Source organism: Schistocerca nitens, chromosome 8 (assembly GCF_023898315.1).
Source record: "Schistocerca nitens isolate TAMUIC-IGC-003100 chromosome 8, iqSchNite1.1, whole genome shotgun sequence".
Lineage (NCBI taxonomy): Eukaryota > Metazoa > Arthropoda > Insecta > Orthoptera > Acrididae > Schistocerca > Schistocerca nitens.
In genome coordinates this window covers 323,278,629-323,350,717 of record NC_064621.1, presented here as the reverse complement: position 1 = coordinate 323,350,717, position 72,089 = coordinate 323,278,629, and positions in this window count along the sequence as shown.

Here is a 72,089-nt window from a genome sequence, read left to right as displayed (position 1 = left end):
TGTATAAATGCTTAAAAAATTCGTATAGATATAAAAATGTCTCACTCCCTGCAATGCTTGTTGTCTCAGCAACATCAAGGTAACAATATTTCCAAATACCAACTCAGGGATTAGAAATTCCCAGCTTTCTCTTGGGTAGAGTATCTCAAACAACCACAGTCGCGGTATCCGAAAACACAATAATCACACAATATTAATGGTCTCTTTCACACGCTGTGGAAGTACTGGGCTTTTTTGAGGGTTCTTGCTTCTATCTGTATTAACGAAACGCTAAGATCGTATCGTTGTCAGTGTATCTGAATGTCTGCCTATCTGCTGACTGTTGAGAACTCTTTTTCTGCCGGCCGGTGTGGCCGTGCGGTTCTAGGCGCTTCAGTCTGGAACCGCGTGACCGCTACGGTCGCAGGTTCGAATCCTGCCTCGGGCATGGATGTGAGTGATGTCCTTAGGTTAGTTAGGTTTAAGTAGTTCTAAGTTCTAGGGGACTGATGACCTTAGAAGTTAAGTCCCATAGTGCTCAGAGGCAACTCTTTTTCTCTGGAACGTGTGGACATATAAAGTTCAAATTTATGTCACACATTAAGGGCCATGGCCCCTTAGTAGCGTAGAAAGATTAAGCTTCTAAGTCAGTTCAGTCGAAAGATAAAGCCATTTTTGTCATGTAATTTGATACTCGAAAACTCACTAATTAAAAAACTATAGGATACTTCCCGTTGACCTAGAATCATGAAATTTGACAAGAAGCAAGGTTTCACAATAACAGTAAAGGAATAAAAACGAAAATTGTAAACATCTAATTGTATAACACAGAAAATTGTTTTTTTCATTTTTTATCCACGTGTGTGTCTGTCTTTTGCTCTTGAACAGACTGGCGTATCAAATTCAAATTTATGTCACACACTAAGGTCTTTGGTCTAAAAATTGTGGGCTTCTAAGACAGTGACATCAATAGGTATGGTGATTTCCGTATGTCACATATTTATACACTCGAAAGCTGACTCATAAAAAGCTACAGAGTACTACATGTTGACTCAGAAACATGAGATATGGCTAGAGGCAAGGTAGGTTTCACAATACACGTAAAGTAACAAAATCTGAAAAATGTTGAATTGTAATTATATCACAAAAAGTATATTTTTGTATTTTGAACTTACATTGCATTCGTAATCCGTCAAAAGCATAATAGACGAATATTATTGCATGCAAACATAGTACGTAAGCTGTAATGCTGTTTTAGTAAGTATATAAAAATATTTTATTAAATCTTCTATATGCACATATATAAACTGAAGTCCCCTGTTCATTTCTTCTTATGCGACCGGCTAGTCTGAGGAACAGTTGTACAGATTTTGATACGGTCTTGTAATCCTCCTCAAGAAAGACTTCCAACCTGTAGTTTAGTACTTAGGGTTTAACACACAATTTTGTTTCATTTCTGTTGGAAGCTCATTTAAAACGAAACTGTTGTGTGGCGCAAACTTTTCTGTAACACGCTCCAGTATGTATCTTCTTTTCGGTTAACATTCGCTAAATGAATGTTGCAGGTTTCTTACTGAAAGACTGACTTTTATTAATAGTACATCTCATGACGGAATGTGTACAGACTGACAGCAGAGTTAGAATTCCGCGACGCCTGTACAACACCCTACACGATGTCTTAGGACTGACACGACACTTGATAGTTTGACCGCAAGTTTCCAGGCTGAGAATGTTCGAGGTGGCAGCACAGAGTTGCCTCAATATATAACACCAAATGAGGTAATAGAGTGAAAGTTAGTGAAGTAAACAAATCTTCGTACATTAGTGTCAAGACAGTGGAAATTTTTTATACGGGAAGGATAACAGCATTCAGTTTCTGCACAAGCTCGTGGACGTGATACTCCCAAAATAACCTTTCCTCTACCATTAGCCCTAAAATTTGAAAAGGACCGACTTACGTGACTGTTCACCTGTGAACAATAAATTATGACTTCGAAAAGAGTTATATATCAGAAACTATATGCACTGCATTTTGTTACATTTGAGCACTAATCTGTTCTCTCAAAGACGCGTACTTATGTTACTAACTCATGGGCTACATCATTTGTATTACGGTAGTGAATGCAGACCAAACCAATGAATCAACGTTTTTACCAAGGCTAGGATACTAACGTGGCCTCTCGTTTACTAGGCAGATGCGCTAACCACTGCGTTACCCTGGCACTGTGGGCAACACAGCTGCACGGAATGCACTAGTACTTCTCCCTTCCCAATAATATCATAGCCCATCTTGATAGGCTCGTACCAGTATTGTAGAAAAGCACGTTCGCATTGAACAAAATGCGGATAATACAGTCTGTACCTCAGGTGTAAGTGATATATTAATCGCATAAATTGTATGTTTCAGAGACATATTAAGTCTCAAATTTATCTTTTAAAATAAATGGGAACTAAAGCAATGAATGAAAATTTTACCATGTCTAGGACTCGAATCTATGTCTCCTATTCACTAGACGGATGACCTAGTTACTGCACGATCCTAGCGCTGTAGCTGACAGAGCAGCACAGGTTAAACTTCTCCGTCCCCCGCCCTAAGATGCTATTCCGAAGTTGGAGAGCCTTTGCAGGTCAGAAGGTGAACATCAAGACGGGCTGAGGCGTGAATTGGAGTTTGTATAATGAAGGGACAAGTTATTTGAGTTAGCTGCTGTGTCAGGGTGGTGCAATGGTTAGCAAATCTCCTAGTGAGCAGAAGGCATGCGATCGAATATTGGCCTTGAAACATATTTTGATTCGTTGTTTTGACGTGTATTCATTATCGTAGATAAGGTCGAGACTTAATATGTCTCAGTAACATATAATTTGTCTGATTTATGTTACGATGATGATGAAGTTTTGTTCGTGGGGCGCTCAACTGCGTGGTCATCAGCGCCTGCAAAAAGTCCCAATTTATACACAGTCCAATTTTTACACAATTCAATCTAGCCACTGTCATTAATGATGATGACGATGAGATGAAACGATGAACACAAACACCGAGTCCGCTTGCAGAGAAAATCCCCAACCCGGCGGGGAATCGAACTCCCCGTGATCCAGAGGCAGCAACGCAAGCGACTTCTTTTTTTTTTTTTTTTAATCTGATTTTGTTCGTTTCCGTTCGTTGCATCTGCTCGGGATGGACGTCGTAAGACACCCGTTCAAGTTCGTCGTTGATCCATTAACTCAGTTTTTTTTATTACAGAGGGCAGCTAACCCTCTGTTTGAAAACGCTGAGCTACCGTGCCGGCTAACCACTAGACCACGGACGATTTATGTAACGTCCCATATCTTTCACAATGACACATGTTATCCACAACCGGAACATTTTTGTCTCATCAGTCATTTTCAGTGGCAGATCATTGTTAACTGTATATCAAGAGAACCAATGGGCCCAGAAGAATCATATGGAAGTCCCATTTTAACTGACACCAGTGAGTTTGAAATATCTTTCCTGTTTGTTGACACTTGAGAACAACCTTCTGCTTCCTACTATTCAGACAACTAATGCTAAGCTTTTTCCCTAATCCCACAACGTTCCCATTTAAACAGTAGTAATATATGATTCACACACTCAAATGACTTTGTTAAATGTAGTAAAATACCTGCCGCCATCGAACTGTTGTTTATCCCAGTTAGTGCGTGGCACAGAAAAGAATAAATAGTACTTTTGATGGATACTGCCTTTTTAGCGACATGCTGAAAGGCTGACAACGAATTATGCCTACTGAGACATGTCACTACTCTCCTAAACATTGAATTCTCAAAAACCGTTTAAAAATACTAGGGGCAAACAAACTGGCCGGAAATTGTCTACCTTTCCTCCTGCTCTCTTATCGATAAGTGGTTACACAAAGGAGTTTTTCAATCTGTCAGGAAACCGAGCGCCCTGAAAGACGTATTATACATGTGACTGAGTACAAAGGTGATCGGTAGTGCACGGATCTCCATAAACCTACTACAAATTTCATCTTTACTTAGGACGAAGCAAGTCATTAGAAGCCTGTCTCTCTAAATCTGGAACAGAATATTTTTAACATGAGATTAACGCAGAACAGGGAATCAGCGATCATAAAGCGGTTACGGCATCGATGACTTCAGCCGTAAATAGAAATATTAAAAAAGGTAGGAAGATTTTTCTGTTTATCAAAAGTGACAAAAAGCAGATTACAGAGTACCTGACGGCTCAACACAAAAGTTTTGTCTCAAGTACAGACAGTGTTGAGGATCAGTGGACAAAGTTCAAAACCATCGTACAATATGCGTCAGATGAGTATGTGCCAAGCAGGATCGTAAGAGATGGAAAAGAGCCACCGTGGTACAACAACCGACTTAGAAAACTGCTGTGGAAGCAAAGGGAACTTCACAGCAAACATAAACATAGCCAAAGCCTTGTAGACAAACAAAAATTACGCGAAGCGAAATGTAGTGTGAGGAGGGCTATGCGAGAGGCGTTCAATGAATTCGAAAGTAAAGTTCTATGTACTGACTTGGCAGAAAATCCTAAGAAATTTTGGTCTTATGTCAAAGCATTAGGTGGATCAAAACAAAATGTCCAGACACTCTGTGACCAAAATGGTACTGAAACAGAGGATGACAGACTAAAGACCGAAATACTAAATGTCTTTTTCCAAAGCTGTTTCACAGAGGAAGACTTCACTGTAGTTCCTTCTCTAGATTGTCGCACAGATGACAAAATGGTAGATATCGAAATAGACGACAGAGGGATAGAGAAACAATTAAAATCGCTCATAAGAGGAAAGGCCGCTGGACCTGATGGGATGCCAGTTCGATTTTACACAGAGTACGCGAAGGAACTTGCCCCCCTTCTTGCAGCGGTGTACCGTAGGTCTCTAGAAGAGCGTAGCGTTCCAAAGGATTGGGAAAGGGCACAGGTCATCCCCGTTTTCAAGAAGGAACGTCAAACAGATGTGCAGAACTATAGACCTATATCTCTAACGTCGATCAGTTGTAGAATTTTGGAACACGTCTTATGTTCGAGTATAATGACTTTTCTGGAGACTAGAAATCTACTCTGTAGGAATCAGCATGGGTTTCGAAAAAGACGGTCGTGTGAAACCCAGTTCGCGCTATTCGTCCACGTGACTCAGAGGGCCATAGACACCGGTTCACAGGTAGATGCCGTGTTTCTTGACTTCCGCAAGGCGTTCGATACAGTTCCCCAGAGTCGTTTAATAAACAAAGAGGATATGGACTATCAGACCAATTGTGTGATTGGATTGAGGAGTTCCTAGGTAACAGAACGCAGCATGTCATTCTCAATGGAGAGTAGTCTTCCGAAGTAAGAGTGATTTCAGGTGTGCCGCAGGGGAGTGTCATACGACCGTTGCTATTCACAATATACATAAATGACTTGGTGGATAACATCGGAAGTTCACTGAGGCTTTTTGCAGATGATGCTGTGGTGTATCGAGAGGTTGTAACAATGGAAAATTGTACTGAAATGCAGGAGGATCTGCAGCGAATTGACGCATGGTGCAGGGAATGGCAATTGAATCTCAATGTAGACAAGTGTAATGTGCTGCGAATACATAGAAAGATAGATCCCTTATCATTTAGCTACAAAATAGCAGGTCAGCAACTGGAAGCATTTAATTCCATAAATTATCTGGGCGTACGCATTAGGAGTGATTTAAAATTGAATGATCATATAAAGTTGATCGTTGGTAAAGCAGATGCCAGACTGAGATTCATTGGAAGACTCCTAAGGAAATGCAATCCCAAAACAAAGGAAGTAGGTTACAGTACGCTTGTTCGCCCACTGCTTGAATACTGCTCAGCAGTGTGGAATCCGTACCAGATAGGGTTGATAGATGAGATAGAGAAGATCCAACGGAGAGCAGCGCGCTTCGTTACAGGATCATTTAGTAATCGCGAAAGTGTTACGGAGATGATAGATAAACTCCAGTGGAAGACTCTGCAGGAGAGACGCTCAGTAGCTCGGTACGGGATTTTGTTGAAGTTTCGAGAACATACCTTCACCGAAGAGTCAAGCAGTATATTGCTCCCTCCTACGTATATCTCGCGAAGAGACCATGAGGATAAAATCAGAGAGATTAGAGCCCACACAGGTGCATACCGACAATCCTTCTTTCCACGAACAATACGAGATTGGAACAGAAGGGAGAACCGATAGAGGTACTCAGGGTACCCTCCGCCACACACCGTCAGGTGGCTTGCGGAGTGTGGATGTAAATGTAGATGCAGATTACCTAGGCGTAAATTGTAAGCCTCTTAGACGAAATGAACTTCTACTGTGATCTCACTTGGCGATATAATACTGGCACATCGCTTTCCCCTCTCAGACCACAACAAGAGGCCAAACATGATGTCTGAGTTTAATATTTAGTCTGAGTTTAATATTTAACTGTCCCAGAAAGACAGAAGTTTTGTAATGTTTTCCTCAGAATTTTGAATTAAACAGAATACTATAAAATTTTTATTTGTGTCACACATAAATAATGCTTAAAAAAAGGAAGTAACAAAAACAAACGTGAAGTGACATAGCGAACGTAAATCTGCAACAAGATTTTAACGCCCACCGTATTAGGACAAATTAATAATGCTGCCTGCCTTATAACAAAAAGGAAATCTTACTGCCTAGTTAGCAAACTTTTTTCGTTTCTTATTGTCTTAAGATTTTCAAGTGCGTAACTAGTGAGGTGTAATCGGCCTTTATACTTAGTCTATCTCCATCCAATATCCGATTTAGTTTCTGTCATAGCTACACTGACTTTTTCGCTATTCCTCCAATCAGTACCGTTGGAAGTTTACCTCCGTTAACTTTACTGGAACAGAATTACTAGCTACAAATTAAGTATGGGTTTTGAGTTTGGTGCATAGCACGAACTACTGCCTGGTTTCATGTACTGTCCCTTCTTCACCGATCGTACGGAGACCCATCTCATACTTTATCATATGTTTCTTATCCATCCGCGTAATTTTCAGTATTCTATACGCAGAATCACATCTGAAAGATTTAGATTCTCCTTCATTTCGGTTTTTTCATGCTCCATAATTCACTGCCATACAATGACAAGCTCGAGACGTAGATTCTCACAAATTTCTTCCTAAATTAAGGCTTGTGTGTGATTCTTCTTTTTGCCAAGAATACACTCATTGCCTGTGATAATCTACCTTTATGTCCTTGCTTCGTCTGTCTTGGGTTAATTTTCTTCCAAGGTAGCATAACTCCTGAATATCGTCAGTTTCATGATCACTAATTTTTATGTTAAGCTTCTCGCTGTACTCAATTCAACTACTTCTCATGATTTATGTATTTTCCATTTTACCGTCAATTCATATTTTGTAATCATTAGACTATTCATTCCATTCAACAGATTCTATAATTATTCTTAACCTTCACTGAGGATAACATCGTAATATGCGAATCTTATCATTAACATCGTTTTGCTATAAATTTTAATGTTACTATCGAACCTCCCTTTTATTTCGTTATTGCTTCTCCTATGTAGAGAACGAACACTAGGGGCGAAATATTGCACACTTTTCTTACTTCCTCTTTTAATCTGAGCGCTTCCTTCATGGTCTTCCAAATGTTCTTATTTGGGTCATACATAATGTATATTACCTGTCGTCTTCTATAGCTTACTTCTATTTTTCTCATAATGTTTCACCATTTGACGCTATCTAACCCCTTTTCAAGGTTGGAAAATCCCAAGAATACTTGATTTATATTCCTCACATTAAGGAGCCCAACACGAGGACTCCTTGTCAGGCGCCTCCGTCTTCCCTAAAGTTGAACTGATCATCACATGACACAGTCCCATTTCTCTTTTCCACTAATATGTATGTTATTATTCCCCTTAACTTGGAAGCATGGCCTGATAAGCTGATTACGTGATAATTCTTGCACTTACCCGCTCGTATCTGGCAAAACGGGAAATACTGGAAGTCAGTGAATAGCAAAAGTAATCCAGCCAGAATCATAGGGCAAGCTGCTAGTGAAGCTCTTCAACAAGAGAGCAGCCGACTCATGGATAAGCGTGTAGACTGCGTACGTCACTGGCTGTGAGGGCACTTTACTCCATCCCCAGACACATTGGGCTCGCCCTATGGAAAATTACGTTTCAAAGGAGGGCGTATCTCCCAACAGTTGCAATAACCTGCTTGTATGTGGTGCCACCGGCTGTCGGAGAGATTACGTACCATCAATGTTGTGTCTCCGACTACAGCAAGCTTCACATATTGCCTCAAAAGGATTGGGATACAAGAACCTTCAAGAAGTGTTTCGAATTTCAGAACATCAATAGAGAAGAAGCTACACTAGCATTTTGATCCTTAACTGTTGAGAAAATAAATGTTCATTATACTCACTAGCCGTAATGCTGTCGTTACACGTTCCTCCAGTCAAGTGGAAGACACTTCACCCCTACGGAAATACATCGACATCAGCGTATTAGATTTGGTTAGAAAAATATCCTTTTGTAATTATTCACTACTGTTACCCAAGTGAAGCACTTCACCTTTACAGGGAGACGACAAAAGTTGTAGCTGACCTCATCATAGGATGCGGCCCTCCATTTGCGCGGACTAGTGCAGCAACTCAGCGCGGCATGGACTCAACAAGTCGGTGGAAGTCCCCTGCAGAAATATTGAATCGTTCTGTCACTGAAGGCAACCATAACTGTGAAAGTGTTACCGGTGCAGGATGTGGTGCGCGAACTGATCTCTTAATTATGTCCCATAAATGTTCGATGAGATTCAAGTCGGGTGGAAAAGTCATTCTCTCGAACTGTCCAGAAAGTTTTTCAAACCAATTGCGAACAGCTGTGGCACGGTTACGCGGCGCATTGTCGTCCATACAAATTCCATCGTTGTCTGGGAACATGAATTCCATGCATATCTGCAAATGGTATCAAAGTAGTCGAACATAGCCATTTCCAGTCAATAATCGATTCTCTTGGATGACAGGAACCAGGCAATTCCGTGCAGACACAGCGTACACCACTGTGGAACCACAACCAGCACAGTTGCTTACTGACAACTTGGGCCCATGGCTTCGTGTGGTCTGCACCACACTCTAATCCTACGATTAGCTATTACCAAATGAAACCGGGGCTTATGTGACCACGGCACGAGTTTCCAGTCGTCTAGGGTCCAACCGACTTGACCACGAGCTCAGGAAAGGCGATGCAGGAGATATCGTGCTGTTAGTAAAGGCACTCGCGTCGTTCGTCTGTTGTCATAACCCGTCAGCACCAAATTTAGTCGCACTGTCCTATGCAGTGTTACTTGTCTTTTTATGACTGATGATTCTACGCAAACGCCACTGCTCTCGGTCGTTAAGTGAAGGCCGTGGGCCACTGCGATGTCTGTGGTGAGAGGCGATGCCTGGTATTCTCGGCACATTGTCGACGCTCTGAATCTCAGAATACTGAATTTCCTAACGATTTCTGAAATGAAATGTCCCATGCATCTGACTGCTATTACCATTCTGCCTTCAAAGTTTCATCCTTGTTTACGCGATACTACCGCCATCTGTATATGTGCCTATCGCTGTGCCATGGATTTTGTCACCTCGCTCTATAATGTTTAGTAAGGTAGGATACAGAGCGTTTCCAGAAGTACAAACATCGGTACTGTCAGCCCTCACAGTGAGTTAGGAGTGGTAGACTAGTGCATTGTCTTGTCATCTGTAGAGCCGTCAATCTAACTGAGGGGTGGACAGTAGGATTCTCTATCGTGACAGATAATGGAAGATATTCCACAAGACCCATTTCGTAGCATCCTTCAAACGGGAATCACACACCCACCTCTCTGAACGCTACCCTGTTGCAAGCGAACTGCAATGTTTCGTAACGTTTCATCGATTTTTAGTGTCGGTTACCGTAAATCATCACTACAAGCAACCTTTTCCGATGCTTTGAGCGTTCAGACATGATGTTCGTGTCCGGAATTCAATCTCGGCGGCCTGAAATTTTATGATGACCTGAGGAATTTGTACGGCGCAGTAGTTTTTGCACCCTTGGTGAGGAGGCGGTGTCGAATAATATGGGTGTTAAGAGCTGGTTGATGTCCAGTTTTGACTTGACGAGGGATTTTTCAATGTGGGTCTCCTTTCTAGTGTAGCAGTCCGCGACCGTAGATGGTGAAATACACCCCCGTTGTTTTCCTAATATCCGGGTTTCTTAGTAAATGATTTCTACAGGTCTGCCATTGACTATCATCATTGTTTACTGTTGATAAGGAAATACTTTAGTGTTATTTTCGGAAATGTTGCTAAAATAAGAAGCTATGTTTGTTAGACTGACGGATCCCGTGCGTCTAATCGCCAGTGAATAATGCAGAGTCTGTATTTTGGTGAGACCTGGAACGCGAAGAGACCACCGCTTCCCCTTTCCCGAAGTAGCAGATTCGAGTTGTCGGCACTTCTGTGGGCAGCGCAGCAGATTGAGAAAGTTCTCGTGAACTCGCCTTCTCTTCCGGCACGCCGCCACTGTACCAGGGTCGATGGCCCATCTCTCTCCATCTGGTCCGCTGGCAGCCGTAACGTGACGTTCAGTCTTCCGTGGTCAACACGTGCACAACAAAGGAACAGAATTCCTTATAGAATGTTCTTACATTCACCTTCCACGTCACGTAGCGCCTAAATTTACACTTACTTTGGGGGCTCTGGTGACTGTTGGGTGACCTACGAGTATATCCGTATACAGCGATGCCAGATGGCCAATTATATACGTGAAATACGACAGTTTTAAATCCTGTACACTTCGTGTTACAAACAACAATTGTTAGTAAATTATTCAATCTTTTATGAGGGACAATAAGAGCGAGTGTCTCCCTAATCCATGAATTCCTTTTATCAAATTTGAAACTATATTCCTCTATTGTACTGACATTTACAATCGCCAGTTAGTAACATTCACGCTCTCTTTCAAAAATGATTCAAATGGCTCTGACCACTACAGGACTTAACTTCTGAAGTCATCAGTCCCCTAGAACTTAGAACTACTTAAACCTAACTTGAGGACATCACACACATCCATGCCCGAGGCAGGATTCGAACCTGCGACCGTAGGGGTCGCGCGGTTCCAGACTGTATCGCCTAGAACGGCTCAGCCATTCCGGCCGGCCGCTGTCTTTCAGAAATCCTGACTAGAATATGTACACAGCTCTCCTCGACGATATTTCAGCAGTATAACAAATTTCATTTGTTTCACTGGTTTTACTGCTACAATTTTACTTTAAAATTGTTATCACATCTGTCTTAACTGTGTTTAGGATTGTGAAATGTGTGACGAGGGCCTCCCGTCGGGTAGACCGTTCGCCTGGTGCAAGTCTTTCGATTTGACGCCACTTCGGCGACTTGCGCGTCGATGGGGATGAAATGATGGTGATTAAGACAACACAACGCCCAGTCCCTGAGTGGAGAAAATCTCCGACCCAGCCGGGATTCGAACCCGGGCCCTTTGGATGGACAGTCTGTCGCGCTGACGATTCAGCTACCGGGGGCGGACTGTTTAAGATTGTTGCAGTGAGAAATAGATTTCTTTGTTCGTCATTGCTTGTAATAGCAGTGTTTGTTACCGATCCAGTACTTTTAAATGAACCAGGAAATGGAACTATAACAAAGAAAAGCGAAGAATGCTATAAAAGCCCAGTCTGTGTATTAGCCAGGTGGCGAACATAATGTCGCCGTTATCGCGGCATAATGATTATTTTACTGCATGGATGGCATTTATACGGAAAGATATTTAAACAGGAAGAACCGGATCACCACCAACAATATTTCGGAGGTGCTTCATACATATTTTCAGCGTATTTTGTATGTGTGACCCATGCTACATGTTTGCTCATTACTGACTAATTATGTAATTATGATTTATACTAGGATTGCTACAGAACTTACATTTGTTTCGCAGGAATACCTTGACAACAATGAAAAACCCAGTAACACACATAAAACACAGTGTGAAGCACCAAACCTCGCACGCCTAAAAAGTATCGTGATGTAGTTGCTCTCACCTCTGGAACACGAGCTGTTGTACTGCTCTTCTGTTGTGTCCGTTGAACTTGTATACGAGATTCATATCGTATAGCTTTTCATCGGAGAAACATATGCATATTGCTCTGTAAGTATAGGTTTGTCGGGGGTGGGGACCCCACCATTCTGACTGGTGTACGATGCTGCCCACCACGACTTTCTTTAAGGTGCCAAGCACATCGTCTCACTGTACCCCTGACACCCAAAGTCCTCCATTATTTGTTGGATGTAATCCAGTCTCTGTTTTCCCCTGTATTTTTTCTCCTATACAGCTCTCTCTGTTACTATAGAGGTTATTTCCTGATCACTTCACACGTGTCTGATCATCCTGTCCCTCCTTCTTTCCAATGTTTCCTCATGTTTCATCAATATAATTTATGTGGACAACTTTTAATTTCTTATCATATCTGTCCATCTAATTTTCAGCATCCGTCTGTACAGTACCACATCACAAACCGTATGTGTCCTTTTCCGATTTTCCAACAGCGTGCGATTCACTTTGATACGATGCCCTGCTCCAAGCGTACGTCCAGAACTTCGTCTATGGATCCGAGAATGTTTACGTGACCACTCATTCCAGCATCGTTCAGCTTCAGGAGTGGGATTAAAATTCCGAGTGAAAGAATATCAACGATAAGATTCGCTGATGATATACTATTTTCAGTGAAAGTAAGGATGAATTAGGGCACGTCGAGTGGAATAAACAGTTGAATAAGCATAGAATATGAGGTGAGAATCAGCCGAAGAGAGACGAAAGTGCGGAGGAGTAAAAAGGGAATACCGGGAAAATCGGCCTTAACTTCTTCAAGTTAAGGCCGATGACTGATACTAGTAAGCTTCTTTAGGTCACGAAAACCTTATTCACCTGTAGTAGTCTGCTTTCTTATGTCCCCCTCGCCTCCTTGCTTCCAAGCTACCAGAGTCCCTTCACATCACCTACTTCGTGATTTTCTTTTCTGCGGAAATTTTCCCGGTATTCCCTTTTTGCTCTTCCTCACTTTCGTATGTCCTCGGCTGATTCTCACCTCATATTCTGTGCTTATTCAACTGTTTATTCCATTCGACGTGTCCTGTAATTCATCCTTACTTTCACTGAAAATAGTATATGATCAGAGGATGTTATCGTTCATTTTCTTTCACTCGGAATTTTAATCCCACTTCTGAAGCTGAACGATGCTGGAATCAGTGGTCACGTAAACATTATCGCATCCATAGAGGCGGTTCTGGACGTCCACGCAGCACCGACCGCGCCTGGATCGTCGTTCTGTAATGGCAGCAGTGGCAGATCGTAGAGCTATCGCAGCACATATAAGAGAACTTGTGAGCCCAGACGTGTCAACACGAACTGTTGTGAACCGGTTATTAACAGTGGACGGCGGGCACACTCAACTATAGCCCTGCTTCCACTCACGCCTACAGCACTCACATGCATGGCTCGACTGGTGCCGTCAGAGGAGCACTTGGAAGGTGAAACAGCGGGCCGTGGTCTTCAGTGATGAAAACAGTTTCTGTCTGCACGCAAGTGACGTTCGTTTGCTTGTACGACATAGACCTGGTGAGGGCTTATGGTCTGGGGTGCGGTAAGATACAACTCCCCTTCACCCTCGGAGTTTCTGGAGCTGACGTTAACCTACGCTCAGTACGTGCAGAACATTGGTAGACTCCTTCTTTTTCCGTGTTTGATACAGCAAGGTGATGTGTTTTTGCAAAGTAGGGTAATGCTCGCTTATACACTGCCCGTGTAACTCAATGTGCTCGGCAAGGCGTGCAGCAACTTCCCTGGTCGGCACGATCGCCTGACTTGCCTGCAATAGAGTACGTGTGGGACATAATGGGACGGTAAGTGGCTAGTGCGACTCCTCAAGTGACAACTCGTACAGAATTGCAGGTCGAGCAATATCCTACGACAGTATTCGCCCTCTGTGCAATAAGCTGGATGCCAGGCTCAGCGCCTGCACTGCAGCCTGTGGGGACTACACCAAGTATTAATACGCGGGCATTTCTGCATGGGTCGACATCTGGTACCAAAGAACCGCTTGTGCTATTGTTCTGTGAACATAATCATTTCATGTACTCCTTACACACTGTTTCAACAATGAAATGAAATGTCTTGTGACGAGGACCTCCCGTCGGGTAGACCGTTCGCCTGGTGCAAGTCTTTCGATTGGACGCCACTTCGGCGACTCGCGCGTCGATGGGGATGAAATGATGATGATTAGGACGACACAACACCCAGTCCCTGAGCGGAGAAAATCTCCGACCCAGCCGGGAATCGAACACGGGCCCTTTGGATTGACAGTCTGTCGCGCTGACCACTCAGCTACGGGGGGCGGACGTTTCAACAAAAAATCTTGATTGAATTGGAATTCTTTAAAAAGGTACACTTTTTTTTTACAGCGCTGTATTTCTGACCTGTGTAACTGTGGGGGGGGGACGTGTGTACAAGTTTGGTATTAAACTAGTCGTCTGTGGAAAACCCCGTAAAAACCACATCCAGACTGACCGGCACAGTGGCCCTCGTTGTTAATATACGAGGCGGGTTAAATCCGAGGCCATGTGCCTCCCCGAATCTCGTAAGCGGGGTTGTAGTGCCGGTGGCAATCCGGGTGCGTCCCAGGATGTAAGAAAATTACGTCTAAAAACATATCACACATGGCAGAGAAATCGTCAATGACCGAACAGTACTGCACACAAACACAAATATACTGCCCGACGAAATAGTGAAGCATTCGGTAGGAGACGAGGAAACGAAAATGGAACTTCTTGAGTTAAGAGGATATATGATATTTCAGTGATTACAAGATCGAGTCATATTTAAAAGAATGATTGAAACTTGTATTACCTTACCTACAAATAGATCGTTGATCCTCCTCGCCGGCCGCGGTGGCCGTGCGGTTCTGGCGCTGCAGTCCGGAACCGCGCGACTGCTACGGTCGCAGGTTCGAATCCTGCCTCGGGCATGGGTGTGTGTGATGTCCTTAGGTTAGTTAGGTTTAAGTAGTTCTAAGTTCTAGGGGACTTATGACCTGAGATGTTGAGTCCCATAGTGCTCAGAGCCATTTGAACCATTTGATCCTCCTCTGGCATGGATGCACGCCCTAACTCGATTAGGTGGGTGTCATAAAGCCGTTGTACCCTTTCCTGAGGCAAAGTGGTCCCAAACTATTGTATTACTCCATAGATACTGGAACTGGGACGGATCTGGTTTCCGAGGTGGTCCTAGAAACGTTCAACTGATGAGTACGTTTCTAGCTGCGGTAGTACCTCCCCATCTAGTAGACAGTTCATAGAGACACGTGTCAATGCTACCGAGCATTTTTATGGTGAAAAACGACATCACGATGCTGTCATATGAGAGGCTACACCTGAGAACTCAGGATGACCGACACGTAACGTCGTACCATCCTTAGCGTGAAACCAAGACGCCAAGAGTAACACTACTACCTCTCTGGATCAGTGGAAATATCCCCAGGTAGCCACTATACTCGCTGAAGATGATCATCGGAGGCAGTGCAGATCTGCGATTTATCGCCGAAAATATGACTGCATTCATCGGGAGTCCACGCTACACCGGTCACTGCACAACGTTGGTGATAACTGCAACCTGCGCAGTACGCAAGTGACGGTAATCCTATAGCCCGGCAGCTGTTGCTCTCCAACCGCTCCGCTGGATGACAAATAACTGCTGAAGGAAGTCCATTACAGGTACAAACGTGAAGAGTTTAGGGTGCAGTTGGTGCACAAAAAGACGATCCTTCTTTGTGGTGGTCGTAGCCGGTCGACTGCAAACTTACTGATGAATTTGCCTGCCCTTAGTTTTCCATTCAGCTATCGTTTGAACAATCAATAAATTGAACTCTGTGTCTAATTACAAGATTGGATGAAAAAACATTGTCAGTCTTGTGAGTAGACAACGTATTCTATTAATTTATCTGAAGGTGGCTAATTGCGTAGGCGAGATTAGTAATCGCTGAATGTCAAAATACTGCGATCTGGAATATTAAAAGATTTTATATAAAAAATCTGTAAAGTTTAACATTTTCACCCTTTCCTTGTCAGGAGAGTAAAATAAGATTTGTAGTACTTATGAATTTCTTCATTTCTGTTTCGTTTTTGATCCTGCAGCATGTCAGTATTCCGGGGTGAAATTAGGCTCAGCATCTATTCTTATATATCTCAACTTGGTTCTACTTGCTCCTATGATCCATAGCTTCAATATTTTGTTTTCTCGTTTACAATTCCCGCAAGTATTTGGTGTGACAGATGTCATCCGAATAAGACGTTGTTATACGAGGGTCAGTCAAAAAGTAATGCCTCCTATTTTTTTTTCTACGTTTAATTGTCAGGAAATTTAAATGCAATTACATAGGTTGAAAACCACAACATTGAGGATCATTTTGTCATTTTTCAATGTAATCTCCGCCCATCTCTACAGTTTTGGTCCATCTTTGAACAAGGGCATGTATCCCAGCACGGTAAAAATCACAGCTCTGCTTCCTAAGCCATTGACGCACGGATGTTTTGACGGCCTCCTCATCTTCAAAATGAATCCCACGATGAGCTTCTTTTAGTGGCCCGAACAGATGGAAGTCTGATGGTGCCAGGTCAGGGCTGTATGGGGGATGAGGCAAAACTTCCCATCCAATTTTGACAATCTCGTCAGAGGTGTGACGACTGGTGTGTGGTCGTGCATTGTCATGCAAAAGAAGAACATCTGCCATTGATTTTGTTGGGCGAACTCGCTGAAGACGTGCTTTAAGTTTTTTGAGGGTTGTGACGTATTGAACAGAATTTATTGTGCATCCCTGCTCCAAAAAATCAACCAGAATCACACCCTCTGTATCCCAGAAAACTGTTGCCATAACTTTCCCTGCCGATCGCACAGTTTTGAATTTTTTCTTCCTCGGCGAGCTTGTGTGACGCCACTCCATTGACTGCCTCTTTGATTCGGGTTCAAAAAAATGCACCCATGTTTCGTCCCCGGTCACAATTTTTTTCAGAAACTCATCTCCCTCCAAACGGAAGCGCTGCAAGTGTTGGGAGGCTATTGTTTTCCTTGCCTCTTTATTCTCGAGTCTGATCGGTTAACATTCTTGGAACCCACCGTGCACAAACTTTTGAGTACCCCAATTGTTTAATAATCGTGATCACACTGCCTTTACTAAGAGAAATAATGCGACACACTTCATCTGCAGTCACCCGACGGTCACCACGAATGATGTCATCAACTTGCTGAATGTTGTGTGGAGTCACTGCACTCACCGGCCTGCCGCTCCGCTTTTCGTCAGTCAACGGTGTTTGCCCTTCAGCTTCCTTACAACGACGAACCCATCGTCTAACAGTGCTGACATCCACTGTCACAACACCATACACCTTCCTCAGTCTTTCATGAATGCGTATGGGCGTTTCACCTTCTGCATTCAAGAATTCAATCACACAACGCTGTCTCAAACGAACATCGATGTCGGCCATCTTACAAACTTCTGCTGTGCTGCCACCTGTTGACACAGAAAGTTACTACTGCAGTGGATTGCAGAAGAAGGTTTGAGGAATGGCGCCAAATTCAAATTTTTCACTTAACTTAATTTCTTTAAGTAGAAAAAAAATGGGAGGCATTACTTTTTGACCGACCCTCGTATCTTCAATCTCTCTTTCCCCAACTTCATTATTGGAGTGTCGTTGAGAACTGTTTGTTTTTATCGTTTTACTACTCTTCCTTACTACTCGCAGAAATTGTTCTCTTCACTTTACATGCAAAACTTGACTCTGCTTTTCTCTGTCTGAAGTTTCAGTTGTCTCACACTGTCATTGTTCTGTTATTTCAGACAGTGACTCCTCAGATGCTTCCAGTGTATGTACAACTGGTTTACTAAAAAATGGCTCTGAGTACTATGGGACTCAACATCTTAGGTCATAAGTCCCCTAGAACGTAGAACTACTTACACCTTACTAACCTAAGGACATCACACACACCCATGCCCGAGGCAGGATTCGAACCTGCGTCCGTAGCAGTCCCGCGGTTCCAACTGGTTTACTCTCAAGAGTTGTTTCCGAAGTAGCGTCCATGGCGTCATCATGAACGGTTTCCACCGTGAACTTATCTGAGTAGTAAACTCTCTGACCGCTATTGCAACGTCAAGTTAATGGACTGGTCTTTTATCATTTGTTGATTCATTGTTGCTCCGCGTAGTATCAGCTGTACATTCCTCTTCAGCTTCACTAGTAGCACGGGCTTGGCTGTTAGCAGGATGGATGAGCATTTTCCGTTCGTAAATCGTTCTGACTCTCTCCATATACGCCTAAAGACGGAAATGCACGTTCGTTTATAACATTTTGAATATCACTAAGTTGTTCAGACTTACTGTTTACAGTTTCGGGAGTGTTAACAACTACTTAATTACTTTCAGTTCATGTGTTTGCGTGTTGTATTGATTCTCTGCTTATTCCGCCAATTAGTCCAGAAAATAAAGTATAGGTTTGGTTACGAATCCCTGTTTAGCTTTGTGTATTTCATTACATCTAAGGCATACTGTTAGTTGCCCCACGTACGTAATGTAAGTTTGATTGCAGTGCATACGCTTTTGTGGACGGGATCGATATTTTAACTTTCATTTGTATAGATCTTATTCCTTTTGGGGCGATAAACACAACTTTCAAAATAGACTTCACTCCAAAAAGCACGAACGTTTTCTTAAGCCGGCGATTTGAGACTTCATATTTCCTTTGGACATTCCACGGGAATGTTAAGGAAATACCACATTTGCCATGTTGGCTCCGACTGGAGTAACAGTAAGCTTAGAGACAGAGACTGTTGCTAAAGTGTTGGCTGCAGTGGCCGAGCGGTTCTAGGCGCTTCAGCCTGGAAACGCGCTACCGCTACGGTCGCAGGTTCGAAACCTACTTCGGGAATGGATGTGTGTGACGTTCTTAGGTTAGTTAGGTTTAAGTAGTTCTAAGTTCTAGGGGACTGATGACCTCAGATGTTAAGCCCCATAGTGCTGAGAGCCATTTGAACCATTTGTTGCTAAAGTGAACCCAGAGTTACGAGAATATACATCAGAGTAGAGCAAACTTTGAAATAGTCGATCGACTCTTTAGTGTTAAGTTGATTTCGTGTCAGTTTCATGGTTACCTTGTTCTGAATTTCATTGATCCTGGCGGACTCCAGTTTCACAATACTATTGCAGCGGTAACTTTCCTTTCCTCTGTTTTTTATACTTTTTGACACATTTAGGAAAGTGTGTAAACTGTCATTTTCCGCTTAACGCATTCAGGTAATAGACGCTAAGGGAGACTGCGGGAATAGCTCGAAACGTGTAAACATTCGCGAGCAAGCCACACAAGTATACTGCGTGTGAGCGACAAATACGAACACCGAGGCATAACTGTTGCTATACCACCATCGCCGTTATCAAACAGTTTACACTGCTGAAAAATCAGACCCGAATCAGAACCAAGTAGTGCTGAAGTTAATCTTGCAGTCGAACAGCACTTTACTGTCGACAATGGCAAATACCGTGATCTAATGCAACAAGTTCGTTTCCGAAGAAAACACACAGAGTATCGCTTATCGTCGACATTTACACTCCTGTGTTGATATTTCCTTGGTAGTACCGAAAATTAAGGAGAACGACCTCGGTATTTACTGGATAGAATTACTGGTTTATAATTTTAGGCAATATGATGCATCGTTATCAGAAATGAAACGTACCTTCATTAACAAGAAATTACGAACGTCTCACAACTAAGAACATCAATCCTGCCATGAACGAGGGTAGCTTACTTGTCCTTTTTACAACTACATCTACATAGACAGTCCGCAAGCCACTTTCGCCTCTTGGTGGAGACTACCCTGTACCGTTACTAGTCACTTCCTTTCCTGTTCCGGTTCTAGGCGCTGCAGTCTGGAACCGCAAGACCGCTACGGTCGCAGGTTCGAATCCTGCCTCGGGCATGGATGTGTGTGATGTCCTTAGGTTGGTTAGGTTTAACTATTTCTAAGTTATAGGGGACTAATGACCTCAGAAGTTGAGTCCCATAGTGCTCAGAGCCATTTGAACCATTTTTCCTTTCCTGTTCCACTCGCAAATAGAGCGAGGGGAAACCGAGTATCTACATGCCTCCGTATCAGCCCTAATTTCTAGTATCTTACCTTCGTGGTCCTTAGGCGCAATATACGTTGGCGGCAGAAGAAGTGTTCTAAGCGAAAATGGCGCACCGATTATCTCAGTAACTGCAAGATCAAATGTTCATCAAATTTTTGTCTGTGTTATCATTTTTTGAAAATTTTTGTTGTTTTCGGAAATTTTATGTACTTCGACACCTGGAATTGAACTTTTGTAAATCGTGCCTGTTAGGTCCCGGTTTATAGCCGCTTCGTCGGCAATTAATACAGTGTAGCTAAATTTCATTTTCGGTTATTTCGACACGACGGTGTCTCGTTACTTTTACGTATTGAAGTACTCATCAAAGAAAGCCAGGGTCTTGGACCTGGAGAAGATATTTTGACTCTTCGGATAATTAGCTCTCTATTGACACTGACATACGAGTCTCTTTATTTCAGCCTACTGCATCTGCGTCTCAGGTCACGCATTTGATAGAAGTTTAGCAATCCTCGAAAACCACGTACATCATCCCTCCAGCTTAGCGGAACTGCGTCCCCAATACCCTGTCCACCCTCACCCCTCTCCAGATACGACACATTTTTCATAATCAATATCCGCATTTGTTCCTGCCCCAACATTGTGAGATTCAATGCCTACCATCCGTATTTCTACCCAACAAGTTTTAATTTCAGTCGCTGTGTTCTCACTGATGTAATTTCGTAATTTTAGTTATAAAAGTGGATCATTTATTCCTTATATTGGGATTGCACCCCATCCCAAGGACTTGATGTTATCTGTCTTTCCGTTGTTTTATGGACATTCGAAACTGCGTTCCTGCTTCAAATCCCCAGGAACAACGTAACCTCATGGGAACAGTTGGAATTAATTGACGCGGGTCTGAAGTATTTCAAGGACTCACATCATTCAGTAATAAAGTCTGCACATGTTATCATGAGAGCGAAAAATCTTATGGCCAAGTTGACGATGATTTAACGATAAATTTACCCCAAACATGACAATACAAAAGTCTCAATTACCACTATGTGAGCAATCCTTTGTAAAGAGGTGGAGCCTGTTCTCTGTTCTCGTTCGCCTTACGTTTTTATCCAGTTGAAGGTGGAGGGAGAAGAAAGAAAAGGAAAGGGAAGGAGCTGATGACAGAAGCAGCATCAGGACTTTATGGGGAATCAGCGGTGACGAGTGAAGATCACAAGGCCGTCCTCAGCCAGGCTGTAATACACATGCTGCAGAAAGCAATTACAGTGTTGGGATCCAGAGTTCGTGACATCAACACCTTCGCTTCCAGAAGATCGCCTTCATCATCCGCAAATATGGCTGTAATGGAGAAACGGGAGGCCACCAAAATGAATTCTACCAGTCCGCCAACATGAAACCAAAGCAGAGCACGGCCACCTATGCGTCACGTTGCCATGCCTCATAGCCCGCAGAGCTACCACCGGCGTGCAACACGCCCAATAGCTCCCGTTGTTGTAAACGGCCTCGCCAGTCTCGGTGCAATCCTGTCTGTCTCCTACGCCAGCTGTGTGACATTAGCGCGTAGAGTCCGTTCTTTCGGTCGTTCCCGACATAACGTAGCAAGGAAAGTGCATAAGCGGCGCAGAAACGAATGGTTCACAACTCTTGCGACTACACAGTGCCGCAGTTGGAGAAATAACAGACATAAGCATCTTCGAAGAAGACAGGTCGTTGTGGCTCAACGCTTGGATGCGAAAATCTTGAGAAACTTGTGGAAAACGGTTGAAGGATGTTGAAGTCATAAGAAGGCGGTGCTTCGTCACAGGATGAGGAGGTCGGAGAGTCGCCCGCTCAGTAAAACAGGCTGGGCTGCAATCTGAGGCAGATCCGACTACAGAATGCAGTGCTGGTGCATGCTCGTTTCAGAGTAAACCGTTCAGCACACATTGTCGAACATTGGATTCAGCAGCAGGTGACCATTACGTGCGCCTGTGTCGACCCAATAGCATCCTCAATCACGCCTGGAGTTGGGACAGGCTCATCGAGATTCGACCGTGGATCAGTGTAAGTGTGTCATCTGGTGGGATGAACAAGTTTCTTTCTTTGGCTGGTCGATGGTCACGTTCGAGTACACCATCATCCCAGGCGAACAGATGCTTGAAACGTGCACCATGCCACAGATGCAGTTCACTGGAGGCAACTGGGAGGCAGTCACCCTGAATTCCATGGCACGTGTGGTAGTAATCGAAGTCACAATGACAGCTGTAGGCTATGATAGATGAATATATTGCGAACCACCTATACCCCTCTCATGAATGATGTTTCCCCCACCGGCGATGACATCTTCCAACAGGATAACTCTTCTGGTGAAAAGGCTAGCACTGTGCAACAGTAGTTCGAAGAGCATGGCACTGAACTCACGTTTAAGTCTTGGCCCACTAAACTGGTCTGAGGTTAACCTTGCGGAGCACATCTGCAGCTAAGCGCTGCGCCTGCAGACCACCTACTCTAGAACTATAAGTAGACATCTCCTGCCACACACCTCCGGAAACCTAATAAGGAACTTGTCAAGCCGGGATATGCTGTGTTGCTTTCCAAAAATGGAACAAAACGTTATAGATGAGGTGGTCATAATGTCTGACTTATTAGTATATTACAGAAGATTGTGTATTGTTTTTGAAATTTACGCTGTTATTGTCTGTATACCTGACAGTTGCTCGTCATAAAACACAAATTGTAGGCAAAGACACGGTTTACAAGGATTGCTCATTGGTGACGTGGTACAGTTCGAAATTTTGTCTTATGACCATTGGTTACTGACGTCAGAACAATCGGTTTATGATCGGGAGTCGTTTGTCACGTTTGAAGCTTCGAGTATAGCCTCATACATTGACGTATCGATTCTTTAAGACGGTGTTTATGTTCTGAAAGATATCACGTTGTTATTATGGTCAGTCTCATCTACCGATATTATTCACTGTAAGCTTTAGGTCATACTACTAACGATTTACCTCCACTTACTAAATATCTTATTATAATCCCATACCATCAAGTTCTCCTCTCTTGAGTACTTAATTCAGTATCAGTAATACTTAATTCAGTAACAGCGTCCATCAAATTTCACACGCACAGCTGACAACAGCTCCACGTTACGGTATTCCGTTGGGGTTTCAGTGTACAAATATGAGAATACCTTCTGCATCGGCGGGTGGTGGACTTCCGTCATTATTTCATAATGAGTGGTACAACAGAGTACTGTAACGAACTAGTTCTACCACAGTTCTCTCAACCATGGTGTACAGAGGATCATACCTCGAATACAGTAACATGAACTCCCGGGTAGTTTGAAATAAATTATCTTTACCCACCCTTAAGAGTGAATCTCATTGTCCCTAACTTTGCATGTTAATAGTCGTTTTGTCTCGAAATGAGACTCTCCGACCATTCACAGTAAAGTTTTGATAGTGAATTACCAGTATCGTTTGCCATTCTGAAACTAACGCTTTAACAGTAACCCTCGCTGAAGCAAGCATGTCTTTCCACTCCTGTGCCTAAACTGCCCACCCACATCACAACTTGCAAAATATTAACTTGTGAGTAATTCATCATGTTACTTGATGCGGCATTTGTAACTCGATAAATTATTCACAATGAAGTTTGGGTCCTAGTTGAGCTGCATACTTGTAAGCGATCGGTTAGTTGTGCCATCTCATTTCCCCACTGAACAGGAATATGAAGTACAACATTAGGAGCCCTACATGACAGTCTGCACGAAGTAGATGTCGCAATTTTCTTCTGTTCAAACGGTACTCCTGCAAGACTCCTTGGAATCCAATCTCTTTTTCGGATACTAAAATCCGCTCCCATCACCCATAGGAAGTTCGAGCTCTCTATGCAGTCGTTACCCGAACCAGCTTTAGATAAAAAAATATTTCGACCTAATTGTTGTCGATATTTTTACGTTTAGTTGAATGTGGTGAATGTAATACTTTATTGTTTTAGTTCGTCAATAATCTGAAAATGTAATATTGGTTTTACTTTAGTCGTCAATCATATAAAAAGGATGCGGCACATCGCATCTGAATCCATCTAATCGACCTTCCCATGTTTAACGTAAAGATACTAGTATAGGGTCAAGATATCCCTTCCGCAGTGGATATCTGTTCCACATGCAATGGCTATAACGCTAAACTTGGTAAAGAAATTAATGGCTGGCTATTGGTGTAATACCGCCGAAGACAATAAAGATAAAATAAAAGTCATTTGTGTCAAATACAAAAGAATTAACCTTTCAAAACGTTGTAGAAAAACATAAGATTCAGTGCACTATCAAGGGACGTCGAGTTTAGTTTAGTTAGTTAGTTATGTCACGTTCCGTAGATCATTTTCACGATTATTTTATCGATATGATGTGGAACAAGTCAAATTACAAGATGTTTATACACACACATGAATAGTGCTAATATTAATATTACTGAAATTTTTAGTTCTACACATGCAACACATTTTCCAGTTCTGAAACAGAAACTCGTCCATATGATGTGGAACAAGTCAAATTACAAGATGTTTATACACACACATGAATAGTGCTAATATTAATATTACTGAAATTTTTAGTTCTACACATGCAACACATTTTCCAGTTCTGAAACAGAAACTCGTCCATGGGATAGAAGTAGTTGTCCCAAGGAAATGAATTTAAGCTAGAATTAAAACATGATCTACTGCCTGCCAGACACTTTATGTTGTTGGGCAAATGATCAAAGATTTTTTTGCTGAATTATGTACTCCTTTTTGAGAAACTAACAGCTTCAATAACGGATAGGATAGGTCATTTTCCCTCTGCTGTGGTATGTATGAACATCACTGTTCTTCGTGAATTGAGATGGATGATTTATAACGAATTTCACTATCGAATATACACTGCTGGCCACCGTAAATGCAACACCAAGAAAGACAAGAGGTGGCACAACAAGATTTATTTTGTAGATAACATGTTGACCAAGTATCAATTGATTACGTTTTCAGACGTCTGTGACATGTGGTTCCTGCCAGAATCAGTAGCCAGAGTAGCCGCCATTGTTGGAGATCACCGCTGCCACACGTCTCGGCATTGAGTCAAAGAGACGTTGGATGTGTTCCTGGGGTACAGCAGCCCAAGCAGCTTCCACACGTTGCCAAAGATCATCTGGTGTGGCAGCTGGGGATGTAATCTTGGTCACTCGTTGAGCAACCGTGGACCACATGTTTTCTATCGGCGAAAGATCCGGAGAGCGAGCCGGCCAGGGAAGCAATTCACTCTGGTTATTGACGAAGAACCTTTGGACTATGCGTGCCACGTGTGGTCGCGCATTATCCTGTTGAAATATGGCTGTGGCCGAGCCCTGAAGGTAAGGAAGGACAACTGGCTCCAGCACCTCGGATATGTAGCGCCGGCTATTTAAAGTACCGGCAATGCGTACTAGAGGCGTGCGAGAGTACTATCCAATACCGCCCCATACCATAATATCCGGTGCAAGACCAGTGTGGCGATGCATAATGCAGCTGTCCAGCATCCTCTCTCCACGGTGTCTCCACACTCGAATCCGACCATCGTGGTGCTGCAGACAGAAGCGTGCCTCGTCAGTAAAGACAACGTAATTCCATTCTGCCGTCCACATCCGTCTGTCATCACACCATTGGCGACGGAGACGTCTGTGGTTCTGCGTCAATGGTAGACGAAGCAATGGACGTCTTGCGGACAGACCACTCTGCTGTAAACGGCGTCGAATGGTACACGCAGACACTGTATGATGCGTTACAGACGCAATGTGCTGTGCTACGGTTCGGGATGTCACTGAGCGATCCGTCACTGCCATGCCCACAATTTGCCTATCAGCACGTGCAGTGGTGCACCGAGGTGAATGCGATCGACCACATCGGTCCGTCGTACCCTCCTGCATCCAACGGTCACATATCCGCATTACAGTTGTTTGGTTTCGTCCAACACGACTAGCGATTTCTCTGTATGATAATCCACAATCTCGGTTAGCCACTATCCTTCCTCTGTCGAACTCGGATACTTGATCAAACGATGTTCGCTGTTGTCTACGAGGCATAACTGATCGTCTTGTGAAACAACCACAAGGTAAACACACCTGCCGAACGTACACTCGTCGAAATCGCCAAGCCTTAAATGGCGCTATGGGGTGGCGCCACAGGCGCGCCGGATGTGCGTCTGCGCTGAAATTCTAATCAGTTGCATATCTCATCGCTGCAAACCCATGGTGTAAATTTCACTTGATTCGGATGCTTCCTTCACGGTGTTGCATTTACGGTGGCCAGCAGTGTATATACTCTGATGGTGCAGTTAAAATACCTAACTCCTTGAACACGTGCTTACATGATGTCTTTGGGTGAACACCACTAATTATTCTCACTGCTCTCTTTTGTGCAATCAATACCTTATGTCTAAGTGGTGATTTACCCCAGAAAACTATTCCATAACACATTATTGAGTGGAATTATGCAAAGTACGTTAGAAGGCTGATCTGTTTATTACCAAGTCTAGCGATTATAGGAAGAGCGAAAGAAGCTGAACTTAATTGTTTTAGAAGCTCAGTAACATGTTTCCTACAGTTCAAGATGTCATCAATGTGAACACCCAAAAATTTGGAGAGATCTGTTAACTGAGCCCTGTTCATATGCTACATGAATTGTCACTATGACTCTGTTCAGTGTACAGAACTGGATACAGTGTGTTTTTTTCAAAATTGAGGCAGAGTCCATTTTCTGAGAACCACTCAATAATTCTTTGAAAGACATTCTTAACAATATCATCAGGTGCTTTTTCTGGAATGGGATTTATTATAACACTCGTGTCATCTGCAAAAGTACTGCTGAACGTTAAGTAAGAGGTCATTCATGTGAATAAGGAACAGCAGAGGACCCAAAATTGAACCCTGTGGGACTCTCTTTGTGCTAACTCCTCATTCACTAGAATTTACCACGCTCCCAACATTTGTGTTATTTAGCTGATCTTTTTGCTTTCAGTAAGATACAAACCAGCTGTGTGTATAGCCTTCAATTCCATAAAACCGGAGTTTTTCTAAGAGTGTGACATGATCCACACAGTCAAATGCCTTGGAAAGATCACAAAAAATACCAACTGGCGATAATTTGTTATTTAGGGCTTGTACTATTTGATGGGTAAATGTGTAGATAGCATTTACTGTCAGGTAACACTCCTGGAATCTGAAATGTGACATGCTGAGTAAATTATTTTCACTTAAATGTGAGACTACTCTTGAATACATAACTTTTACGAATATTTTAGAAAATGAAATCAGCAGTGAGATTAGTCTATAATTATTTAAGTCACTCTTGTCCCCTTTCTTATGAAGAGGTTTGACAATTGCTTATTTCAATCTCTCTGGAAAAATTCCCTGTGCCAGCGAAGCATTACATATATCACTAAGGACTCCACTTATTAAATTACAACAACACTTCCAAATTCTGCTAGGTACTTCATCAACACCGCATGAGTTCTTGCTTTTCAGTATATTTATAATTCCCTTAATTTCAGTTGGGGATGTTGGTGCTGTTCCTAAAGGCCAAAAGTCCCGGGGACTGACATTTTTAACATAATTTTTTGCTTCTTCAGCTGAACCCTTTAACTCAATTTTTGCTGCTACATTCAGAAAGTGATTGTTAAAAATACTAGCAACATTTGAATTATCACTCGCAACATCATCTTTTGCTTTATTGCTATGGTGTGCTGTGCACTGTCAGGCTGCCCCTCTCCTGTTTGACAATATTCCATATAGTTTTGATCTTCTTATCCTCATTATTAATTTCCGTCAGAACACATAAGCTTCTCGACTTCTTAATGACTTTCCTTAAAATATTACAGTATCTTTGCAGTAAGCAAGTAACGTATGACCCTGACTTATTCTCGCCTGTCCATATATTTCCCTCTTCCTCTTACATGATATCTTACTTGCCTTAGAAATGGCTTACTTGACTTTGAAATGGCTTTTTTGCATAACGTTTCAGGAAAGCAAATTTCAAATATTGAGACAAATTTACTGTGGAATAAATTGAATTTGGCATTCTCATCATTTTCTGTGTATACTTCATCCCATTCTATCTCTTCTAGGCTGCTCTTAAAACTCAGTACCCTATTCGCATTAATAAGCCCCCCTGCCTTGTATGAACCGGCCTGAAGCCTGTAAGGTGCTATATGTGTTATTTCCTTTAAGTGTGCATCATGATCAGATAGCCCATTAACAGCTGGGTGCACATTAATTGTTTCTGCCTGAGTACTGTCTATGAAAATGTTATCGATAAGTGACCTACAATCGTGCTGTACACCAGTTGGAAAATTTACGACAGATACTATATTGAAACAACCAAACAAAGATTCTAGCTCATTTTCCCTATCCGTATCTTTTAAGAAATCTACATTAAAATCACCACAAACCACTAACTGCTTTAGCTCAGTAATGCGTCTAAATTTTTTTATGAATAAGGGTAAGTTACCTTGAGGGTATCTGTAGATTGTTACAATGACTGTAGAAGTATATTGCAGTAGCAACTCAGAAGCACGTGCTTCAAGGATCTGATCTACTCAAAAACTATTTGTTTCAATATTTTTGATTTTGGGTCCAGTTTTTATATAAGTAGCACTCCTCCTTTTTCCATGCTGACTCTGCATGAATAAGATGCTAATACTTAATCTATTAAATTTAACTTCTCCATCCCTGTTGTTACATGTCGTTCAGAGTGATACGAAACATCTGTACCTTCGGAATTTACCCCATTTTTCGAGGCATACAAGAAACTCATCTACGTTATTTTTCAATCCTTTAATGTTCTGATGAAAGACACAAGTTTTATTTCTATGGATACTGCTACAGACATTATGGTACTGCTCTGTTTTAATCTCTTTCAACACTCTCTGTCGGCAACCTGACTGTAACTTAAGAAATTGTGTCCCTCTGACTCCAGTAACCACAGGTATTTTGTCTTGTGTATATGTGGCCCCCCCTTACATTTTCTGTAAGAAGACCAACTAATCTAATGGAAGTAGGGTAATGGTAGTCTGTACAATACAAGAGTAGTTCGAAAGAAACTGAGTATACTAATTCATATTGCTATTATTTTAGGAGAGTATGGAGGAAAATATCACCACTGTTTATCTACAATATTGCGAAATGAGTCCAGTACAATACCGATTGAGCAGTAGCTCTCACACCTTGAAATTCACTTGTTTATATAACACATGAAAAATTACCAACTTACAGAGGATAATCTGCTATTCAGTTGTATTCTATCACTTGAGCCTGTGTCCCACAGTACGCAGGGTCGGCACTGTTATAAACGGATGTGGCATGGTTAATTCGATGGGGTGGCCGGTTGCCTTTCCTCCCGCTACCCCGTACCCCCCAGGACGGAATCAGTGTACTCCAGCTGTCTGCGTCTAGTGGAAATCATGAGGTAGTGCGAACGTGTTACAAATGTCTGCGAATCGTGTAACTGAGGTGGGACGTGGGGACCAGCCCAGTATTCACCTAGGGGTTGTGGAAAACCGCCTAAAAACCACATCCAGATTGGCCAGAACGTAACACCAGTCCTCGTCGTTAATCCGACGGGAGGATTCTATCCGGGGTCGGCACACCTACCCGAGTCCAGGTAGCAGCGCATTAGCGCTCTCGGCTAACCTGACGGGTCATTACAGAGGATAATGTGCAACCCTTAGTATATCGGGTCAGGGATTCAAACCCGCCTCATGGTGTGACTTCCTGGTCGCTGTAATTGATGGAACCTTGCGAAACGAAATTGAGCCCAGAATCTTGAAGGGTGGATTCCAGGATCTCCGAGACACAAATTCTAAAGTTTATAAATTATGGATCGAACGGTGTTAGTGTTGAAGCAGCGACCATTTTTTGAAAAAGTCCCAAAACTAAAGAATACAGAAAAACTGCCACGAGCACTAAAACCTAAAATCTCCTGGGCAAGATGTTCTCTGATGCCACAGGCAAGTGGGATGGTTTGAATTACCAACTTGTATGAGTATCAGAATACCGAAAATTTCTTTCAAATGGAAAAACATTTGTGAATTGAAGAAGAAACAATATGGAACTCTTATTCGTAACCCTCCAACGTATAGCTGTGCGACATCTGCCATTTCAACATAGGACAAATTAGATGGTTTTGACTGGGGGATGGAGTGAATTAATTGGCTGCCATGTATACTCAGTTATTCATTACTACTGTAGGGTCCGTCCTATATATTGCATTTCAGTGTAGATGTCACGAAAATCTCTCTCAAGATTGCCTCAAGTGTTTATGTAGGATCACGTCTAGATTAGCTCGCTAGTCGCAAAAACTGATGTCCATGTATTTCATTTTCATTTTTCGTTATAGAGGACCAAGAAAGCGTTGTAGATGATATAACCTTGGGACATGATGTGACACCAAGTTTTTGTGGAATGACTGTAGGAATACCAGAGATCTTATTTAAATCCTATACAAACGTTAAACATTAGTTGCCAACAATATTGGAACACAGGGAACTCTGTCGGCGATCTCTCTGATCGATCTGTCATCTCGTGTGGTTTTCGATCGACTCACTGTCTGCTCACACCATGCTACTGTATCATCACATCAGGATATCTTACTCATTGCTTCGAGTCTGACTTTTCCATCATTGTGCTAATTACTTGGGCCCATGATACGCGCTTTTCGTGGAGATACTGATTTTTCTAAAGAATAGAAATGAAATGGTACTTCTTCGTTTGCCTGTATGTGACTGATGTATAATATTGACTTTGCGAGTGGTTTGTGAGACTATTGATTGCTACGAGTTACTTTACAACGGTGCTTGTCGCCCAGAAGAACAACAACCGGCTTGTCCCAATGAGGATTTCATGCATAATGTTTCCTACTTACGACCAAAAGTTTCAATGATTACATTTTGCAGTCTTACTGATATAGTCGTTAGCAAGTAAAAGTAATCTGAATAATCCCCCACGTGGCAGTGATGTACTGCCATGGCAACACGTGTTGATAACTTCCATGTCAGTAAACACAGAGATAAAACGCTTGCAGAGGTATCAATCGATTGCACCTATTAAATTTAAGTCTGTACGGCGTATATAGAAGTGAAAGATTAAAATAGCGCTGGATCGGAGAATTTCTTAACTGACCAATAAAATCCAGTTCTCTTGACTGACAAGACATTAGAATTTTATCGTTCCGGGCATGACGGTGGGCTGTACTTTGATAACCTAGACCTTGGTGGGTCCTTTAAATCCAAACCAATTTACGTCCTAGCTGTACTCTTTCGTATCCTGTACCGTATAGGTACGTAAACATCATATTAATTTCAGTAATGATTGTTTGATCTGAAGCATAAATCGGTAGACTGAAGCGGCAACGGCCTATAGGAGTGTCCGTATGATATTTCTCATTTTAAATTTACAGTTGTCCATTTCAGTAAGTACCGTATATCCAGAAGCATAAATTGGTACATTGAAGCTACAACTGAGGTAGTCACAAAATTAGCGCTACAGGCATCACAGACCAAGAATATTGTTACTAGTAACTGCGTTATAGTTCTTTGTAGCCCAATAAAACAATTTTTATGTATTCGTTACCACATCCCATTGTAGAAAGTCTCTGTTACGTCTGCTTTTAATTGTTTAACTGTAATAGAGCTTTGATTCAGTACCCTACTTAACACCATAATTCTAAAACCAAATGTATATTTTATATTCGTCGTATATCAAGTTAGATATCACTCCTCAACACATACAGCAAGAATGAAGGTAGTATCTGTTTCCGAAAGAAGAGACACCATTGATGACTGTGCATCTTCTCTATAATGAAATGATAATTAAATCGAAACGCTAGCTGCAAACAGGCGTTATATACATCATTGGGGACATGTTGAAAATGTGTATCCCGACCGGAACTCGAACCCGGGATCTCCTGCTTACGAATTTAGTGATTTGGATATGTTGGGAATGCGGGTCTCGCGGGGAGCGCACAAGGGAGAAGTTCCTGCAGGCGCACTATCCTCTGTGCCCTCAGTGGCTCAGATGGATAGAGCGACTGCCATGTAAGCATGAGATCCCGGTTTCGAGTCCCGGTCAGGGCACACATTTTCCACATGTCCCCAATGATGTATGTCAACGCCTGTTTGCAGCTAGGGTGTCGATTTAAATAACATACAGCATGATTCGGTGACCGAGGTAGCCAATACCGGGATAATCGGAGGCAGAGCATCCAATAAAATGCCCACCCTTTTAAAGTTTTTCAGTTTTGGAAGCTACCGTCAAACTGATTGCTGATATAGCAACGTTTCATACTAGTCATCGTAATCGGTTTCAGAATAAAATGTGACCCAAGAAGACCAAGAATAAATGCTATTTTATGAATCATTTTTTAAAAAAAGTTAATTAAATTCCAGGTCATGGACGGTATTTTAATATAAGAGACAACGGTATGTCTTAATTTGGAATTTCTGAAATTACGAAGTCGAATAAGAAATATTTTCGTGGTATTGCTTGTATTGTGGTGGAAATGAGGAGAAGATAATTACCAGTTTTGTTTACGTGCCGCAGCTCTTTCGCAGAGCGTATTCTGTACCGAAATGAAAAGCGTAATATCTCTCAAAGGTCCTGCAGGCATGAACGGGAGATTGCTACATTGCTCGCTTGGTTTAAAGAAAAGTCTGCACAAGAGGCCCCGAGATTTTCATTACGCCACTCCTGATGGCAGCGAGCAGAGAGACATTATATTTCCATTGTTTACGGAAGTAGTAGCGATGGGGAATAATTACACAGTTCTATCACCGTAAATGAGGGTCAAGCGATTTCTTATTGTAAAGTAACTCATGTTCGCGCATTATTCATGTTTTCGGTAGTAAGACAAACTGAAATCTACACAGTCTAGTCACGCTGCTGTGACCCCCGCCTATGTTCGACGTCGAAGTGCAACCATCTCTCACAGACAGGTAATGGAGCACTAGCGGTGGAGGGAGTATAAGCGTGTCGGGGGGAGGGGGACGCAGAAAATAGTGCAGACATTGTCGTAATGCGGAAACCGAGCGATTTATCTACCGTCCAAATGGGGTGCGGTCATTGGCTTTCGGGCCGAGGGTGGGAGTGTTTTCGAAACGGCTAAGTCTGTGAACTTTTCGCGTGCAACCATGGTTAAAGTACTTCACACACGACTAAATGGTGTTATCCTGAACCGGTGCTAAGGCCGCTGTGGTGCATCATGGGCCTTACGTGATAGGGATGAGATTTGTATGGACAAAGAAGCTTGCAAGTGTAACCAACTGACGGACCAGATGAACTAAGGGGCTACCAATAGTGTTTCCTCAACGACTTCGGCGTACGTTACAGTGTATAAGGCTCCGCAACGCACGCCCAATTCGTGCACCCATGTTGACTTCCGTTCATCGGCGACGAAGCCTGGAATTTACACACCAACACAGAAATTTTACATTCACTAAACGACGACACGTGGCCTTTTCAGATCAATCACGTTTTATGCTTCTTTGGACATATGGCCGTTTGTGTGTATGGCGCGAAACGCGTGCAAGAGAATGGTCCAGGCCGGAGGAGGGAGCATTATGCTCTGCGGCACTTATTTTTCATTTCCTGGGTGTGCTCATCATTCTCGAGGCAATGTGGGTCCACACAAGTATGTATATATCCTTGGGGACGATTTCCACCCCTATATGCAGTTGGTTTCTGCTCGGGAAGATGTAGAACAGCACCACGATGAGTTTACCATACTCCTCAGGCCACCTGACTCCCCGGATTTAAACCCAACTGAGAATAAATGGGATTACCTCAGCGAGGGTGTTGACACCATGGGTCTTAGACCGAGAAACCTAGCTCATCTCACCATGGGAGTCCGCACGGCTTCACGTCCCTGTCGGTACCTTCGAGAATTCCTTTGACGCTTCCTGCACGTCTTGCAGCAGTCCGTGCTGCAGAAGGTGGTTAATCAGGCTTGTGACAGATAACCACTATAATGTGACTGGACAGTATATACACTACTGCCCATTAAAATTGCTTCACATAGAAGAAATGCACATGATAAACGGGTATTCATTGGGCACATATATTATACTAGAACTGACATGTGATTACATTTTCACGCAATTTGGGTGCATAGATCCTAAGAAATCAGTTCCCAGGGCAACCACCTCTGGCCGTAATAACAGCCTTGATACGCCTGGGCATTGAGTCAAACAGAGCTTGGATGGCGTGTACAGCTGCCCGTGCAACTTCAACAAGGTACCACAGTTCATCAAGAGTAGTGACTGGTGTATTGTGACGAGCCAGTTGCGCGGCCACCATTCACCAGTCGTTTTCAATTGGTGAGAGATCTGGAGAATGTGCTGGCCAGGGCAGCAGTCGAACATTTTCTATATTCAGAAAGGCCCGTACAGGACCTGCAACATGCGGTAATGCATTGTTGTTGTTGTTGTTGTTGTGGTCTTCAGTCATGAGACTGGTTTGATGCAGCTCTCCATGCTACTCTATCCTGTGCAAGCTTCATCATCTCCCAGTACCTACTGCAACCTACATCCTTCTGAATCTGCTTAGTGTATTGATCTCTTGGTCTCCCTCTACGATTTTTACCCTCCACGCTGCCCTCCAATGCTAAATTTGTGATCCCTTGATACCTCAAAACATGTCCTACCAACTGATCCCTTCTTCTAGTCAAGTTGTGCCACAAACTTCTCTTCTCCCCAATCCTATTCAATACCTCCTCATTAGTTACGTGATCTACCCACCTTATCTTCAGCATTCTTCTGTAGCACCACATTTCGAAAGCTTCTATTCTCTTCTTGTCCAAACTGGTTATCGTCCATGTTTCACTTCCATACATGGCTACACTCCATACTTTCAGAAACGACTTCCTGACACTTAAATCTATACTCGATGTTAACAAATTTCTCTTCTTCAGAAACGATTTCCTTGCCATTGCCAGTCTACATTTTATATCCACTCTACTTCGACCATCATCAGTTATTTTGCTCCCTAAATAGCAAAACTCCTTTACTACTTTAAGTGTCTCATTTCCTAATCTAATCCCCTCAGCATCACCCTATTTAATTTGACTACATTCCATTATCCTCGTTTTGCTTTTGTTGATGTTCATCTTATACCCTCCTTTCAAGTCACTGTCCATTCCGTTCAACTGCTCTTCCAAGTCCTTTGCTGTCTCTGACAGAATTACAATGTCATCGGCGAACCTCAAAGTTTTTACTTCTTCTCCATGAATTTTAATACCTACTCCGCATTTTTCTTTTGTTTCCTTTACTGCTTGCTCAATATACAGATTGAATAACTGCTGAAATATAGGGTTTTTGCAGGGATCGAATGAAGGGTAGAGCCACGGGACGTAACTCATCTGAAATGTAACGTCCACTGTTAAAGTGGCGTCAATGCGAACAAGTGGTGACCGAGACGTGTAACCAATGGCACCCCATACCATCACGCCAGGTGATACGCCAGTATGGCGATGACGAATACATGCTTCCAATGTGCGTTCACCGCGATGTCGCCAAACACGGATGCGACCCTCATGATGTTGTAAACAGAACCTGGATTCATACGAAAAAATGTTTTGCCATTCGTGCACCTAGGTTCGCCGTTGAGTACACCATCGCAGGCGCTCCAGTCCGTGATGCGGCGTCAAGGGTAACCGCAGCCATGGTCTCCGAGCTGATAGTCCATGCTGCTGCAAACGTCGTCGAACTGTTGGTGCAGATGGTTGTTGTCTTGCAAACGTCCCCGTCTATTGACTCAGGGATCGAGACGTGGCTACACGATCCGTTACAGCCATGCGGATAAGATGCCTGTGATCTCGACTGCTAGTGATACGAGGCCGTTGGGCTCTAGCACGGCGTTCCGTATTACACTCCTGAACCAACCGATTCCATATTGTGCTAACAGTCATTGGATCTCGACCAAAGCGAGCAGAAATGTCGCGATACGATAAACCGCAATCGTGATAGGCTACAATCAGACCTTTATCGATGTCGGAAACGTGATGGTACGCATTTCTCCTCGTTACACGAGGCATCACAACAACGTTTCACCAGGCAACGTCGGTCAACTGTTATTTGTGTATGAGAAATCGGTTGGAAACTTTCCTCAAGTCAGCACGTTGTAGGTGTCGCCACCGGCGCCAACCAAGTGTGAATGCTCTGGGAATCTAATCATTTGCATATCACAGCATCTTCTACCTGTCGGTTAAATTTCGCTTCTGTAGCACGTCATCTTCGTGGTGTAGCAATTTTATTGGCCAGTAGTGTACCTACACTGCTGCACCTGTATAAAAACAAGACCTTGTTTCATGTCGTTACAGAAATAACGAAAAGTTCCTGACCGATCTACTTCATATTTTTATACTGTAATAATCGTTCGACGAACTTATGGTGTTCGGAAATTCCGTGTTTCAAACTTCTAGGACATTTAGAGGCGAGTGAGTAGATAATAATCTGAAATGGAACCCATGTCCGGAAACGTACCATTTAAGTACTGCAACGACTGGAAAACATGTTGTTAACGAGACCAGTTATGCAAGTAACTGATTAGGCGTACCCCAGTACATCACTTGTTTTCTAGTTCCAGTGATTAATATCCAAAGAAATGGCTCGTGTACTCGTTGATGCGTTCTCTCCAACGTGATACAGCGTGGCTTCTTCCAATTCACGTGTGCGACGTCTTCTTGGATCACTACTGGCACGCCTGCTGACAGTGAACGTACACCTTTCTCGAAGCCGTTCCATAACTATGGCGGAAAGGATATGTGATGGAGTCGATCTTGATAAAGGCGACGAGCATCTCTTCCATTACTGTGAGCTTCGCCATTCCGAAGGGTCATGTCGGTGTATTCTGCAAACGTGTACTCAGCCATGTTGCTGTACCACTCACGGACACGTGAATGAGGCTTGAACCAGGTCACAGAGATATGACAGACGTAAACTGAGGTCAGCCGATCCTACGTACCCACACCCCATCGTGACTACCCAGTTGCATACGTACCTAGCAAACATGTTTTCTAAAGGCTGTAGCACGGAAACGGTACCGTTACAGACATCGGTTTCCATTCAAAATATTACGTATTCACTCCCCTTTACGAGTCCTAGAAGTCTCCATTTTTAAATGCACTTAAATGCATTTTTGATTCATTCACCGTTTTCTTTCGGTTTCTTATTCTGTGCAATAATTTGGAAACTGTGAATGACCCTTCGTTACTGCTTTGTTCTTATCTAATGGTTTCAAAAAACTTTATTATAGAGCTAAGAATTTTTAACATGTTGCAGCCCTGTCAGCAACTGAGATAAATAAATATGTCAAAAATCCGCCTCAGTTGCGAAATATTATTGGTCTTTATCCAGGTTTCAGCTAGAGTAATCTAGGCTTCCTCAGAAGTATAAAATAAAATAATACACGCCAGAATAAGGCACGGTCAAACATAGAAAAGGTAAAGCACCGTGCTACGTTACTTAGCTGAGGAACAGCCTCGGCCCCACTTCGTGAAAATCGGTCGGTTAGCCGCGGTCACAACTGAGGCGGATTTTTGACATATTTATTTATTGTAGAGCATTAAATTAGGATTTTCGTAACCTTACCTTTTCTTTCCTTAGAGGAGTTCCCAGTGAGCAATATTTTCAATTCCTGAGGTAATGGTTTTGGTGTGACCTTTCGCGATCCCTTTCTTTGCAACTGAAACACTTGCATAGCACAATAAACGCACACACCTACCCATTATGTGGGTAAAGAAGTAATCGGTTTCTCATTCTGAATGAAAGTAATGTCCTTTTCTTTTCTTGAACATGACATTACTTCAACAAACCTAACTTATATCAACGCGTAAATCAAATCATCCACGGTAGAAAATATGTGATACTCACTTGAAAAACAACGTCTGTTGCCTTACGTATGTACAATTAGCTATGAGGTTGACAGTGATGTATTCCCGATTGACAACGGCAACCTCACGGGGGAAACAAGTAGCTGTTGCCGTGACTGCAGTCTGATCTCAGTGGAGCAAGCCAGGTTAACGAACATGAGCGTTACGCGACCTACGCAACATGATCCCGCGAGCTGCTAGTAGCTCGCGGTCGACGATAACAGCAGTAGACGATAGGTCTATATGAGATTAATCTCAATTATCTCACTAGTAACAGGAATACTCAGTTGTCGAAATCAGTTGCACGGACTGTTTACAGGAGTAATGAGTACTTTCACAGTTTCCATTTGAATTTGGAGTAACAACCTCTTATATTCGGAGGGAGGAGTTTCAAAAGCTCTTACATCTTCATCTTCACTCACACCTTCATATATACTCCGCGAGTTACTGTACTTCTACTACATATACGTCGATTCGCTTCAAGCAACGTCGCGGTGTGTGACGGGTTGGTACTTGTGTACCACTGTTACTCCCTCCCCTTCCCGTTGCAGTTACCTATGGTTCACAGGAGCAACGAATGCATGTGGAATCCTCCGTGGAGGCTCCAGTCTCTCTAATTTTCTCTTACGGACTTTTTCGTGAGATATACGCGCAAGGGAGTAATACACATCTTGCGTTAAAAAAAGAAAAGAAGAACGCACCACGAAGGAATTATCCGAAGTTGACGGTAAAAACTAGATGTGTTGTACATGCACAGACAAAGAAACGATTACAATATCAGAAAAATAGGATCATTTATTCGAGAGAAAGAGCTCCACAAACTGAGCAAGTCAATAATGCGTTTGTCTTGGCCTCTACACAACCATACATTTGGCCTGGCTTTAATTGACAGTAATGTTGTATGTCCTCCTGAAAGATATCATACCCAATTCTGTCTAATTGGTGAGTTAGGCCGTCAAAACCTGAGCTGGTTGAGAGCCCAGGAAATAATGTTCCAAACGTTCTCAACTTTGGAGAGATCTAGTGACCTTTCTAGGCAAGATATGCTTTGGCAAACTCGATAGCAAGCAGCGAAACTTTCGCCGTGTGACTACTGGCACTATCTTGCTGAAACGTAGGCCCACTATCGCTTCCCGTGAAGGGTAACATAACAGGGCACAGAATATCGCCGACGTACTGCTTTGCTGCAAGGGTGGCACGGGTAACCACCAGAGGGGTTCTGCTATAAAAAGAAATGACACCCCAATACCCGCGCTCCTGGTTGTTGGTTAGTTACAAGTGGGACTCATCGCTGAAGACAACTGCAATCTAGTCAATAAGATTCCTGGCCGCAGACGTATCTAGAGACGCCGGTGACAGCGGGGAGACACCGCTGCACGGCCCGACAACGAGGAGTAACGGTCTGAGGTGCCATTTCCTTTCATAGTTGGATCCCTTTGCTCGTCATCCACAACATCCTTACAGCACAACGGTACGCCGACAGTAGTCTACGTCCCGTTTTGTTGCCCTTCATGGCAAGCAATCCTGGGATTTCATATCAACAAGAGAACTTCCGCTCGCAAATTTCGAGAGTTCCCACTCCTCGTCCTTGTGCTTGGTAAACCCTATCTTGGATAGCAACGTTGCCGGATCTCTCCCCAATTGAGAGAGTTTGTATACGAGCAGCACCCTAAGACCAGCTCGGGATTTTGACGACAAAATGCCGAAATTGGGGAGATTTTCTTACGATATCCCTCAGGTTCAAATGGTTGAAATAGCACTAAGCATTATGAGGTCATCAGTCCCCTAGACTTAGAACTACTTAAACCTAACCTAAGGACATCACACACACCCATGCCCGAGGCAGGATTCGAACCTGCGATCGTAGCAGCAGCGCGGTTCCCGACTGAAGCGCCTAGAACCGCTCGGTCACATTGGCCGGCGATATCCCTCAGGAGGACGTCCTACAACTCCATCAATGTCAAGTTGAATAACTTCTTGCATAAGGTCAAGAGGTGGACCAACGCCTTGTTTACTTGCTCAGTTTGTGAAGTTCTTTCTTTTCAATAAATCATCCAATTTTTCTAAAATTGTAATGGTTTGTTTGTTTGCACACGTTCATTACATATACAAATTTTGTACCCCTTTCCGGATAATTTCTTTGTTGTACTTCTTTCTTTGTCCTAAAGTGTTTTTGTTTAGTCTTCTAGAAACGTGCGCCCTCGGAACATTACTGTACTAGTAAACGACAATGTGATGCAGAATGTCACCCCTGCAGCGCCTGCCATTGGAGCTGGCACAGTATGGCGTACTGTTATTAGTGAACTTGTGATGTACTACTTGATTCGTATATTAAGAGAGGGAAAATCACCGTCTGTATATTTCTGCACGCATCCATATCTAATTAATCTTGCTACGAACGTGAGATGCACGATTTGATTATAAGCATCTGGACACTAATGGCATTAATACCTGTCTGTGACCACCCTTCTCTTTCATTATTGCTTGAACTGTGCTGGAGACACTTTGAATGAGTTCGGCATGTCTTTGGAAGAATGGCAGCCCTTTCTTCCACATGAGCTGAAACAGTAGTTACCAACACGGACAGAGCAAGTAATACTTTGCGTAACAAATGTATTTCATTATTATGTAAGATGATTACCATAGTTATGATTTTAATACTTGATGCGCGATGCTGCACTGGCGTGTTTGCTCCAGCAAGTTCATCTCTTATATGTTTATAACTAGACGACAGTGCACTACGTAGAACGACACAATATTTGATGTATGTAGATGAGCTGAAGAGGGCATAAAAAATTTGACGAAAATAGTCACTATACATATATATATATATATATATATATATATATATATATATATATATATATATATATATATTCCTGGAAATTGAAATAAGAACACCGAGAATTCATTGTCCCAGGGAGGGGAAACTTTATTGACACATTCCTGGGGTCAGATACATCACATGATCACACTGACAGAACCACAGGCACATAGACACAGGCAACAGAGCATGCACAATGTCGGCACTAGTACAGTGTATATCCACCTTTTGCAGCAATGCAGGCTGCTATTCTCCCATGGAGACGATCGTAGAGATGCTGGATGTAGTCCTGTGGAACGGCTTGCCATGCCATTTCCACCTGGCGCCTCAGTTGGACCAGCGTTCGTGCTGGACGTGCAGACCGCGTGAGACGACGCTTCATCCAGTCCCAAACATGCTCAATGGGGGACAGATCCGGAGATCTTGCTGGCCAGGGTAGTTGACTTACACCTTCTAGAGCACGTTGGGTGGCACGGGATACATGCGGACGTGCATTGTCCTGTTGGAACAGCAAGTTCCCTTGCCGGTCTAGGAATGGTAGAACGATGGGTTCGATGACGGTTTGGATGTACCGTGCACTATTCAGTGTCCCCTCGACGATCACCAGTGGTGTACGGCCAGTGTAGGAGATCGCTCCCCACACCATGATGCCGGGTGTTGGCCCTGTGTGCCTCGGTCGTATGCAGTCCTGATTGTGGCGCTCACCTGCACGGCGCCAAACACGCATCATTGGCACCAAGGCAGAAGCGACTCTAATCGCTGAAGACGACACGTCTCCATTCGTCCCTCCATTCACGCGTGTCGCGACACCACTGGAGGCGGGCTGCACGATGTTGGGGCGTGAGCGGAAGACGGCCTAACGGTGTGCGGGACCGTAGCCCAGCTTCATGGAGACGGTTGCGAATGGTCCTCGCCGATACCCCAGGAGCAACAGTGTCCCTAATTTGCTGGGAAGTGGCGGTGTGGTCCCCTACGGCACTGCGTAGGATCCTACGGTCTTGGCGTGCATCCGTGCGTCGCTGCGGTCCGGTCCCAGGTCGACGGGCACGTGCACCTTCCGCCGACCACTGGCGACAACATCGATGTACTGTGGAGACCTCACGCCCCACGTGTTGAGCAATTCGGCGGTACGTCCACCCGGCCTCCCGCATGCCCACTATACGCCCTCGCTCAAAGTCCGTCAACTGCACATACGGTTCACGTCCACGCTGTCGCGGCATGCTACCAGTGTTAAAGACTGCGATGGAGCTCCGTATGCCACGGCAAACTGGCTGACACTGACGGCGGCGGTGCACAAATGCTGCGCAGCTAGAGCCATTCGACGGCCAACACCGCGGTTCCTGGTGTGTCCGCTGTGCCGTGCGTGTGATCATTGCTTGTACAGCCCTCTCGCAGTGTCCGGAGCAAGTATGGTGGGTCTGACACACCAGTGTCAATGTGTTCTTTTTTCCATTTCCAGGAGTATATATATATATATATATATATATATATATATATATATATATATATATATATATATATACCGTGAACTGGGCAAATAAAGGTTGTCTAACAACATTAAATTTTTCCTAATAAGTGATGCTCTCCTGATGACAGTGTCAAGTAACCATATTTTAAGACGTTTCATTTCTCAATCGTCATTTACTGTTTACCATTTTGTTGTCACAGTGTTTACAAACTCTGAACATCGCAATTGTACCTGCGTTGCTTTTACATTGTTTGATAACTTGAGACATTCTGAACATCAATTAACATGTTTCTGTGTTCCCCACGGCCAATTCTCCTAGATATGAAATAGTCAATGGTCGTGTCCTTGATACAAACTCGATACATCTTGAAAGAGATTTGTATTCACTTATGTTACGGTGATGTGTTACTTGCAAACGGCGGTCTTTGTGATATCATAATGTTGATGACCGTCACAGTGCAGGAAGGGGTCACTGTCAGCAGCCAGAGGGAGATATTAGTTGGGTTAGAAGACACAACATGGGTTGCTTAGTATCCCTTACGACTATCTCATTAGCATTAACAATCACTGTCCTGAGGTAAGTACAAGTCCTCCACACGAACCCTCATAGTACAGACTGAGAAGTTGCAGCTCTCGTATAATTTGGTTGTCCATCTCCTGTCGAGATACCCGAGCCTCAAATTATTTTAAAAAACAATAACTGTTACGTGAGGTCTCTCCTTCCACTCGACGCTTGCTTGTAAACCACTCCTCTCCATCAGTATTTTTCACAAGTTGAAGACTTATCAACATGGATGGGAGGAGATTAAATTTCAGCTTGCCTTTAGCCCAGCAGCAAGGTATTACAGATTCCTGTCGCAATTATCGATCGCCACAGTCATCTATCTCGGGTTAACTAAGCCTGTTAAAATGCTCCTCGTATTATTTTCCTCATTTTGAGCGCTTCCTATGTACAGATCCATTGAATATTGTTTCAGCTACGCTTCTACAGCTCATGAGTGCATGCTACTTCCTGTTAGACATCATAATGTTAATATATAATGATGTGATTAGTAGGTGTTTTATATAGTCTGGAAATTATGGAAATTAGCTGCTTGTCATTAATGTTCTGAATTTAGATACTCGATGTTGTTTGTTCCTGGATCCACAATGATACCTTTAACAACAGTGTAAAACATTGCAGTGTTATTTTCAGTGCAGTTCCCATCTGTTTTTGATGGTAGTCGTAGTTCAATATAGATTCCCGTAGTTACGTCGTCCAACTCTTTCATTCTTTAGAAATAAAGAGCATCTTCAGAGCACTCATTACCTACTATTAGGGATATCTAAGACCCAAGCCTGCTGTGTTTGCTTTAGATGAATATTAATGGCCAGTCTAGGCCAATCAGTCACTTTGATTGCTACACGAAATGAATATTCACAGCTACATTTCCATGTCTGAAATGGCTTGAGAGATAAGGGAGCGGCCAGTCAGTATTGGTGAGTCCTACAGTAACGGTTGTAGAAAGCAAACAGATCTGACAAATATGGATTGAGAACCAAAGATCAGACTCTTGCAGGAAGGGTTCACATTAGGGGAGAGAGTTGTACTTTCCTACGGTTTTCAAACTTCTGCATCCAATCTAGGGCGACCAGACGTCCGGTTTTCAACGGGAGTGTCTTATATTTTCGCTCTGTGTCCCGCTGTCCCTCAAAATATTCAGCGGCATGCCGTGTCCCGTTTTATCGTGATCAGAAGTAACCTTACCTTTATTTGCTTTGTCTTGAACGCAAAGGTGGAATAAAGAAGTATTATTTTTGTCACAGAATGAGGAGAGGTTTGAACAGAAGATTTTCCGTCATCATGCTCAATTCTAGTGACTTTTGCGTGAGCTTCGGGATTCGTATTTGTTATTTACTACTGGAGAAATGACGGACTTATGTAACCAGTTTTCATTAAAGAATGTTATGGCGTTATCAGTGTTCAGTGGTATTTGTATTTAAGAATTAGCTATTTACTGTTAGATGACATAAATTTGCAGCAGATACAACCGACATGATGTTTTCAGACTGTTACAGGAACAATGAGAAGCAGGCGGCAATTTCAACCTTGGGTTCGGCAAGCTTGCTTTAGTGTAAAACCATGAAAGAAGATTTCTCTTTCTTGAAGGAAACCACAAGTACGAGGGTAGAATGTACGCTATGTCGTTCAGTTATTCCTCTGAAAATGGAGGAGGACGTGCCGGTATAACGCAGCTCGTAAAGAAAAAGAAGCACCTGTTGGCAGTTTCTGTAACAACTTCTATCCGCGTAACTTCCTTTGTAAGTACGAATAAACTACAAACAGAGGAAAATAAACTTATTTCTACCGAAGAAGGACTGTTTACTTTCCATATCGCAAAACAAAACCATTTCTCCTGTTCTATGGAGTGCACGGTTCTTCTCATCGGAGACCTATTTCAGAAGACAAAAAGCGAGTCGGGTTTAGTGAACGTTTTATCATATTATAAACAATGCATGTAGTTCAGTCAGAACTTAAAGGAGATAAGTATGCGTTTGTGATGGTTAATTCATCAAATAACCAAAGCTTAAAGCTAGTGCGAATTGTTGCTAGGTATTTCATTCGTACCAAAAGTTCCGGTACAAAGTAGTCCGTCTACGGAACACTGGTGGAGGAACGCCAGAAGTATTAGCTAACAAAATTTTTGCGTATTTAAAAACGCAAAATATAGTTGCTGAGAGTCTCGCATTTTGAGCAGATAACTGTAATACCAACTTTGGTAGGTACAAGAGGGGGAGAACAAACAATATCTACTCCACACTGCATAGTGTTCTCAAGGCATCGGTTGTGCAGCGCATGTAGTACACAATGGAGTTCAAACAAGTGCAAACAAGTGCAGATTTTCTTCCCATTGACAGAGAAACCATAGTGAGTAAAACTTTTCATTGTTTTCACATTTACGCATTGCATGTGGAGGAACTGTATTGAGTCTGTGATTTCGTGATACTGAATACAAGCAAGTTCTAAGTAGTATTAAAACTAGATGGTTGTCATTGTTGTGAGAAGAAACAAGAGTTACTTATATGTATGGACCTTTGAAAACTTGTTTTCTGTGTCAGGATAGATGTCCTACATTGCAGAAACAGTTTCTGAGAACTCAGAGCAACATTTTTGGCTTCATTTCACACAAATACAATTGAAAATGTTTTTAAAAATCAGTCCAAAAGCTGGAAATTATCACGAATTCAACTACAGAATCAGCTGAGGAGTTAGAGATCTTTAAAGAAAGGTCAGTAACAAGAAATTCAGTAAATTTCAATTTCAGTTATTTCTTCAGTTTTAATTAATTCAAAAAGGAAGGTACTATCACTCGTATTCTGAAATTATCAATTTATTTTATGACAATTTGGTAACTTATGTAGAAAAGCGGACTTCTCCATTTCAACCTCTGAAGCTATTTCATTGGATAACACTGAAAGATTCTGTTTCTTGGGCTGAATTTTTAAACTGTCTGAAAATTTTTAAGACAGTAGATTCAGGTGTCACATTTCAGATTGATAAAGATGTATTGTTTAATGAGACAGGATCTGTGAAAACATTGTATCCAAGAAACTTGAGGAATGGGAAAAAGGCAATTTGGCAACAAAAAAGAGACGGTGTGATATATTCCATACACTTAAAAGTACAGGTACTTCATGGAAAAACAAACAGACGTTTCTGAGTTTTCTCTTAATGTACCAGGCACAAATGCTATTGTGGGAAGGATATTTTCAGTTGTGAATTCCCTCTGGATCGAGGAGAAAAACCTTTTTACCATTGAAACTCTTGAGGCAATTGTAGTAGTTAAGACTCATTATCAAGTCTTTACCTGTAAGGAATTTTACAACCTGCTGTTAATCGTTTAAAAGCATTTGAAAGATATTAGGTCTTCTGATAAATAGAAAGTTAGTAGCAGTGTCCCTCATATCGCAGCTAAACGCTTAAATTTTTTTTATATCTACGTTAGTGTTCATTTTTTAGAAATCATTGTATCAGGTTCTGAACGTTTTGAACTATAATGAGTTATTGGACAAAAAATGAATAATCAATCATATGATCAGGAACCAGTACAAGCACGTTTCGAAGCGTCTTTTTAAAACATGTGGCTTTCTATTTCTATGAACCTTGGCTTTTATTTATTTTAGTAAACGGATGCAGTCATATATGCAAAATATTTTCTTTATGTCTTTTGTCCTTTTTCGTACCATTTCCTTTACTCCAATTTTTCTCAAATGTCCCGTTTGGTTCACGTGGGAAATCTTGTCTCCCTTGGGCCATGTACTTAGGAACAAATATTTGACTGAAATTTAATAAGAAGAATATCTTGTCGGTATTGTATTTCATTATCTATCTGCTACCTTATTGCTCTACTACACACAATTAATCAGTAAATGAAAGCAAATTACGCAGATGTATTATCAAAAACCAGTTATAATATTTTCAAATGGAAGCTTTTGAAAATTAAACCCGGTATCAATTTCAATACAGGTGAAGTTATTAAGACAGTAAAGGAATCAATCTCTTTGTATTACGTGATAAAAGACCTGTTTCTAAGTACGATTGACGAATTATGGTGTAATTGTCCACATGTTAAATAAATAGTTACAAAATACACAACATTTTACTGAACGTAAAATTCTCTACCTGAAGAATTAACAGTATATTTCAAATTGCTTTAATATGTTACAGGGTGTTTCAAAAATGACCGGTATATTTGAAACGGCAATAAAAACTAAACGAGCAGCGATAGAAAAACACTGTTTGTTGCAATATGCTTGGGACAACAGTATATTTTCAGGCGGACAAACTTTCGAAATTACAGTAGTTACAATTTTCAACAACAGATGGCGCTGCAAGTGATGTGAAAGATATAGAAGACAACGCAGTCTGTGGGTGCGCCATTCTGTACGTCGTCTTTCTGCTGTAAGCGTGTGCTGTTCACAACGTGCAAGTGTGCTGTGGACAACATGGTTTATTCCTTAGAACAGAGAATTTTTCTGGTGTTGAAATTCCACCGCCTAGAACACAGTGTTGTTGCAACAAGACGAAGTTTTCAACGGAGGTTTAATGTAACCAAACGACCGAAAAGCGATACAATAAAGGATCTGTTTGAAAAATTTCAACGGACTGGGAACGTGACGGATGAACGTGCTGGAAAGGTAGGGCGACCGCGTACGGCAACCACAGAGGGCAACGCGCAGCTAGTGCAGCAGGTGATCCAACAGCGGCCTCGGGTTTCCGTTCGCCATGTTGCAGCTGCGGTCCAAATGACGCCAACGTCCACGTATCGTCTCATGCGCCAGAGTTTACACATCTATCCATACAAAATTGAAACGCGGCAAACCCTCAGCGCCGCTACCATTGCTGCACGAGAGACATTCGCAACGATATAGTGCACAGGATTGATGACGGCGATATGCATGTGGGCAGCATTTGGTTTACTGACGAAGCTTATTTTTACCTGGACGGCTTCGTCAATAAACAGAACTGGCGCATATGGGGAACCGAAAAGCCCAATGTTGCAGTCCCATCGTCCCTGCATCCTCAAAAAGTACTGGTCTGGGCCGCCATTTCTTCCAAAGGAATCATTGGCCCATTTTTCAGATCCGAAACGATTACTGCATCACGCTATCTGGACATTCTTCGTGAATTTGTGGCGGTACAAACTGCCTTAGACGACACTGCGAACACCTCGTGGTTTATGCAAGATGGTGCCCGGCCACATCGCACGGCCGACGTCTTTAATTTCCTGAATGAATATTTCGATGATCGTGTGATTGCTTTGGGCTATCCGAAACATACGGGAGGCGGCGTGGATTGGCCTCCCTATTCGCCAGACATGAACCCCTGTGACTTCTTTCTGTGGGGACACTTGAAAGACCAGGTGTACCGCCAGAATCCAGAAACAATTGAACAGCTGAAGCAGTACATCTCATCTGCATGTGAAGCCATTCCGCCAGACACGTTGTCAAAGGTTTCGGGTAATTTCATTCAGAAACTACGCCATATTATTGCTACGCATGGTGGATATGTGGAAAATATCGTACTATAGAATTTCCCAGACCGCAGCGCCATCTGTTGTTGAAAATTGTAACTACTGTAATTTCGAACGTTTGTCTGCCTGAAAATGTACTGTTGTCTCAAGCATATTGCAACAAACGGTGTATTTCTATCGCTGCTCGTTTAGTTTTTATTGCCGTTTCAAATATACCGGTCATTTTTGAAACACCCTGTATATGCACCTAAATGTGTAGAATGCGAAATATTTACAAATGCTGCACGAAACACAACCTCAAGAAGAACAACAAACAAAACAATAGAATATGAAACTGCTTATAGCAGTGTCTACTGCGCATACCTTCATTAGACTGGAGTACCAAGCAAAAGACATCCTGTGTTCCTACGTACGCTGACCGCTGTGTACAACATCCTCCCTTACACTGTTTTCGTAAGTGAAGAGTAGTTCGTTTCAAAGAATAATTCTTAAAAACATTGGTTGATGAAGCACTATAGTGAGTGAAAGATCAATGAATCATTGCATTTCTTCCATTTATTGTAACGTTTCTTGACGTCAGAAGCACGAAAAGTATTGGAGGAGCGCATTTTCAATTTCGGTGACAACGCGCGGATATAGCTCATAGATTTTCTACGATTTCTTTGACCTTATTCTTCCTCCGGCATTCCACTTTCGTAATCTTACTAGTCTCTCATCGGCTAGCATGTCCATGCCAAATATCGGCATTTATTCTATTTTGGATTGTCTTTAAGCTTTGCCACTAACGGTGTCGTGATTCTGGTGGCTATTTGTTCTACTTTCGAAACAAAATTTAGCCCAATGATACCGTAGACGTCCTGGGTAGCAACACTGCTTAGTAATACGTACGGACAGTTGAGTGCTTTAGCTCAGAAACATTGTAATGTGACAGTTATTTTTTTTTATTTTTTCACTGAGCAGTAAGAGATTCGCGTTTAATGAATTCCATTTGTTCTTGTTCTTTGTTAGAAATGTTCTCAGTCTGATTATTAGCAGACGGATTTTTTTAACTATAATATTATTTCGTGTAACTAACTATTGTCATATCAGATTTCTGCCATCTCTTACAACTGTAAGATAAACAGGGAAATTCCAAACATTGTTTTACTTCTTCATATTCGATTTTACGAAGATAGGCGCAAAATATCGCGACAAACTAAATTACATTTAAGGCGTGAAAATGATAAGTTACCTCCCAAGAGAATTTCTCATGAAAATGGATTGGTTGCAAATGACAAGCTATCTGAAATAAATAATACACAAGTGGTCCTGAAAAACCATGGAAACGGAGTGTAAAGGTATTAACTAAAAGAAATAAATTGTTGTTTGAACTAAATATTCCTGAATTCATTTAGAAAACAATGATCACATAATAGATTAAATAAAACAGTAACCCACTGATGATGGCACAGAGGTGCTGAAACATGTTTGGAAACTTGGGAATACGGGTGTTTTGCATAACTGACGCACTTTACATACAACAATTTTCACTGCAAACACGGTAAACACAAGGAGCTGCAAATCCAAATGATGAATTTCTGTTTGACCAAATGTTTTTAGGGATAACCTAAAATATGGTTGGACATGAAAACTGCAAATTTAGATTTCGAAAAGAAAAGTGGCGTAACCTCATAACGTTCTTGAAACTGAAGAAATTTTAGAGACTCACTTACTAAATGATAAATATCTATCGAAAGCAATGTGAAACGAACTACAGAGGAGTGAATATTGTTATAAATGTTTGTAGGCAAAATCGTGAGCGGGATTTAGCAACCCAAAAAAGGGTAGAAAGTAAAGGCAAGAAACAATACGTGCCCAAAGCATTTTGCGGGAGAAGGGACAGTTCGTTGAATATGTTTTAAGGCATAGATGGAAAAACATTGCTTCTAGAAACAAGGAGAAAGACAACAAATTATAGTGTAAACAATGATTAGAACAAATGGCACAAATTGTGGTTTCTAGGTTTAGTAGGCATACAGAAATTTATTTGTGTAAGATACGCAGGGACAACAGTATAAAAGAACTCTAGAGGGATCAATTTGCACTTTATTGTTTTCATATAGCCAAGTTGACTTCAGAATAAGAAGAGAGCTGAACATCCAGCTGATTTACGGTCACCAGCAACTGTAGACGAATGTTCACAAGTTGATGATACTACAGATTTTACCAAATGATGGAAGATCAGCGCAAGTGAATTATGGTATTAATACAGATATTCAATAAGGTGTCTTAAATTAATTCGTAAAAGAGTTACTGCTATGACCGTAATGGAAAGCTCATACGATATAACTAATTAAATTAATGTGAACTATATTAAAAATGAACAAACCCTGGAATATAGTGGTATTATCAGTAGAGTCAGTTTCTTCAATGGGTGTAGTAAAAATTATGAGGACTCTCTCAAAGTTCTGATGTAGTTAGATGCATATGTTTGCAGGATCGGGAAAATTTTCATTAATTCAGTCGTGGCACGAAAATGTGAAAGCAAAACAGAATATTAGACTATTGGTGGTTTAATAAATGACTTTCATTCAAATACGAACTGATTTCACCATTACATTACACACATAAATTAACGTTTCCAAGAAAAGTTCTGTTCCAGTACACTGCGTGTTTTTCTTTAGAGACGAATATACTTTCTTGAAGGGCTCTTTACTATCGGATGATACTGGATGCACTTTTTAAGGAATGCTTCAAATTAGTACAAGAGCTATGATCACTCATTCTTGATACATCGATATTTCCACGTTCTTTTGCTAAGACGTATCCCACGTAAGTTATTTATTTTTCACATCTGAATTCGTTGGTCTTCTCTTTTATCGGGGACATAGCAAAAGTATCTGCCTTCCCCATATATGTAAAAGTTGTACCTTGAAAGTTCCACAGCACGGTACTTTACTGAGAGCATGTAGTAACATTAGGCAAAGTAGATGAACAGGAATCCTATACATTACTACAAGCATTGTTTTGAAATGTTGCAGTCTATAGACACGTGATGTCATTTTAACGAGGAGGTACCCGTGACCACACACGATACGCCCCCTTTTCCATGATGGCGTCGTCATCACGTGACAAGGCATTCCCCACACTTAAACTCCCCCTCCCCCTTTCCCCACCATTCAAAAACCAATAACCCAAACTTCATTTCTTGGAACGGTGGCGGTCATTAAAATTAAGCAAACAATCGCATCCCAGTTCCTTACTGGCACTAAAAACGGAACAGCCAATCACAATATAGCCCCAGAGACGCCGTCTTCACCATATGCAAGTATCTGAATAACCTATACTATCTACCAAATATACGAAAAGAAAGTTTATGTCAAATAATGATCTATCATCCGATGGACCAGAATAGCCATCTAAGTTAAAGCGACGCTTCCGACGAAGGTGGTGCAACCGGACGGAATCCGTCCGATGTTTTTACGAAAAGTGCCTGCGTGCTGGCTAGTCTGGGTGTGGTTTTTACGCGATTTCCTAAACACTACTAGGTGAGTACTGGGCTGGTACGCAAGTCCCTTCCCAGTCACAAAATTTTCAAATATTTCGAAAACTTTCGCCTACTTTTACATGAGTACCACAAGACGCAGGTGTTTGCGGATATACAACCATGCTAATCCGTTAATAGCCAAGCCGACCCTGCACCTATGCAGGACGAAGGCGCAAGAAAAGGAAGTCCGGATCCGTAAGATTTGTCGCTCACAGTTTTTTCACACACATATTTCCATAAAAACGGTAAAGCATGCAAACTTATGCTTCATCAATAAATTTCACCTCTGTCTCTGCTGTATATGTCACTAAAACTGTTTGTGTTAATTACTGTACTGCCTCATCAGTAAAATCCATCTCTCTGGGTTCTATGGCTAAAAAAAACAAACTATTAATTAATTATTGCACTACTTCATCAGTAAACTTCAGCTCACTCCGAAAAAGTTATTTTCTATAATAGTGCAAAACAGATTCGGCTTCAAATAACATATTAAGCAGGCAGCTTGCAACTGGATTTTGTCCTACAGCAAACATCTGTTGAGGGCTGCAACATCTACTGATGGAAACTAAGGTACTAAATTTTCTGAAATATTTTCAGACTGCATTTCGTTTGCTTACGATAAGAAATTATTAAAAATTACCATAGTCTAATTATAATGCTCTAAAACTGACATGTAAACATAAGACATGACCAAAGAAAATTATGATCGGTTTCCACATAGAGAGGAGCATTCGTGCCGTGTCTACATTGCCAGCAATATGAATCCGTAATCCATCGCCTCACCAAGCATCAGTTTAGAGGAGAAGAAGATAATGCATTGTGTTCTCCTGTGGAAAAATATAATCGAAAACATTAACAAGCTGATAATGCTTTTTATTACCTTTAATCTAAGCCTGACTGAGTGTATGTAAAAAAAAAAAAATTGACGAAGGCTGCAGCAGCTACTAATGGCAACTAAGATGCCAATGTTTTCTACATCGTTTACATACCAAATTTTCCTTCCCTTCCATAAATTACTACATAATACAAAAATTTAATCCTAATTTTAGAAAATACGTAATGTAAACACCCAAAATAGCTAAAGACAATTGAACTGAACAAGCGTGCATCTTAGGTGTAAATTTTTATAATGCATAAATATAACTTCAAAATTTTCAGAACATGATGTACAACCACACTTCATAGGCAAAGAAAATGATGGACAAGCTTTCACCTACATAGTGGAAAATCAGATATCTCAAAAATACGATACACTAAAATAAAATTATTTATCAAATAAGTAAAGATTTTGATTATCAGAACATACACAGGCTGCCTATCGTAATATGCAAGTAGAATTACAGATTGCTGCTACAAAAGAAAATCCGGTCTTGCACGAAAATAGAATTATTTCTCGAAAAATGTAATATTTAGAGTGTAAAATACATTTGTCAAATTTTTTGTTGTAACATTTAAAAAAAAACATCTGTGGCTTGTAGAATAGCATTACGTATAAAACTTACAGGTTAAAAAGCGCTTGTCGGCTGACTTTCAGTTCGCTATCTGTACCACACTTTACAACGCACAACAGGCGTTTAAATTAAATATTTCCACATCCAACCTTTTCGTATTACTTGCCAAAATACGCTTTACGCGCTTATTGGCACCACTGATGTAACTTAAAGATTAGTTGACGAGCTTGGTTTGATCTCTGTAGCAAGCACTAAAGAAAACAAAATATATAAAAATTAGTTGTATAACGTGGACATTACTACTGATCTGACTTGCAGCGTAAAGTGCACTTATCGACTTTGATGTTTGTACCAAAGTAAACCATGTTATTCAAACGTCTAACTGAGCTAAATTTTTGTCTTACTTCAGCTAAAACCACTATCAAAGTCTCAAAACATAAATGTGAGCCCCTATGTTAGAGCATTAATTCATCTTACACAACAAAAGTTTCTCATTTTCTGCTGTTAACGCTGAATCATGCTGTCACACAGTGGAAACTGCATAACATTTCCATGAAATAGCGTACCCAACAGTAACACTATGCAATCGTATATGTAAGAATTGAAGGTTACTATACTTTCAGTTACCCCCATTCATTGTCAACCAAAAATTTTGGTAATCCCATGATAAGGCAGTAACTTTAATATTTTATTCGAAGCTGTAATTTTCAGCAACTGTAGTATGTATTTAAGTATAAAATTTAACGTCAGTTGTAAATATATACTTTTATTTTGCTTTGCAAAAAATGGTTCAAATGGCTCTGAGCACTATGGGACTTAACTTCTAAGGTCATCAGTCCCCTAGAACTTAGAACTACTTAAACCTAACTAACCTAAGGACATCACACACATCCATGCCCGAGGCAGGATTCGAACCTGCGACCGTAGCTGTCACGCGGTTACAGACTGTAGCGCCTAGAACCGCACGGCCACCCGGCCGGCTTTTGCTTTACAGATTCCGGCAAACTAATTTGTGATCTTCAGTAGCCTAGAAAATTAGGGACAATATAAAGCTTTAGACCTTCCGAAATATTAATTTTATTTTGCAATATACAACATTTGTCATCTTCTGATGATAATGCTAACTTATAGTATCATGCAAAAACATATTTCATAGAGAAACGGCAGAGCTACAGTAAGCTATAGGGCAAGTTCCGTCGTTTTAAACCGCAGAAAACAAAAGCGCCAGAGACGTTGATTGGCGGCATAGAAGTATGCATGACTGAATCTGAGGCTAGGTGGCCCATTCATTCTGGAATGTCGATGTATCCCTATGAGCTGCATTGTGGTGACATATTTGCGAGTTTATTATGATGAGTGTTCTGAGAACTTCAGTTTGCTGAGTACATATCATTCCTGACGAAAGCAGTTTGCAAGATGCGCTTTTACACTCGAAGGGAGTTTTTGAAGCAAATTGGTGTTCGCCACAAAAAATACGACTAAAACCTAAAATAAACGTAAAAGGGGACACAGCTTATGGCTTTCCTGCGATATATGGGAAGCCAGTCGTTAAAAACAGGACGGATTTAGGCCAATCGAGCGCTGTTGTGTCAAAAACCACCTCAGTCATTTTACCACTAGTACGACTAGTGGTTCCTCGAGATTAACCCTTCCAAATCACAGGCAATAACTGTAGGACGAACCACCCGCACCCTCAGTCTCCATGACTTTTACCTTATCTTTTACGACTGTCATATCCAGTTAAGGCATACACATAAAATACCTAGTCCAACCCTCTACCGGCAAATAACGTGAAACCCTCTCTTGTTAACAATCCATCAGCAAGCCTACAATAAAATAAAACTATTATACTTACTCACATCCCTCCGCTAACCTCACGCCAAAAAACTTCAATTGGACACATCCTCTGCTATGCAGATGTTCCATGGATATACACTGAAGAGCCAAAGAAACTGGTACACCTGCCTAATATTGTGTAGTGCCCCCGAAAGCTTGCAGAAGTGTTGCAACTCGACTTGACATGGACTCGGCAAATGTCTGAAGTTGTTTTGGAGGGAATTGACCCCATGAATCCTGTAGGGTTGTCCATAAATCCTTAAGAGTACGAGAAGATGGATATCTCTTCTTAATAGCACGTTGCAAGGCATCCTAGATATGGTCGATGATGTTCATGTCTAGGGAGTTTTGTAGTCAGCGGAAGCGTTTAAACTCAGAAGAGTGTTGCTAAAGTCACTCTGTAGTAATTTTTGACGTGTTGAGTGTCGTATTGTTTGCTGGAATTGCCCAAGTCCATCGGAATGCACAATGGACATGAATGGATACAGGTGATTAGACAGGATTCTTACGTTCGTGTCACCTGTCTGAGTCGTATCTGGAGGTATTAGGGGTACTATATCATCATTAAAGAGCCTCCATAAGCTTGAACAGTCCCCTGCTGACACGCTTAGTCCATGGATGCCTGACATTGTCTCCATAGCCGTACACGTCCATCTGCTCGGTACAATTTGAAACCAGACTCGTCCAACCAGGCAACATGTTTCCAGTCATCAACAGTCCAATGTCGGTATTCACGGACCCAGACGAGATGTAAAGCTTTGTGTCGTGCAGTCATCATAGGCACACGAGTGGGCGTTCGGCTCCGAAAGCCCATATCGATGATGTTTCGTTGAACGGTTCACACGGTGAGACTTGTTGATACCCATCTTTGAAATCGACAGCAATTTGCAGAAGGGTTGCACTTCTGCACACTTTGAACGATTCTCTTCAGTCACGTTGGTCCCATTCTTGCAAGATCTTTTTCCGACCGAAGCAATGTCGGAGAACTGATGTTTTATCCGGTTCCCGATAATCACGGTACACTTGTGGAATGGTCGTACGGGAAGACCCCCACTTTATCCTTGCCTCGGAGGTGCTGCATCCCATCGATCGTGCGCCGACTATGCCATCACATTGAATATCATTTAAATCTTGATAACCTGCCATTGTAGCAGCAGTATCTGATCTAACAATTGAGTAAGACGCTTGTTGTGTTATATAGACGTTGCCGACTACAGCCCCGTATTCTGCCTGTTTACGTGTCTCTGTATTTCAATTTTTTTTTTTTTTTTTTTTTTTTTTTTTTTTTTTTTTTTTGGTCATCAGTCTACTGACTGGTTTGATGCGGACCGCCACGAATTCCTTTCCTGTGCTAACCTCTTCATCTCAGAGTAGCACTTGCAACCTACGTCCTCATTTATTTGCTTGACGTATTCCAATCTCTGTCTTCCTCTACAGTTTTTGCCCTCTACAGCTCCCTCTAGTACCATGGAAGTCATTCCCTCATGTCTTAGCAGATGTCCTATCATCCTGTCCCTTCTCCTTATCAGTGTTTTCCACATATTCCTTTCCTCTTCGATTCTGCGTAGAGCCTCCTCATTCCTTACCTTATCAGTCCACCTAAGTTTCAACATTCGTCTATAGCACCACATCTCAATGCTTCGATTCTCTTCTCTTCCGGTTTTCCCACAGTCCATGTTTCACTACCATACAATGCTGTACTCCAGACATACATCCTCAGAAATTTCTTCCTCAAATTAAGGCCGGTATTTGATATTAGTAGACTTCTCTTGGCCAGAAATGCCTTTTTTGCCATAGCGAGTCTGCTTTTGATGTCCTCCTTGCTCCGTCCGTCATTGGTTATTTTACTGCCTAGGTAGCAGAATTCCTTAACTTCATTGACTTCGTGACCATCAATCCTGATGTTAAGTTTCTCGCTGTTCTCATTTCTACTACTTCTCATTACCTTCGTCTTTCTCCGATTTACTCTCAAATCATACTATGTACTCATTAGACTGTTCATTCCGTTCAGCAGATCATTTAATTCTTCTTCACTTTCACTCAGGATAGCAATGTCATCAGCGAATCGTATCACTGATATACTTTCACCTTGTATTTTAATTACACTCCTGAATAATTCTTTTATATCCATCATTGCTTCCTCGATGTACAGATTGAAGAGTAGGGGCGAAAGGCTACAGCCTTGTCTTACACCCTTCTTAATACAAGCACTTCGTTCTTGACCGTCCACTCTTATTATTCCCCCTTGGTTGTTGTACATATTGTATATGACCCGTCTCTCCCTATAGCTTACCCCTACTTTTTTCAGAATCTCGAACAGCTTGCACCATTTTCTATTGTCGAACGCTTTTTCCAGGTCGACAAATCCTATGAAAGTGTCTTGATTTTTCTTTAGCCTTGCTTCCATTATTAGGCGTAATGTCAGAATTGTCTCTCTCGTCCCTTTACTTTTCCTAAAGCCAAACTGATCGTCACCTAGCGCATTCTCAATTTTCTTTTCCGTTCTTCTGTATATTATTCTTGTAAGCAGCTTCGATGCATGAGCTGGTAAGCTGATTGTGCGATAATTCTCGCACTTGTCAGCTCTTGCCGTCTTCGGAATTGTGTGGATGATGCTTCTCCGAAAGTCAGACAGTATGTCGCCAGACTCATATATTCTACACACCAACGTGAATAGTCGTTTTGTTGCTACTTCCCCCAATGATTTCAGAAATTCTGATGGAATGTTATCTATCCCTTCTGCCTTATTTGACCGTAAGTCCTCCAAAGCTCTTTTAAATTCCGATTCTAATACTGGATCCCCTATCACTTCCACATCGACTCCTGTTTCTTCTTCTATCACATCAGACAAATCTTCACCCTCATAGAGGCTTTCAATGTATTCTTTCCACCTATCTGCTCTCTCCTCTGCATTTAACAGTGGAATTCCCGTTGCACTCTTAATGTTACCACCGTTGCTTTTAATGTCACCAAAGGTTGTTTTGACTTTCCTGTATGCTGAGTCTGTCCTTCCGACAATCATATCTTTTTCGAAGGTCTTCACATTTTTCCTTCAGCCATTTCGTCTTAGCTTCCCTGCACGTCCTATTTATTTCATTCATCAGCGACTTGTATTTCTGTATTCCTGATTTTCCCGGAACATGTTTGTACTTCCTCCTTTCATCAATCAACTGAAGTATTTCTTCTGTTACCCATGGTTTCTTCGCAGCTACCTTCTTTGTACCTATGTTTTCCTTCCCAACTCCTGTGATGGCCCTTTTTAGAGACGTCCATTGCTCTTCAACTGTACTGCCTACTGCGCTATTCCTTATTGCTGTATCTATAGCGTTAGAAAACTTCAAACGTATCTCGTCATTCCTTAGTATTTCCGTATCCCACTTCTTTGCGTATTGATTCTTCCTGACTAATGTCTTGAACTTCAGCCTACTCTTCATCACGACTATATTGTGATCTGAGTCTATATCTGCTCCTGGGTACGCCTTACAATCCAGTATCTGATTTCGGAATCTCTGTCTGACCATGATGTAATCTAATTGAAATCTTCCCGTATCTCCCGGCCTTTTCCAAGTATGCCTCCTCCTCTTGTGATTCTTTAACAGGGTATTCGCTATTATTAGCTGAAACTTGTTACAGAGCTCAATTAGTCTTTCTCCTCTTTCATTCCTCGTCCAAGCCCATATTATCCTGTGACCTTTTCTTCTACTCCTCCCCCTACAACTGCATTCCAGTCGCCCATGACTATTAGATTTTCGTCCCCCTTTAGATACTGCATTACCCTTTGAATATCCTCATACACTTTCTCTATCTGTTCATCTTCAGCTTGCGACGTCGGCATGTATACCTGAACTATCGTTGTCGGTGTTTGTCTTCTGTCGATTCTGATTAGAACAACGCGGTCACTGAACTGTTCACAGTAACACACCCTCTGCCCTACCTTCCTATTCATAACGAATCGTACACCTGTTATACCATTTCGATACGCATGTCTATACCAGTTTTTTTGGCGCTTTAGTTTATGTCCATCGAGGTTCTGTAACTACATGCAAACCTGCGAACGCTAAGCACTCCACCACCCTTTCCGCATCCGATTGTCTTTCCCCTCGTGAATGTTCTGCCTCATCAAATTTCTACTCTACCTCACCCACATCAACAATTCTGCAAATCCTACCCATCTGCAAACTACATCCCAATAACCCCAGTATTTCCCCATTTTCACCAGTCATGGTACGCTGCCGCGCCTTTAGAAACACTGTCAATGCAGCTACAAGCTTTGCATACCTTACACCAACCCAACTTCAACCGATTTCTTCTCCAAGACAATCAAATCTGTCGTGATATTTACCAGTCCTACAAAACGTAACTCTTCTCCATCTATCCAAATCCACATATGGTCTCTCTTTCTATTTTCCATCAGTCACTTTCTTCTCCTCTAGATTCCACGGCCCATCCCACACACCTAAATCTTCCACACCTTCCGACTTTCCAGTATCCTCCCTGCCACCTCACTTCATCTCCGTTATTCCTTTCCTATGCTTTCGAACTACTTCCCTCAACACTACAGTACAGATTTTGACGTCCTCACACATCTTTCTGCCCGCACCTGTGTTGCAGCTTTTAAGTGAAAATACAGGGCTCGCATTTCAGAACAATGTCACTGTCTCCAACGCATTTTGTCACCATTACTAGGACGTATCCTTAAATATATAAAGTTTTTGGCCTTTATTTTTAGTACTTTTCTTTTTTAAAATCTATTGTCTTTCGGAATATGCGAATACAGTCACCTCAGCACTTGCAATAACACAGTACACTTTGTCTTGACAGTTCCGAGTGCACATTAGTTTAAGTCGTTCACTAGTACGAAGCTGTGACTTTATCCTTTGGACCTAGATGACTCATAAACGGTGGCCTGGTGTTAGGTGAGTCCCCATTTCGGTTGGTAGGAGTTGATGCTAGGGTTCGAGTGTCGTACAAACCGCAAGTTGTCAACAAGGCATTGTGCACGCTGGCGGTGGCTCCATAATGGTGTCGGTTGTCTTTCCATGTAAAGGAGTGCTTCCTCTGTCCTCTGAAATGGTTGTGTTTCGGCTACTTGGGACAATTTGCAGCCATTCATGGACTTAATGTTCCGAAACAACCGAGTCATGTCACTGTGCCATATGTGTTCGCGGTTGGTGTGCTGACCTCATGCCCTTCCATTTCCGCATCCAGTGACACCTGTAGGCCGAGGATGACACGGCGGCCGGTCGGTACCGTTGGGCCTCCATGGCCTGTTCGGGAGGAGTTTAGTTTTTTAGTTTGAGAAAGATTCCAGACAATTCATATGAAATGTTTGGCCAGCCAGATCGCCGAGCACAAATCCTTTGTAACATTTATGGGGCACAATCGAGAGGTGAGGTCGTCCAGAAATTCCTGCACCGGTAACACTTTCACAGTAATTGACCGTTACAGACGCAGCTCAGTATTTCTGCAGAGGGTTTCGACGACTTGTTAAGTCTATATCGAGCTGCTGCGCAAAGCCGGACAAAACAAATCGAACACAATATTAGGAGGTATACCATGACTTTTGTCAAATGGTTCAAATGGCTCTGAGCACTATGGGACTTAACTGCTGTGGTCATCAGTCCCCTAGAACTTAGAACTACTTAAACCTAACCAACCTAAGGAGATCACACACATCCATGCCCGAGGCAGGATTCGAACCTGCGACCGTAGCGCCGGCCGAAGTGGCCGTGCGGTTCTGGCGCTGCAGTCTGGAACCGCGTGACCGCTACGGTCGCAGGTTCGAATCCTGCCTCGGGCATGGATGTGTGTGATGTCCTTAGGTTAGTTAGGTTTAAGTAGTTCTAAGTTCTAGGGGACTAATGACCTCAGAAGTTGAGTCCCATAGTGCTCAGAGCCATTTGACCCATTTTGCGACCGTAGCGGTCCTGCGGTTCCAGACTGTAGCACCTAGAACCGCTCGGAAACTCTGGCCGGCTTGACGTTTGTCACTTCAGTGCACGTAGTTGCCGACGGTGTGTGTTACACTGCATTAGGGTTTTTATCGAAAGCATTCAGTTCGGGTTAGATCGAATGATCGTAACCGATATCAGATTTAATAAAACTGATGCGAGTTCAATAGAACTACATGGCATTATTGGTAAGACACTCTCGATAACGTTAGCGTAGTTCGGAAGCTGAGATTTCTAACAAGGCCACTTTGTCGGATGTGTAAACGAGTGTTTTCTTTTGTACAACAGTACATTACGCGTGCACTGCTCTGCGTCGGAGTACACCTCGGGGCCTCGCCGCCAGATGGGAGCACACCGTCGTGGGCAAGTTTGTGCGTGCGCCGCTCCGGGCCTCGTGAGTGGGAAAACACAGGGAGGAGGTTTTTAATTAAAAACAGTGAAAGACGGTAGCTTTTATGCTCTTTGTGAAATATTTAGAAAACGTGTTACATCCCGAAAAGTAAGAAGGCGCAGTGCGCAGGCGCGGGCGGGCGCGCGCCATTGTGCGAGGCGTGTAATTAGCACATTCAGGCCGCAGCCCGGCTCCTAATTCCACCGCAGGAATCCGGCCCGCAGCACGATTCTGCCGCTGCCGCGGCCGACACAGCAGCGAAAATGAAATAACCCCCTTCTGCAAATGCTGGCAGGCTCCAGCTGATTGAATTCGCACGAGTGTATCAGTGGAAAGAGACGCCAGCTCACGCGAAAGTAATGCAGCGTTATTATCCCGAAGTGGGTATTGTTAAAAATTAAAATGTAATTTGGTGGTACTAATCGAAAAGAAGGCAAACGGAAATTCTAAATATGGAGAATGATGGCGAGTCGCTTATTTTTGACGTGTTTACTGTAAGTGATTGATCAACTGTATTTTTATTTCACGCGCTGCAAGCCATAAGGGCGAATTCTGAAGCTGTATATTTCCAGTAAACCACGAATTTGTGGAATGTGCAACATACAGTTTTGCTAAGGAATAACTGTCTCATGACCTACCTACGAGGGACGTCAGATAAGTAATTCTACACATTTTTTACCCTTAATTTCAGTGGAGAAAACGCGGAATTTGCTGAAGGACGTTGTGGAATATTCCTGCCTCATTCATTACAGTTTCATGAGGTAACAGCGCCGTGCGTAGTTTTCATAATGTCTTCTGTAACGGAGGTGTTTTCCACTTTGAGTTTCTTTCGGTGGAAAATCAGAGCGCCGGCCGGAGTGGCCGTGCTACAGCCTGGAACCGAGCGACCGCTACGGTCGCAGGTTCGAATCCTCCCTCGGGCATGGATGTGTGCGATGTCCTTAGGTTACTTAGGTTTAATTAGTTGTAAGTTCTAGGCGACTGATGACCTCAGAAGTTAAGTCGCATAGTGTTAAGGGGCTCTGGAACGCCCTATACTTGCAATGTTAAAATAACGCTTATAAATTACATCTTTCCTCACAAAGTATTTGAGGTAGGAAGTTGAACTTTTTACAGATTATTTATTGGAATATGGGCTACAACTTAACGCAGGGATTGTACAAAATTTTAGTTCAGTTATTAAAGATGATTTTTTTTTCAATTGTAATGAAAATTCACAACATTTTTTTGCAATTTTTTATTTATATATTCAAAAATATACAGTTTTTTGGAAAAAGGCTGTGTTAAATTATGCAGAAGGTACTGTGTAACATTTACTGAAAGTTTGAAACAAATATGTTTGGAAGATCCTTAGAAAACATGTAATTAGTATGAGAAAATAAAAGTTTTGGGAATCGAGTGACAAAGATTGGATTAACTTTTTAGTGCATTCCAGGTCCATAGGATGGATTATCTTCATCCTCTGCCAACTCCTCCTCCAGCTTCCTCTTGTTCCTCCTCCTGTTTACTCTTGCTTGTATTTCTAGACTCTTTACAGCCCTGTCTGCAGCCCGAAGGCGTTCCTTGTCTAAAGCAAGCATCGCTCGTACCATGTTAGAACCTATCTTCATTCCCATATTTCTAAATACCTTTGGCTTTCCAACATTTCTCCTTTTCTTAAAAGCCTTCAGAGGATTTATAATAACTTTACTTTTACTCATTATTATACTTCAACAAAACAGAGACTCAAGAAACAGAATTAATTACGAATATTTTCGAGATAACGACAGAGTAAATAAACATGAAACAATCGATAATCACACCAGCGATATATATTGAACCATCACAGGTTAGCCACAACACATACTTTATCTCACATCACTAAAATGTACCTGATGAACACGGACGTTAATAATAACACCATTTGACAGCAGTTTAACAGCGCCACAGTGGGTCACGCCCATGTAGAACACATTTCAAAAAAAATTTAAAAATAGTTGTAGTCTTCGGAATTGAATAAATTATATATCTATTAAAAGGTAATAGTCTGCAGATTCAGAAAAAGCAAAAAAGGAAAAATTGAACTTTTCATGATTTTGAGCCTTTCCGGAGCCCCTTAATAAAGAAAAGAAAGAAAATCAGAGCACCGCAGGTATTCATAGGGCTTGTGAAACGTCTACGCAGGCCTGGCAGTGAACAAAAGCACGTTGAGTCGTTGGCTGAGGAGTCCGTCATCATCGCAAGAAGGTTCCACGAACCTGTCCGACCTCCCGCGGGGGACCGCAATACTGGAATGTGCATACAGTCTCATTAGAGGTGATCGACGAATCACTGTCAAACACCTCGCTCCGGAAATGGATGTCTGTGTTGGTAGTGCTGACACACCCATCCACCATTTGGACTCAAAGATGTGCGCTCCCAGTGATCCGCCCCACAGCGCTGATCGCTGATCTTTCAACTCCAGCCTTCAATCTGTTTGGCCATGACGCGTGTACTCTGTGGGAAGTAGTGCGAGGATGATTGGGAGGTTACTGAGGGAGGAAGACGTTCGGTACAATGTCGAGAGGTAGAGAGGTACAATGGCCCTCCCAATAAGGTGGTGTGAGGCAGTTGCACTGAACGGAGATTATTTTTTTTTCTTTTATTGGATTTCGATTCCCCCAGAAGGGGGCGGGATGGCAGCAGCTTAGTACGCTGCTCTTCAGCCTATAGTATTTTTAAAATATAAAAAGATAAGCAGGCGATAAAACGGTGACGTAAATTGTAAAACGGTGGAAAACTGTGGGAAGTTAAAACATAAAACAAATGGTGGGCGATGATAGAAAATACCCAGGGAGCAGACAGGGAAAATAGTAGACAGACAATTAAAAAAACATGGCGGAAGTCTGGTTCCTGTTCGCAAGAGACATGAAAATCACACCCCGTTCACAACACTTACTGGAAAATACGCACAACACTTAACAATCACTGGAAACACTGCACTAAAAAGTCGGCACAAAGATGACACACCACAGGCAAGGTCAGATGGGGGGGGGGGGACCAGGACAGATGAGGGGAAAAAAGGGAGGAGGAGAAGAAAAACGAAAGGGGGGCGATTATATTTAAAAGTATGGTTTTGTAGCCGAAAGAGTGAGGAATAAGATGGGGTATTGAAATCCTGAATAAAACCTACCCAACAAAAAAGTGTTGCCTTACTTACTGAACACCTCTCGTACTTATCCGATGTTAGCTATTTTGAGTAATAGTGAAAGACATGTTCACATTAAAGAAATTGATCATAGATTACTGCTACTACTAAACTATCTGCGTTGCTATCTGCTCTTAGTTAGTACGAGGAGCCCTCTGGCCGTCACGTTCCTCCAACCACTTCTCGCCTATGCGTAATTCTGGCGTTAGCGCTAACAGAGGGCGCTGATTATGTGCAGCACTGTATTTTCTTTCTTTGTGTCTTCTTTAGTGATTTGTTTTACAGTTTTTCAATATTATTCTGTGCACTATCCAAGGTGTTTATTACTTATGTTATTATCTAGACTATTGGCATCTGAGCATATGTCAACTACTGCCTCTTAACTCTTCCTCTTTTTGTAATCTGAATTTTGTCGTGTTCTATTTCATCGCTTTATATTACTGTAATGCCTTTTATATGTTATAAGCCCATTACAGACTTCAATTATTGTATCCCCCTTAATTTTACGCTGTTCAATTAATGAGTGAAAACTAGTGTATGCCTACATTAGCGACATCTGGTGAACTTACAACACAAACACCTTGTGGTTACTGTACGGCAGCTTGTTTTGAACAGTAGTGCTACTGACAACATGACACGTGCATATGATGTTATATCTATATATCTGACGATGGTGGTGTTGATATTGCATTTAACATTTGACGATGCCACTATGGCTGCAGTACATTAGGACGTATTTTTATAAAACAGGTATGGCTCTTCTTACTTAAAACACAAAAATGCACATATATATCAGTATTACTTTTCATTGTGGTCTATTTATTGTTTTTAAGCTGTAGACAATCTGCGAGTGTATTTGTTTTTCCCATTTTTTGCTGCAGATCTGATGATGGTCATTACAGACCGAAACCGGTAATCTGATAACAAAAGGTTTGTGACCATAGACGTCAATTAAAGGAAACCTATTATTACTACAACACAGTATCTGATCTCTGAATCTCTGCCTAATCATGGTGTAATCTATTACATTTTCATCTCCCTTTACGTACTGAATTATCCCATTCAGTATCCTCATACACGTTCTCTATCTCTTCATCTTCGGCTTGCGACGTCGGCATGTACACTTGAACTATCGTTGTCGGTGTCGGACTGCTCTCAACAACCCATCACTGAGCTGTTCACAGTAACTCACTCTCTGCTCTACCTTCCTTTTCATAACGAATCCTACTCACGTTATTTCATTTGCTGCTGTTGATATTACCCTTTACTCATCTGGCCAGAAATTCTTGCCTTATTTCCATTTAACTTCACTTCATGACCCCTACTTAGCATTTTCATTTTCAGATTTTCTATTTTTCCTACCACGTTAAATCTTGTAAACATTCCACGCAAGACTCTGTAGAACATTACCCATTCGTTAGTTATTATTTTTTTTTTCACATGGCCCTCTTGACAGGCACCTCCCAAAAGGAGGACTATTCGGGAATATTTTGGCAATGGAGAGATCATCATGACACTTTCAGTTACAAACAACATGTCCTGTGGATACACAGTATGTGTCTTTAATGCAGTGGTTTCCCTTGCCTTCTGCATCCTGAAGCCGTTGATCAGTGCTGATTCTTCAGCCCTTAGGGACAGTTTCCACTCGAAGGACAACATGGTGCCCTGAATCTCTGTCTCCTCCTCCGCCGTCTTTGATAAGCCCGTTGGCAGAATGAAGGCAATTTCTTAGCCCGTAAGTCTTCGGCCGTCATAGCTGCTGATATTTAGTCAAAATTTGTGCAGTGGTGGGGTTCGAACCCGGGACCGAGGACGTTTTCATTAATAATCAAACACGGTGCCGTAAACTACGGGCACAGCTTTAGATTTCACTTGTGATAGTGGCAAATCGTACAGAGGAATTAAACGATCCTCACATGGGACGTGAAAGCGAAAAGGAAACTGTGGATTAGGATTGGTCATGTTTTTACGCCACAATGTGGAATTTCGCAATCCAAAAGATTCCGTCGAATGAAATAATAAGTAAGACCAGTAAAGAAGGTAGGAGACGAGGGAATGGCGGAATTGAAGATGTGAGGACGGGTTGTGGGTCGTGCTTGGGTAGCTCAGTCGTTAGAACACTTGCTACCGAAATGCAAAGGTCCCGAATTCGAGTCTCGGTCTGGCACACTATAACATCCATGATATATTTATTTTTTTATTACGAGTTGAATATGAACGTGTGGAAAGTTACGTAACTCAATAGTATTCACTCAATTATGTAATTATTTCTTAAAAAGATGATAATTATGTAAAACAGAGACAATATTTGTCTCACATTCTTTGTTAATATTTGTTATTCTTTTCTTTTCTTTTGTACCCTTTTGTCGTCTTCTTCTGATGTTCGTCGCTGACGCAAGATGCGAATCGATTTGAGGTCTGTTGAATGAGAAACATTTAATGTAAAATTATTGTACTTTTATGTTCATTTGCTGGTAAAAAACAAATAGAGCCAAATGCGTTAAAACTAATTATGAATAATTATTGAAAAATCACTTCCTCTTTTAATTCTAATTTTGTATTAATTGATTTATCATAGCTGCAAGAAGCGCAGCCATTGTTAGTTGCGATTATATGGCAACTTCGTCTGTACTTCTAGTTGAAAATAGCACGGGTTTGTGTTAAACTAATTTGCAAAACAATTTAATAATTTTTTTATTGATGGCATCAATTTAAATGATTAATTATTTATTGAGCAAAGGAATATCTTAATTAAATACAAATCCTCTATCTTTTGCTGGCCGCCATCTTAACTTTTATCACAGCGGCAAATTTAAATTACTTGAAACTGCACCGATGACAGTAGCAGTCTGGTCCCTTTAATCCCACAAACCCCCACTTGAAACTGCAAACAGTATTCCGATGTCTAAGAAATAAATATGCACCGGTGCTACTGAACTATTTTTATAAAAGAAAAAATTAATCGAATCAGACTGTATTTTCTAAGAACAGTGCTGATGATATTTATTGTTGAACAAGATTTCATTGCTGATGTATGAGGCCAAAATTAAACTATGCACGAATCACGGAGAAAAATATTTCTGGTAGCATACGTCAGTGTTGTGTGCGCGTGGTACTCTGCGGGTCCTTTTCATGATCAATTTGATAAGAATAATAAAATCCATCGAAGACAAAAATTATAAAAGCTCAGATGTACGATCTGTAATTTTAGTGATATGAATTTAACTTACAGTCAACATTATTACACTATGTCAGGTGGAATTCTTGTGCAATTTGAACAAAATAATTATCCGGGAGAAGCTGCAGTATGAATAATGCATTATACATGTGTATAATATTGTCAGTATCATTTACAAAATCAAATCAATGCAACTGCTAAAAAACAGAGTGAATTCAAACCGCAGAATACCATAGAATATCGTGTCATCCATATTCATTGCATTTGTCCATGTTGATGACACACGAAAACCGCCACAACATAGTTTTAATCTACCAAGGAGTTTCAAGATAAGAAAAACTTTTCATTCGTGGAGAGGAACAAACAGTGTGATGCTACCTCGTCTTCTATGTCACAAGTAGAATTTGGAAGATGCCATACTGAATTATTTGTTTCAAAATTGACACACATATTTTCTAGGTTTCAATTCATAACTTATGTCAAATGAATGTGTGCTTTCCCAGAGCACCAGCGCACTGGCTGTCCCTATAACATGTGTCGTTTTCGTTACAATTCGATGTAATAACATGTCTTAAGGAATGCTCTTTTCTTATTGTAACTTACTTGTTATGAAAGCCTGTCGCTTCAAGGCAACAACCCATTGAGGATTTATGGAAAACGTGTCATACTTGGTACAATATGTTACAATATGAGACTAAAAATTAGGGCGAATCTGGAGCACTTTAATATTTTTATTCACCTTCGCCTTTCCAAAATGGTACAGGATCTTTCATATTAATTTAATAGAAGCCATATTTTGTAATTTTCAATGTTGTATATATATAGAGCGTTTCTCTCACTAGTGACTTGTTGAATTTTGTCAACAGGGAACGTGCACCGTGGAAGTGGAAGATTTACTTCTACATCACTTCCTAATTCGATCGCAAATCAAGTTTTATTTATTTATTCATTATTTATTTGGTTTTTCATCCAAGTAACATTCACGTTGTGAGATCAACGATGCCCTTAAATTTGTTATGTTTGATTGTCTGCCCAAACACTGAGGCATGTGCATACACATATACACATGTGCACACGTGCACGCACGCAGACGCACACAGGTCCACTCACACACTCACGTCCACTCACGCACACACATTCTCTGACGCACACACACACACACACACACACACACACACACACACTTACACACAGGCGCAGATGAAACACAGGACATTTAACATTAATACTTCATGAAATACAGTGCATGTATCTTGGCTTTATCTACAAATTTTGTATTTCATATGTTCCCCAAATTCTACTAGTAAATGGATGCAGTTATTTGATAAGAATGACTTCAATGATTTACTAACAAGTGGAAATGAAGAAAAAATTTTTATTTTATGTGGAAGACTGTTGTAAATTAATGTCGCATTATTTGTAGTGGAAGTCCTTACTGAGTGGATATGGAACATCAGTTTGTACCTACTGTTATTTTAATAGATATTGACTTTAAAATTTGCATGTACTACACACAGAATAAGGTGGTTGATATATGAAAGAGGGGGGAATTGAATGTTTTAATAGAGCAAAAGCAGAAAATTTGTGGAGAAATGTAGCAATTCGCGAGGCAATACTGATCCTATGACTTCTCATAGAAGATAGGATAAGGAAAGGCAAACTTACCTTTACAGCATTTGCAGACTTACAGAAAGCTTTGGACAATGTTGACTGGAAAACTCTCTTTCAAATTCTAAATTTTGCAGGGGTAAAATACAGGGAGTGAAAGGCTATTTACAATTTGTACAGAAACCAGATGACAGTTATAAGAGTCGAGTGGCAAGATGCAGTGATTGGCATTGTTAATTAATCACAGTTTCGACACAGTTCTTGGACGTTACTCTCTTCTACATTATTTAGTCAATGCAATATCGTCCACTATCTTCTCACGAAATTTTTGATTTTTGATTGCGTGTCGCCCATTGCGCCTCGCAGAAGCCTTTGGTGCTTAGAATAGTTGTATGTCCTTGAAATGCACTGCGCAACGCTTTCTTTTCTTTTTTGCTACTCTGCTGCTGCGCTGCATTTTATATGCATCTCTTTTGGCTTGTATCGAATATCCTTTGCTATAGGTAAAAAAAAAAAAAAAAAAAAAAGAAGCAAAACGAGGATAATGGAATGTAGTCAAATTAAATCGGGTGATGCTGAGGGTATTAGATTAGGAAATGAGACACTTAAAGTAGCAAAGGATTTTTGCTATTTAGGGAGTAAAATAACTGATGACGGTCGAAGTAGAGAGGATATAAAATGTAGACTGGTAATGGCAAGGAAATCGTTTCTGAAGAAGAGAAATTTGTTAACATCGAGTATAGATTTAAGTGTCAGGAAGTCGTTTCTGAAAGTATTTGTATGGTGTGTAGCCATGTATGGAAGTGAAACATGGACGATGACCAGTTTGGACAAGAAGAGAATAGAAGCTTTCGAAATGTGGTGCTACAGAAGAATGCTGAAGATAAGGTGGGTAGATCACGTAACTAATGAGGAGGTATTGAATAGGATTGGGGAGAAGAGAAGTTTGTGGCACAACTTGACTAGAAGAAGGGATCGGTTGGTAGGACATGTTTTGAGGCATCAAGGGATCACAAATTTAGCATTGGAGGGCAGCGTGGAGGGTAAAAATCGTAGAGGGAGACCAAGAGATCAATACACTAAGCAGATTCAGAAGGATGTAGATTGCAGTAGGTACTGGGAGATGAAGAAGCTTGCACAGGATAGAGTAGCATGGAGAGCTGCATCAAACCAGTCTCAGGACTGAGGACCACAACAACAACAACAACAGGTAAACAGTGAAAGTTTGTTAGGAACAGTTCCATATCACACTCAGGATACACTGAAATCGTACACAGTTAAGGCTTGCATTTCAAAATTATCAGTTTAGGTAAAGTTTCGTGCAAATTTCGTTTCTCATACAGTCTTATTCTCACAGTACAGTATTACATTTTCAGATGTATTATTTAATGTTTGGAATTTTTATTACTCAGTAGTGCACGTAAATTATCAGTATATTTTAGAATATCGTTTTAGCCTATTATTATTGCAAAATTCGTTTTGAAATTTTATGTAGAGCTTTCATTGTGTTACTTTCGCGCGTTAAGTACTGTGGCGTCACGCTTTGCAGAAGTGTTCACTGCAATGTGTAACACAGAATTCCACAGGCTACCTTATTTAGTATACGGTTTTACGTTTTCTGATATTTTAGTAAAAGTTAATTCAGCACCAGTTATTCAGAGAGTTTTTGCGACTCTTTTTTATCATAATGTTTACGTAATTACATTGCTTGAATTGTTCAGGATCAGAGTACAAACACACACGAAGTTAAAGAATAGGAAACCAGTTCAGTTTAGTTCTCAACGGAGTAACGCAACAAGTTACACTTTTCGTGATACGAATATTTGGTAGTCACGAGGTATAATGTGTACATTGATCCATGTCGGTAAGGAATTCCAGTACCTCCACACGATTGTTAGCACCGTTGTAACATATACTGCTTATGTACACTAAAGAGTCTAAGAAACTGGTATGCCTTTCTAATATCGTGTAAGATCTCCACTAGCACGCATAAGTGCCGCAACACGACGTGGCATGGACTCGACTGGTTTCTGAAATACTGCTGGACGGAATTGACACCATGAATCCGGCAGGGCTGCCCATAAATCCGTAAGAGTACGAGGGGGTTGAGATCTCTTCTGAACAGCACGTTGCAAGGAACCCCAGATATGCTCAATAATGTTCATTTCTGGGGAGTTTGGTGGCCAGCGGAAGTGGTTAAACTCAGAAAAGTGCTCCTGGAGCCACTCTGTAGCAATTCTGGACATGTATGATGCCGCACTGTCCTGCTCAAATTGCCAAGTCCATCGGAATGCACAACGGACACGAATGGATGCAAGTGATCAAACAGGATGCTTCCGTACGTGTCATCCTTGATAGTCTTACGTAGACGTATCAGGGGTCCCATATGACTCCAACTGCATACGCCCCACACCATTACAGAGCCTTCATCAGCTTGAACAGTCCCCTACTGACATGCAGGGCCCATGGATTCAAGAGGTGGTCTCCATATCAGCACACATCATCCGTTCGATACATTTTGAAACGAGGCTTGTCCGACCAGGCAACATGATTCCATACATCAACAGCGCAACGTCGGTGTTGAAGGGACCAGACATGCGTAAAGCTTTGTGTCAAGCTGT